Source organism: Mauremys mutica, chromosome 2 (genome assembly GCF_020497125.1).
Source record: "Mauremys mutica isolate MM-2020 ecotype Southern chromosome 2, ASM2049712v1, whole genome shotgun sequence".
Taxonomy (NCBI): Eukaryota; Metazoa; Chordata; order Testudines; family Geoemydidae; genus Mauremys; species Mauremys mutica.
The window spans coordinates 1,438,567-1,499,514 of record NC_059073.1 but is presented as its reverse complement, the minus strand read 5'-3'; the positions used below and the strand labels follow the sequence as shown (position 1 = coordinate 1,499,514).

At 45.7% G+C, this 60,948-nt stretch overlaps 2 protein-coding genes across 8 annotated transcripts; one reads left to right on the top strand and one right to left on the bottom strand.

The window, feature by feature from the left end:
- Window positions 1–3,578: 3,578 nt before the first annotated feature.
- LOC123362509 (tigger transposable element-derived protein 5-like) lies at window positions 3,579–8,105 on the bottom strand. The gene has a single exon (XM_045002859.1). It carries the CDS (start codon window positions 8,064–8,066, stop codon window positions 5,844–5,846), a length of 2,223 nt encoding a protein of 740 aa, XP_044858794.1. The 5' UTR covers window positions 8,067–8,105; the 3' UTR covers window positions 3,579–5,843.
- Window positions 8,106–8,508: 403 nt separating this feature from the next.
- On the top strand, window positions 8,509–42,520 carry LOC123364745 (elongation factor 1-delta-like). Of its 7 annotated transcripts, none has more exons than XM_045007109.1 (9): window positions 8,509–8,663; window positions 23,859–23,982; window positions 26,060–26,131; window positions 35,520–35,591; window positions 37,879–37,978; window positions 38,271–38,374; window positions 39,511–39,780; window positions 41,171–41,365; window positions 42,423–42,520. In XM_045007109.1, exons 2-9 carry the CDS (start codon window positions 23,863–23,865, stop codon window positions 42,459–42,461), a joined length of 972 nt encoding a protein of 323 aa, XP_044863044.1. In that variant the 5' UTR covers window positions 8,509–8,663; window positions 23,859–23,862; the 3' UTR covers window positions 42,462–42,520. The 7 variants fall into 7 exon arrangements, with proteins under 7 accessions (XP_044863044.1, XP_044863046.1, XP_044863043.1 ...); XM_045007108.1 differs by lacking the exon at window positions 8,509–8,663 and adding an exon at window positions 10,676–10,720; XM_045007104.1 differs by lacking the exon at window positions 8,509–8,663 and adding an exon at window positions 18,823–20,096.
- Window positions 42,521–60,948: the final 18,428 nt, after the last annotated feature.

The window sequence follows — 60,948 nt, the reverse complement described above, 5'->3', positions numbered from 1 at the left end:
TGTTTTCCTACTGGGAAGCAGAGAGATTGGCTGTCTGCCATTGCCTTGCTCTATTCATTAGATCGGACACCACTGCCTCCTAAAGCCACGAACGCAGTTCAGACCCCTGCCCCCCACTAGCCTACACTCCCTACCAGAGTTTGGTGCAGAACCCAAGAGTCCAGTATCCCCTGGACTCTACCATATTCTCCCTCCCCCGCTCCCCCCACAGCCACAGTGATAGGATTAGAAACCCGGTGTCCTGACTCCCAGTCCCAGACAGGACCACTCCCCATTCCACCAGATCACTACATTTGGATTCTGACAATCCAGTCACTTCCTAGGCAGAATATTCCTAGCTGTGTAATTCTGAACTTTGGTGCTTCACAGGGTGAAATACGGGACATAAAAGAGAGGCCTTCCCATTCCATGTCTGGGGAAGGGAGCGGTTATTCTTGGGGACGGAGTTAAACTGTGTTTCAAAAGACCTTCATGATAGACCCATACCAAGAGCTCCAGGGTTCTCATAACTGGAATTACAACACACCACCCTTGCATTTCAGCCTCTGAGAATTATTCTGTACCATCAAGTAGCTGGCTGAGGCAGCAGCCCCTAGTCACACCGGATGAACCTCCCAGTAGGTAACAAACATATTAGAACTAAATCTGTTTGCCGCTAAGTTACTCCTCCAAAGACTGCCAATACCCAAAGCACTCAGTGGCAAAATTTTGAGATGTCAGCGTTACACCACAGCCCTTACTACTGCAACAATAACTTTGACTGGGACCCAACACAGCACTGAAAAAGTAGCTCTGAGATCGCAACAATGCACCGCTATGGATGTTTTTCTAAAAGCTCTGCTCTAGGAATTATTCTGGGGGAGTTCCCTGGCCTGTGACGTACAGGAGGTCAGGAGATGATCACCATGGTCCCTTCTGGCTTTGGAATCTATGACTCATCGTGCCAATGTTGAGATGGCAACCACATTTAAGAGTGGAGAAGCACAAGTTAAAAAAAATTGATGCATGCAGCTGCAAGATTATGTGGCACATCAACAGGATATTAAAAAACCAGGTGTGAACATTCACTTGTCCCCTCCAGTGACTGAATCTGTATAATAAACTATTTTGCTGCTGATCATCCTAACAGAAACAACCAAGTACTCTGGAATTATGGAAGTAACGTGGGGAGAATACCATCCCTTTTTCCTCTCTTCTCACCCTCTCCCCCCATGCACAACACAAGGATTTTTTTTCATGCTGGGAGACAAAAGCGCGCCTGGGAGATACAGACCCTAACCCCTCTTTCAGGGGCAGCAGCTCCTTGGAAGCATCAACACAGAAGAGCTGACATTTAGGCCTGAAGACACCCAAGCAGCAATTCCCAAAAGGTGACACACTGAAATATGCCAGGATATTTGTGTATGTGAGTGGGTGAGAGAGAGGACAAGGAGGGTCATCATGGATTTATGAAGTGTTGTTTCTGTGCAGCTCACCAGCTCTCCCTCAGTATAACAAATTTTTTGAAAAAACACCTTTCACTTGACTGATGGCTTTATTAATTCCTGAAGTCCAGGATTGGAAGCAGTAACTGACAGACTCTGTTAGGAATGGCAGAAAAGATACACGCCAGAATGAGATTGCTACAGTCGGCCATACTGGGTGTTTTTTTCAGGGGGTTGGGTGGGAGCGGGGCTGCAGGGAAGAGTCTTTTACAGCAGCTAGTACTGCAAAGCACAGCTGGCCACTCAAAGAGAAGCCTCACCACCAAGCATTTCAAAACAAGTAGGTTCCCAGATGAAACATACAGGGCCTGAAGTTTACCAGTATTTATTTATGTTTCTTAAAAACAGTAGAAAGTTTCCTGATTGTTGCCTATCTAGAAATTACATGACTTCACCAACATGCTAAAATGAGCTCCAAATAATTTTTCTGTACTCCCTAATTGTGAACATACACACATGGCTTATCAGTGTGGTGGTACAGCTTGTACCTCTCTTACTTCATCACCTCTTTGTCACCTTCATTCATGTCAGCAAATATTAGATTGTCGGATCTCTGGGGCAGGGACAGCATCTTCTCAGGTCTCCTCTGAGCCACATGGCAGCTAAAAAAACCACTACACCCATTGTCTCCACTCTTGTTCAGGTGGTATTAATCATCTCTGGGGTAAGTCACACGACACTGCAGATTTCCTCCACTACAAATTTACTCTCTTCAATTCTACCAGCATTTTCATTTCTCCTCCATCACACCTGTAGCCCCAGCTCATTTTGCTACTTCTGACTCTCTCCTGCCCCTCTCACATGGGGTCGTCCAGATTTCTTTAATAAGATCTGACATCACCTTCCAATTTGACCCTTGACTTTCCATCTGGCTCCCACCCTCTACACACTAGTGAGACAGAGCTCTCTTCCAGACCAAAATCACAACACTTACTCCATCCTCATCATCCCAAGCCTCTGAAAGCCATGGCACTGTTGATTACTCCTAACTTCTTGAATCTTCTCCTCCAGTGGATTTCGCTGCTCCTCTGGTGGTTGTTTCACCTTTCAGCTTGCTGCTTTAGCCACCCCTAGTTTCCATACAGATATGTCCCAGTGCTATCCAACCTTTGCCCAACTGGGACTAATGCTGGCAGCATGCTGGAAGGCTGAGGGATGAACCTAAGTTACATAAAAAACATTTTACAGCCACTGTCATTTTTAAGAGGCTCAACCCAGAGACTACATGTCCCAGCATGTAATATTCCATCTTGCCAAGCTCTGAGCTGCACTTTGCTCCCACCAACAAAAAATTTTAGGGTGGGGCCTTTCCATTTGCCGTAGTGGAAACAAAGGAAATCGGTTTCGTTCCTTCAAACAGTCCATTTGAGTCCCAAGCATTCATTGTATTTTCCTAATAATCTTTTCCTGGTTCTCTTTATGACACTCATCAGATTGAGGGGGAGTACTTTTAAAACAAGCTTTTAGCAAAATGTTTATAAAAACTGAAGTTAAATCCTTACTGATTTAAGGAAATCTGTTCCAATTACATTATTTTTTTGAACCAGGTACTACTTACTTTTTTGCCGTGTTTAATCCTGATTTTTGTAGTTAATGGCTCATCCTTTAACAGATCACTTTTCCGATAAACATTCCTACACCTCTTAGCCATATACATATAAAGCAGCTCATGATAGCTGGCGTCTATTCTGTCACATGCATCATCAACAGAGTGACATTTTAAATCTTCGTAGAGATTCACAGACATTTTAGGCCAAAAAGGGACTATTAGATCACCTAGTCTGACCTCCAGTACAAGAGAGGCCATATAATTTCACATGACCTCTGTATTGAGCCAGACTAGTGTTTGACTAAAGGATATCTTTCAGCAATATACAAATTGCTGACCTATTTTCAAGTGATATAGGTAGCTTAAGGTGAAAATTTAAGTTTTGTTAAAAAAAAATTACAAAACGTAGTAGAAATGATTTTTAAATAATTAAAGTAAGTAAATCAGTGTAATTGTGTAACTTAAAACTGTCCCATGGTGTACACAACTCAAACACTGCCATATGCTTGTATGTGACAGTGAGAAAACTGAAATTGTTTAAACTATTTTCATATGCTGGCTCTGAAGACAGTGCAAATTGAACAGCAAAAATAAATATATTTTTTAAAAGTGCACATGGCTCCAGTAATCTAAGTGTTTAACTTTACTGTAGTGGAATTTACCTTTATATTTTTGAAAAGACAGTTTCCTTGTAATATGAACCCTGCTGTCAGTTTTGTGCTAGTTTTTGTCTCTCTATTGTTTCCTAAATTAACTGTCTTTCATTTGCTAGCAGGCAGTCTTCACCTGTCCCTAATAAAGCTACTCCAAAGCAGAAGCTGGAATTCCAGTTTTAAAGGACACTGTTCAGAGCTGATTATCCAAATGGAGAAAACCAGGATTATAAGGCAACGGTATCAATTTATTCACTCTTCTTGGTCTCAAGCTATGAGATTTTATTTTGTAAACAAGTCTCAGTATTAGTTCATGGGCTCAGAAGCAAGAGTTGAACTACAATTCAAGAGATTATTTTTCAGAGCAGCCAGTGGTTTTTTTTGTTTTTTTTTTAAACAGGTAACCGGATGACTTTGCCTATTGAAACAAATTTAGGAGAATCATGTACAGTTAATGCAATTTCAAGGGTTAAATCAAAAGCTTAATTGCCACATCATTTGAAGACAAGTCACATTAAAATCTATTTTGCTTCACTATACATCCTGCTAAGGGGACGATTTACCAACCCCCACTCTCCCAGTGGAACAGAAATTGATTAGATCTTCATAGTTATGTTATGAGATGGAAAAGATGGCTAAGTATCCATCCCCACCTGCCACAATGCAGGACTGTTCAACTAACTATTTTTTATTTTTGCTAACTAGCCAGACTAAAAGTATTTTTTTTAAAACCAGGCCAAAAAATAAAAAAAAGATTCCAATTAGAATCTCATGCCTCTATTTTTTAATATAAATGTTGTGGGCCCCTCCAATTCCTGCCTCGCTCCAGCTGCAGGACATGTAACAAGCTGCCTCACTATAACAGCCTCTATAGAGGCAAAACCAAGAATCTGCTGCCTGCAGAATGTCCCACCGCTGAAGGGAATTTCGTTCTCTTCCTAGCCACCAGGCTTAACTATTTTGCTATGATTGCAAAAAACGGTATTTTAATTTTTAAAGAGACTGAAGTATCCATGGTTTAAGAGCTATAGCATCCCTTGTGCACAGAAAGTAACCGCGGAGTTTACATTAGCTCACCAGCTCTCGGGGTGGCCTGTAGCTTATTAAGAGTACCCCCAGCCCAGAGCGTACCAGTTCTAATCCAGTGCATGTAAAACCCACCCCAGTTTTAAACCCACCCTAGCTTAACAAGCAACCAGTTAGCAAATGGGAAGGGTATGAATGACCAGCCCTCGCCAGGGTGTAACGTTAGTTCTTACAAAAAGATACCCAAGCACGTGGCTGCCAGTTTACATCCTGGTAGCAGCTACAGTCCATTGATGATTTGGGTCTGGACAGTGAGGCTGCTGGTGCCACCTGGATTCACCTCCACAGAACTTTGTGTGGGAGACTGCAGGCAAGCTATCCGTTTAGCTTCGTTCCTTGCCCAGCATTTGTTTTCCTCTTTACAACTTGAGAAGGAAGAGCCTCTCTTGGCGTGTGTAGCCATGCAGGCCCCCTTCCCCTCACAGCAGGATTCTTACTGCCGCCATCTTCATTAGTCCCACTCCTGTGAGGGAGAATCCCCTCCTCTCAGTCAAGCTAGGGGGCAGCGTGCCTTCTCTGACCCACTGATGGCCAGTCCCCCGCCTCAGCCCTTCTCAGGGACGTTGGTTAGTCTCCCCTCAATCCCAGGAAAATGGCGGTAAGCCCCTTCCTTGCAGCGACACTGGATACGGAGATTGGTCCCCCTGCCTCTGCCCCATGGGTTGGAGGATCTGCTGATGTCAGGGGTAAGGATTAGCCCTCCAGTGATGTTGCTCGGAATTATCCCCCTACGTTCCATGAGTAGGGAATAGCACCTCCCAATGATGTTTAGAGTGAGGAATAGCCCTCAGTGATGGCATTTTACAGTGGGTTATCCCCCCTTATTAGCCCCAGGAAGTAGGCGTACCCCTCAGTGACAGGGGGGTAGCCCCAGGGGGAGGGACATCTGAACCCCACGAGGTATTAGACCCCACTCCCTAGCAATGATGGGTGGGGGGGGTTGGGTTCCCCATTGTCAGTCCCATTGCAGAGTGGGGTTAGTCCCCATCCATCCCATGGGAGTCTGGTGGGGCTACACCCCCAAAGATGCAGCAGTAGGCGGCTGACCAGCTCCAGTCCCCTTCGCACCCCCTATGAGTCTGAGCTACCCCCTTGGTGCAGCCGCTGGGCCATACTAATGAGGGAGCGGAGCTGCACCAACTTGAGTGGTCCCACCTGCCGGGGGTCCTGGCTCTCCAGCCAGCGTAGTGCTGTCTCCAAGCCCCTGATGGCTTCCCGGGCCGTGGGCACTGGGGGCTCCCCTCCCTCTTCCACTCCACTGCCTCCCCCACTGCCTGCATCCATCCCTGCTGCCTCCTCATCCTCATCCCCGCCACAGCCTCCAGGTCCTTCATCTCCACCATCCCCTTCCCCATCCTCCCCCTCCATGCCTGGTGCCGCATCGTCCAGGTGCAGCCAGTCGGCCACCTCCTCGGGTGCTAGGCGTTTATAGGCCAGGGCAGCCAGATGGGTGAGATCGCTGAAGACCTTGCTGTCCCCACCGCCTCCATCCCCACCCAGTGGTTCCCCCTGTTCCTCTTCCCCAGGCTGGGGCTCAAAAGCAGCACGCAGCCCGAGCAGCCAGCACTTTTCGATGGAGCCAGCAGGGATGAGGTCCCAGGAGAGGCCAGCGAGGTACAGCATGTCCTTGAGCAGGAAAGAGCGCACAAAGTCCAGGGGGCCACTCCCACCGCCGGCTGGGCTGGGCCCCCCAGCGGGGCCGCCTCCCCCACTGGCCACGCAGGACACGGCCAATCGCAGCAGCTCCCGCTTGTAGAGCTGCTTGAAGGCAGACACCACGCCTTGCTCCAGCGGGGCGGGGATACGGCCTCCCCCTCCAGCTGAGCTGCCCCCTGCCGCAGCCTTGGAGAGGAAGAGGGCTCGGATGGAGCCATCTGGGGTCTGCAGTTGGGGTGGCTCCTCTGGGCCAGCACCGGAGGGCGGCGGGGGGCTGCTGAGAAGCAGCACCGCCTTCTGCTGGAGGCAGCTGCGGCGCAGATAACGCTTGACTCCTGGCACAAAGTCTTCAAAGAACCAGGCCCGGAGAAGGGCAGGTCCGAGCCGGGCCTCGGGGCTGTAGCGGTAGCAGGCCGGGAACTTGTCCTGGTTGTGGTGCCGGAGACTGGGTGGGTCTGGGAGCCCCCCAACCACCAGCGGTTTCAGCTTGTGCGAGCCAGTCAGGTTGGCAGCCAGCAGCACGGTGACGCGCTCCTTCACCACCAGCCTCCGACGGGGGGGAGCCTGCAGGCGGGGGGAATGGGCCCGCAGCTCTCCAGCCTGGCCTGGCAGCAGCTTCCAGTAGAGTCCAGTTACATTGGCATTGTAGATCTGCTCGTCCCCGTAGCCTCCCCCGTCCGAAGGAGCCGCAGCGGCTGGAGGAGGAGGCGGCGGGGGCAGGAGCAGCGAAGGGTCCGGAAAGGTGGAAGAGGGGGCCCCGGGCTCCAGCTCAGCCTTGAGCGGCGGGGTCCCTGGAGCGGCGGGGTCCCCCCCTCCACCGCCTTCGCCATAGATGCGCTGGCTGGAGATGCCGTGCCGTTTCTGCCAGCGCCAGAACCAGCCATGGCTGGCTTTGAAGGTGCACTCGGGCCCGTAGATCTGGCGGGCGAAGGCCTCGGCCTGGGCTTGGATGATGGGCCCGGAGAGCGGCACGCCGTGCTGCCGCAGGGTGAGGAACCAGGTGTAGACGGCCCGGTCGATCTCCTCCTCGTTGGCCAGGCGCATCTTCTTGCGCTGGGTGCCCACCTCGCCGCCCAGCTGGTCCAGGAACCAGCGCAGCTTGTGCTCGTCCTTGAGCCAGCCGCGCAGCGTGCCGCCGGGCACCCCGAAGTCCCGGCACACCGAGGCCTGCCGCTCGCCCTTCTTCACCCGCTCGATGGCCTGCAGCTTGTCCTTGATGGAGTAGGCGCGGCGGAAAGCCATCTTCACCGACAGCCCCGCGGGGCCCCGCCCGGGGGGCCCCCCGCCCCGCCGGCACCGCGCCGCCGCCCCGGGCTCGCCCAGCTCCAGGCACACCGGGGACGGCTCCCTGCTGCCCGGCTCCTCCAGCTCCAGCGGGCTCCGTCCGCCCGGCTCCACCGGAGGCTCCCGGCGGCTCGGCTCCTCCAGCCCCGGCGAGGCCCTGCTGCTGCTGCTGCTGCCCGGTCGCCCCCGGGGCCGCCTGGCGCCCGTCCCGTCCGGGGAGCGTCTCCGCCTCGGCGGCTCCCGCAGGCCCAGCGCCGGGGGGTCCCCGGTGGCCGGGGGCAGCAGCGCGCCCTGCCCGCAGGCCATGCGGGGGGCTGCCTGCGGCCGCTCAGCGCGCGCCCCGGCGGGATCCATGGCGGGGCCCGGCGCCGGGGCCGCGGCCGCTGGCAGCCATAAACCCGCCCGGCCCCGCGCAGTCCCGGGGAGACGGAGGGGCCCGGCCCGGGGGGGGGCGCGTTATAACCGGGGGTGGGGGCGGGGAGCCAAGGTCTTTTGTCTCCTCTCTCGCCCCTGAGAGCCGATAGGGCGGGCCGGCGGCGCATGCGCCGTCGCTGCTCCGCCCCCCCCCCGAAGTGGAACGTCCTGTCCTCCCCTCTCCCATTGGACTCCTCCCCCTGTGGCAGGCTGTAATTCCTATAGCCGGCACCCTCGCCGGAATGTTCCATTGTCCCAACAGGGGGTGTCCAATCCCTCGGCCCTTTCCGTTCCCCGCCGCGGCCGGGGATGTACTTCCACAGAACCGGCCATTCCCCTCACAGCAAAGACCCACTCCCCACCCGGACTGTTCCACTCCCGCGCCCGCTCTGCGTAGCCCCCACAGCGCCGCCGCCGCCAGCCGGCGCCCCCTCCCTCTAGCCACGGTTGGTCGGCGCCGCGACCCACAATCCCCCGCGCGGCCAGCGCGGCTTCCTTTTTGCTGACTGAGGCCGAGTAGAGCCGCGCGCCCGCCGCGTGAGTACGGAGCCCTCGCGGGGGCCGGGCGGGCGTGGAGGGGCCTGGAGTCACGGCCGGGCCCGGGGGAGGCACCGCGCGGGAGGGGGATGGGCCATCGGGCTGAGGCGGGTTCCCCGCCAGCCTCCCCGCCGTGAGCAGCCCCGTGCTCCCCTCATGGGCAGGGGCCTCCCCCGTGGGTGCTGGTGGCAGGGGCCTCCCCCGTGGGTGCTGGTGGCCGGGGGGGGCGGGGCAGGGACCTCCCCCGTGGGTGCTCGTGGTTTGGGGATCAGGGACCTCCCCCGTGGGTGCTGGTGGGCGGGGCAGGGGCCTCCCCCGTGGGTGCTGGTGGCCGGGGGGGGGCGGGGCAGGGACCTCTCCCATGGGTGCTCGTGGTTTGGGGATCAGGGACCTCCCCCGTGGGTGCTGGTGGCTTGGAGGTGTGGCCTATGGCGGGAGGGGGCTTCATCTGCATCCCTCTGTGCCCCCCCAAGGATCCTTTCCACCCCATGAGCAGCCGCCGCTTCTCTCACAGGCGAGGAGCCCTGCTGTGGCCAGGTGCTTCTGGTGGTGGGGGCAGGGATTCTGTGTCTCGCTGCTTCCCCCGATGCCTGCCCGTGTCCACCATCCTGCTTTTCATATGCTGCCCTCATAGCCAGGGAGCCCTGCTGTGGGGGAGGGGGATGATAGCGAGTGGCAGCAGGGACTCTGTTGCTCGAAGAATCCTTCCCCCACCCCCTAGGACTGCTGTGAGCAGAGTCCTTGGGGGGGATCGTAGGTGAGCCTCCCAAAATTCCTTCCCCCTCGCTACGAGCTTGTGCTTCCCTTACCTCTTCCCTTACGGCTGAGGAGCTCAGTTGTGGATGCAGGTGGTCCCAGGAAGGATTATAGGAGAGTCCTCCAAAGAATCCTCCCTTCCCCCTGCACCCTCTCTGTGAGCATCAGCCTGTTTGCCTGGTGCTCCCCTCACAACCAGGGAGCTCTGTCTTGTGTGCCAGCAGCCCAGAGATGAGGGGGGTGTGAACTCTGTGGTGCTGACTCACTTTTCAGCAGCTCTCAGTCTGGTAACTTCTGCTGGCGCTTCAGGCTCTTTCCACTGAAAATCCAAAATCAGGCAAAATCTGATGGGTCTTCTTATTTAGGTACTTTAGCTCCCTGATGCTATGCCCATCTGTCATGGAGTATCCTTGAGCACTCCCTAAGAAAGGGCCTGATCCAGCAAGCTGCTGATCATCCCCAACCTCCTTTTAGCTCTGTAACAGCTCAGGCTGTCCTGAACATCACAGGATTATGCTGCTGTTCTTGCACTTTGCTACACAGCAACAGAATCTGACTCCATAATCTCTGTTTAATCCTGATTTATTCTGGTCATAACCATAGTTATTACCTAGAGTCTCGCATGGTTTGTTGTATCTGTAATCTGAGTGCATTGCACGCATAAGGGGCTCCTTACATTTTCCATTCCTTGCATAAACTTGTGTTTCATCCTCCAATTCCTCCTCTTTCAGGGATTCCTGGCATTCAGCCCCCCTCACCCCCCAATAATGGCTGCTATCAACCGGCTTGTACATCTATAGACAATTACAGATGTGGTTAAAACTGCAGGTTCTGCTAACTAAATGCAGGGGGTTGTGTGTCCCCTCTACTCCCTTCTGGCTTTCTGATTTGCACCAAAATCAATAGGGTTCTGCCCATTGATGCCTAGAACATTCCCTGAAATTTTGGAATTGATTGGATTAAAAAGTCTATCCTGTTACAGATGGGAGAAATACCATTGAGTTGCTTGGCTTGGCCAGATGTTCCTTATTACCTTCTCTGGTTATGCACCCTATGTGCCTCCTTGCTCACTTCTACTTTTCTTTTCAGGTACATATTCTTTTCCTCTGTCTGGCTTTGCTCCTTTCCTTTACAGGTATATACTTTTCTCCTCTCCCCCACTTGCTATTCTGTTAATTTTCCAATACTAGTTGATATATTTTTTTCTTACTAACTTATTTCTTATCCTTTTCCAACTGATTTTCTGCAGTACTACACACTTGTCTGGAGGAGCAAATGGAGCCTGCCTTTCCCAGTGACAGGTATCTCCAGACTTGCTTTTCTGCACCTATTAGCTGAGTGACTTTAGGTGCTGATTATTGGTTGCTAATCACCTGGGGGCGGATGTCAAGGTTTCAAGGAATCATAGTTGGGAGGTCCCAACTGTCATTTTGTTGGCTGACTGGCAATCCTTTTGCTCATTTATGTCCTGAAACACTCTGCAATCTCCCCACAAAAAGTACTGCAGGTAGCTGGATTGGTAATTTCATTAGTGAGATCAAATGCTTAACTAAACTGATTCTTGCTTATGTGCACATAATTGAACTAACTACCAAATTTCTCTTTCCACTCTGGGTTTTCACTTGTAGTTGACATTTTTCCTTGCTGTTGCTGGGATTAGCTTTCAGTAGATTCTGTTGGGGGATGGATGTGACATGTGAGATAGTGTGAGAATACTCTATACATACCCCTAGACAAAGCCAACAGGGATTATGTCTACACTACGAAATTAGGTCGAATTTATAGAAGTCATTTTTTTAGAAATCATTTTTATACAGTCGATTGTGTGTCTCCCCACACAAAATGCTCTAAGTGCATTAAGTCGGCGGACTGCGTCCACAGGCTAGCGTCGACTTCCGGAGTGTTGCACTGTGAGTAGCTATCCCACATTTCTCGCAGTCTCCACTACCCATTGGGATTCTGGGTTGAGATTCCAATGCCTGATGGGGCAAAAACAGTGTCTCAGGTGATTCTGGGTACATGTCATCAGGCCCCCCTCTCCCTGTCTCCTATTTCATTGTCGATGGGCTCTACTGTAGGGAGATACAGTCAACTCATTGGTAATCTTGCACTGTTTAAGATTGTGGATTTTGAAAAGCAGCTGACATTTCCCTTCAGAAACAGCTGCTGTGGAAAAAGTGTTCCCTTCATTTAAAAAAGAAAAAGAAAAACACAATCTTAAAATAATACAGGTAAAAAGCTTAAGCTCAAATCTTATTTTGGGTTTTATGAAATATTGATATAAATGTTTTCATCACTTTTTTAACTACGCATTCCCCTGTTTCATTGGAAATCCAGTGTGATGGCCTTATTTTAGTTTGTGACAGCCAAGAAGTGATGATAAGCAGAAACTGAAAAGGAAGCTGAGCAACTATGCATTTTCAATTAGAAATTGTTGAAACTTAGAGGGCTTTTAGATGGTGGTTAATGTTGCTTATATATTGGTTATGGGAAGTTTTCACTGCATTGTCCTGTGTAACTTTACATTGGGTGAGGGAGGTTGAAAGCTATGTATTAATCAACACAAAAACCATTGCCTTTTTGATGTTTTGAGTCTTACAAATAGCTGGTACGCTTTGTGCCACCACTTAAGTTGCTGCCTGTTACGTTTCAGTGGCATGGATAATACAAAGGCCAGTATCCAACCTGCGCAGCAAGAGCACACATTGTTGCGTTTTTCTTGTCTAGTCTGCACACATATTTTTATAATCATAGAAACATTTTGTACATAATACTAGTGGCTCCTAGAATAGTTACGATGAATTAAATGCATAAGAACCTAATAACTATATTCAATTTAGAGAGCACGATAAAGGCTTATAAGGTGATTGTACAGGAACTCCTCACTTAATGTTGTAGTTATATTCCTGAAAAATGCAACTTTAAGTGAAACAATGTTAAATGAATCCAATTTTCCCATAAGATTTAATGTAAATGCAGGGGGTTAGGTTCCAAGGAAATTTTTTGGGGGCAGAGAAAAGGCATTATATACTGTACAGTACTGCTTTGTACTATGGTTGGGAAGTGCCCCTGGCTTATCCCACACAGGCACAGCCCACTGCAGGCAAGAACACTAGGAAGCACCTTTGCAGCAGCAGCGGCAGCTTCCCCGGAGAAGAACAGGCTTGGACTTTGCCAGGAATGCTCCAGGCCCGCCTCTTCCTGTCCCCACTCCACCCCAGGCCTGCTCCTGCCCCTCCCTCCCAGTGATTCCCTGCTGCCAAACAGCTGGCAGATGCGGTGTGTCCCTGCTCTTCCCCCTCCCTCCCTCCCAGAAAGTCCTAAGTGCCGCCAAACAGCTGTTTAGCAGTGGGGGAAGCGCTGGGAGGGAGGAGGTGGAGAAGTGGAACTTGGGCAATGCTCTCTTGTAAAGTTGCTGCTCTTCCACAGAATCTTACAAGCAGGCAGCCAAACAGCGTTATAAGGGAGCATTGCACAGCTTTAAACGAGCATGTTCCCTAATTGAGCAGGGATGTAACATTGAAACAACATTAAGCGGGACAACGTTAAATGAGGAGTTACTGTACTTTGCATTTAAGTATAGAATAGGGTTCTTTGCTTCTCTGATTTCTACTGTTGATGTACTCGGAAATAGAAATTGTTGCAGAGATTATTCATAAAGCACAGTAAGATTAATTTTTAGTTGTAAAGCTTAGTGCTCATGAAAGTGAAATGAATCTCTCTGGGTGTTACAAAGCACCCACCAGTGCTGTTCTGAGTTGCCTTGGCTACTCAGGGTTACCTCCAGAAGCTGACACATATTAAAGCAATAATGGTTTTGTCTACACTAGGGTTTTAACTTGTTAAAATACTTTCCCTAATGTAGATGTGGTATTTTTGTTAAATCAGGTATTTACTTATGAAACTGTCCTATGTGTATAATTGTGCAAATTACATTGGCAATTGTACACTTATATTATTTAAAAATCTGATTTTTTTTAAAATGTCATAGGCTATGTCTATTCTACAGCATAATTGGCATAATTTGTCACCTAGGTGTGTGAATAAACCACGTAAATTACACCGACATAAGCGCCGGTGTGGACAGCACTGTGCTGATGGGAGAATTCTCTCCCGTGGGCTTAGAGCAGTTAGATAGCTTACAGTGGTGGTAAACTCTCTAGTGTAGCTGTAACCATAATTGGTTTTAAGAATGAACACTCCATTGAGGTAAAAGGGAACTGGCCATGTCTCAGAGCAGTTTCAGGATGTTTGTAGGCTCTTAATTGGTTGCATGCAGTTCCCATTTGGAAGATTTTCTTCGCACTAGCATTTTATATGTAAAAAATAAATAAAAGTTTGATTTCTGCTAAGTTGATCATGCTGATAAATATCTTAAGCAGGTTGCATGTGGCCCACAGGCTGGGTGTTTGACGGAATTAACTTTTAAAACATCATGTTTAACAGATATAGAAATATGTATATTTTCTGTCTTTTGACTAAAAAGGAGACCTGTTAAATTCTTAGGGGGACTGGACTTCTTCCAGAAATTGTTCTTGTATAATCTTTTAACAAACTTCTGCTACAGGCTTGTCCTTTTTTTTTTTTTTTTTTTTAATTGAGTTAACTGCCAGTTAGCTCTAGCTAGTTAACAGCTCTATAGGTTATTCTGGATACTCAAAACATTTATAGTTTACCCAAGGCTGATCCCTATCAAGTACACTGAAGTAACAATTCCAGTGTGTATGTAATCTAATTGTATTTTTAGTGCTGGATACAGTAGTTTAAAACAAATACAGTTGGGTTTTAGACGTATATGTACATAGTTCTGTTTAGTTAGTACTAGACTCACTAGTATTAAGCAGCCACAACTTCGCAGTAAACTGTATTGTTTCTAATTTCTTTTGAAAGTTAAAACATTTTATACAAGTAATATCCCACCTGCTATACAACTCGTTTACTGTGCTCTCACTGGTTCTGCGTCTCTAGAAATAAAACTTTCTCACTTTTCCTAACTTTATTTCTTAATGCTGTCATAGGAACTAAAAAAGTAAGTACTTACAGGTCAATATCTTGTCACTTCTGCTTTCTTTTTTTCAAGAAAATCATTGGATTGGATGTATTGGTGCTAAGATTTTGTTCACCTTGGTTATAAACAAGTCACTGTCAATTTAAGTTTTCTGTCTTCTAATAGAAATGACCGTATACTTATAGGAATTTACCGTTCATTCTGGTTTCAGCTCTTTGGAGAGGAAGATCTCTCATGGTTTTACACGAGAACACATAAATCCTGCAATAGTAATGATGTCCTAAGTACCCTTATTAAATACATAATGCACATGTACCCCCATATATGCACATCACCATGACTGCTATTCATTGATTAATCAAAGAGGTCATTTGAGGAGTTGCAAGAAACTGTCACTAATTATGTTAAACTGGATTAAGTAACCTCCCGTTTTATCTGCTATGCAGTTGCCTTCTTATGTCCGACTTGAATTATACACCTCTATCTCGATATAACGTGACCCGATATAAGGTGGGTTCACATACAAGGCGGTGAAGCTCTGACACGCTGCTCTGAGCAGCGTGTTAAGGGTGCCAGGCCAGGACTGAGGGGTTCGATAAGGGGCAGAGGGTCTCGGCAGCAGTCAGGGGCTCTTCCTCCCCTCCTGCCCCCAGGATCTGGGGTCAGGAGCTGTGGGAGGGCACTTTTGGTGGCCCCGCAGTCCCAGAGTGGCCCGGGGGATTAGCGGGGGGCTGGGAGCAGCCCGCTCTGCTTCTCTTGCCCCAGCTGTGTCGCTTGGGGGAGGGATCTTGAGGGAAGGGATCTCCCCCCCCCACTTCCCCGCACTCACCAGCAGTGGCAGAAGCGGAGCAGCCCGGCCCCAGCCTGCTCCACTCCACCAGCTCCCAGCCGCAGCGCTCCGCTTCCCGCCGCAGATGAGTATGGGGGACACCTCTCCGCACTCACCTCTGGCGGGAAGCGGAGTGACGCGGCCCCAGCCATGTCGCTGCGGGGCGGCTGGGGAAAGGTCCTGCACTCACGTGCCTGGCAGGAAGTGGAACGTCACAGCTGGGAGCTGGCGGAGTGGAGCTGGCTGGGGCTGGGCTGCTCCGCTTCCTGCTGCAGGTGAGTGCAGGGGGGCATCCTTTCCCCAACCTCCCTGCACTCGGAGGTGGCAGAGTGGAGTGGGCTGGGGCTGGCTGCTCCGCTTCCTGCCGCTGGTGAGTGCCTGTCGGGGGCGGGGAGGGGTGGATAGGGATCGGAGCAGTCAGGGGACAGAGGGGTTGAGTAGGGGGTGCAGTGCGGTCCTGGGGGTGATTAGGGACGGGGTCTCTGGAGGGCGCAGTCAGGGAACAAGGAACAGGGCGGGCCCAAAGCAAGTTTGATATAACGTTTCACCTATAATGCGGTGAGATTTTTTGTCTCCCGAGGACCGTGTTATATCGGGGTAGAGGTGTAGTAATGCAGACTAAATGGTAAACATGTAATAGCAGAATATTAAGAGCCAAGACTATATTCCCCTCTTCTCTGAAGTAGTTGAGAATCGTAACCAGAAGGTGACCTTTAGATGCAGAGCAAGCACTTGCCTGCCACAGATTCACCTGATACAATCATATGTGTCTTTTTAAATGGAAGGCTTTATCTGTTCACTTCCAGCCTATATTTTATTCTTGGTGTGATTTAAGAGAACCCAAATCCAATGAGCACCCCCCTCCCATTAATCTAAAACACCTCATGCATTCACAATACCCGAAGCTCCCACTTCAGTGTCCTTATTGAGCTGTTGCAGTCAGTACCTTAAAAGTTCAGGTTCATAGACATAACTGGTCTATCCATCTTAGTCAAATGCTGATCTAAGCATGCACTTTCCCTGCACTTTCACATTTTGTACACTTCAGATGGTCAAAACTAGGTAAACAGTATAATAAAATTATACAATCCTTGCAAGATTGTAGTTTAATTTTGAACAACACCTGTTTTAAGCAATCACTGGCTGTGAAAAGTCCTAATCCTATTTTTTCTTCAGTCCTAATCTTTTTCAGTATCATCATCCCTTTTCCTTTTCCACCTACTGCTCAATAACCACAATTCAGATTATTTCTTCCTCTGTGGAGGATGCTACTACTTTTCTGCAGATACATTGGAAGCTCCTGTGCAAAACAGTTCCTTGGTGTAAATAGTCAAACACCCCATTCCCTTTAAAAGATTTCTTGTAGTAGGTATTGCTATTCAATATTTGTCTTGTGGGTTAGAGACTGCTCCTTTTTTCTGAGTACAAAGGTTAGCATGTAAAATATTTCTAAGTAAAAAATCTGACACTAAAATAAGTGTGGGGCTACCATGCTTTTACAATGAAAGCATGTAACATGCTCATCTTTACATTCTAGAGTACTATGTGCACTTGATTAGCATTTTAGTCATTTTTATGCAGCTAGCATATGTTCTGACTTTGACCTATAATCTGATGTCATCATTGCCTGCTTGGTCACAATGCCAAGGAAGCTGTGACAGCATAGCTTATCCTGAGGGCCAGATCATAGAGTTGCTGCTTTATCCCCACATTGCCACCCACTTAATGGGACGCTTTGACTTTGAAAGTAATAAGTAGGATTAATTCTCTATCTTTGAAACTGGTGGCTTACTGTAGTAAGAAGTGTTTTATTAATGTCCATATGGTAGAGCATCCAGTTAAACTATTTTTTTATGAAATCAGCCTGACTTTCAGGGTTTCCAGTTTTGATATTTTAATCAAGAGAAATATATTGTTCGTTTCAATTGGCAAGAGTTGTTCATTGTCTTCTCTACCGGATGAAAAGTATCAATTTTTATTTTTAAGCAAAAAAAAGGGTTCCCCTTAGAAATTGTGATTTTAATACTGTATTTAGGTGTTAGTTTTTTTAATATAAATGTAAAAATCCCCAAAATAATAAGTGTAAGTTTAAAATGGCAAAGGCACTTAAATTTGAAAATGGTTTCCCCTTTACTTGTCTGCCGAGTCCTGAAATAGGAATTCTGGTTTATTTTTTCCAACTGTTGGTATTGCCATCTGCACCTAATGGAATGTTGGAAAATGTTCAGTTTTAAATATTTCTGATTTGATCACCTATTGCAGAGTGAAATAGAATCTTGAAACTGAGACTGGCAGGTAAGCAAAGAGGGAAGTGTCTTTTCAGCTACTTAATTTTAAATTGGATTTGTGCATAATTCAACACACTCTTTTTTTACTAATTTACTATCTTGAAATTTAGTAGCTAACCTTTACCTGGATTTCTGAGCACTGCTGTAAATCCTGCAGTTAGGAAAATCTCTCCAATATCATGTTTGATAATTTTGATATCCTGGAAGCTAAATTTGACTTCATAGTGGATTATAAACAATAGTTAAAGCACAAGACTTTCATGCCAAACAAATGCAACATTTATGCCACTTCCTTTGTATGGGATATTTCAGTTGATTTAAATGTGAAACAATAGCATTTAACAAAATCTAGCTTAAAGTTATAGGCAGATCTTTCTAAAATTGCTGTGTTTAAAATAAGCTTGTCACATATAATGAAGGTTAATATATATGAACCCTGAGACACGCTCTTAAAAACTCTTGTCCTTTTCATTTGGCAGTAATTGATTTTTAACTGAAATCCAGTGAGTTTCAAAGTTTGTTGGCTCAAAATATATTTGAGAGATTCATGGTTTCCAAGAAAGCCGGGAGCCCATTACTAACACATAACCTTACTCTATCTCAGTTAACTTCGTGCAGCTCTGGGAATAGTTTCCTTTGCTCCTCTGCTGGTTTTATAGCAGTCAAGTACAATACAGCATGTCCTATATTGGCAGTGTCTACAAAAAGATCTTCATGAGTAGGGAATCTTTTTTTTTTTAAAAAAAAGCAAGTTTTCCAAAAATACCGGTTTAAGGGTATCTAGTTAGCACATTGGTGGTGCTTATTAGGTGGTGATTTGGAAAAATCCCTCCACTATATCATAAAACTTTGAAAAGGATTCAAGTTTGGCCTACACGACTGACAAGTGTGCCTTACAGTGTAAAATGTGAACTACATGTAGAGCCCTGTGGCTTTAGTTTCTGAGGACTTAATACAGATCTAACCAGACCAAATGTGGACGTAGATAAATTAATTAAAAAGGTGCTTTACAGAGAAATAGATCAAATTTGAACTTGGATTAAACATGTGGACAACTTAATTCCTTCTCACTGAAATGTGTAAACAATGAAATGGAAATTGAATTAAATGCCCAAAGCACCATTTCTTAATATATTAATCATGACTGAGTGGTGGGTTTTTATATAAACTTTGCAGTGCTTAAGAAATGGCTCAAATCTAATGTATGCCATTGGCTTGTTTAGTTATGTTGCAACTACATTATTGTGCTTATCTTTTAATGCTGCCACTCTTTGGAAGATGAGGACTAGGAAGCTCCCGTACCCACTAGAAAAGGTCTGGTTGGACAAGCACCAGTATGATGAAGCGGAGAGGCTCCACTACGAAAGAGAAGCCACTTTGGCAGCCTCAGCCACTGAAAAGTGCCAAGAGGTGGAGGCAATGAACAGTGTTTGTCACGATGATCCCGTCGAGGGCGAATTGAAAGACATGAAAAGAGTGAGAAATGGGAAGAAGCAAAAGAAAAGGAAACGCTCTCCAAAAACCAAGAGTTTGGTCTCCAAGGTAGATTTCGTCCTGACTGGTTTATTAGCTGATGGCGTGTGGTTTGACAAACCTTTCTTCGATCATGCTGAAAACATGTTCAGAAAGAAACTTGCAGATGACCTGACCCAGAAAGCCGCTGAGACTGAACTGGCTGCTGAGCAGCCAGCATTAGTGTCCTGGTCAGAAGAAGCTGTCCCAGGTGTTCATAAGCCAAGGAAGAACGCAGCAGCCTTGCACTGCACCCATGCCAGTCTGATTGCTTGTCACCATGTCATTCAGGATGTCTGGGTCAACAAGTTCAACTTTGATGAGGCAGAGAAGGTGTTTGTTGAAAGGTCTCAATCTTTTGTTCACCCACACTTTCTAGATCTTCCATCGGTACGATGGAACAGTGACTATGGTGATGTCGATCAAAGAACTCCAGATGAAGGGTATATAACAGCTCTATCTACTCCTGCAACCCCTGCTACACCATGCCTGTCAACAGATGTGGTGGTTCATTCTGGTGCTTCTTTTGTTACCAGTTTGCCCAGTCCTGCATGCCAGACAATAAATGGCAAGCCTCAGATATTGACCTTGCAGGCATTGATTTCAGGGGTGTGGCTGGAGAAACCTATTTATGATGATGCTGAGAAATGCTTCTACGAGAACATGACTGATGGGCATCCTCCAGGGAAGGTGAGGCCACAAGAGCGCAGCCGTCCAGAAGCCTTGAAGAGCAGCCGAAAGGACAAGAAGGGCCGCAGTCCCGGGAAACGAATGAATTCTCGACATGTGGAGTTCACCACTAACCCTTCCCATCCTAAAGATGCTGAGCACCCTCCGCCTACCTGGTATTTCCTACACAAGGACAGTGAGCATTTGTGGCTTAGTAAACCCACATACGACAGCGCTGAATCACGATACTATGCATCTGAGGCCCTGAAAATGTCAATCAGACAAGATAATTCAAGGGTTCCAGAACTCTCACTAGCAAAACCATCTCGACCTGCTTCTCGTGCCACAAGCGTGCCCTCATCAGAAACTAAGTAGGAAAAGCTTATTCTGGGGTAACACTCAAACTCGGAAAATTGATGGTTCAGGATTGAGCTGAAATAATTGGCATATGTAGAAGGCAAGCGCCCTGTGGGTCTGTAGTGCCAAACACAACACTGGCGCTATAGATATAACCTCCAGTTATTGAGCCAAAGGTCCTGTTTAACCTTAATCAGGCTTCACTTTACCAGCAGGGTTTTTGAAGAGGGCCCTCCTTTTTTAAGGTAGCTCACTGTTACACTGATGAGTTGTAATTAATCCTCAAACACCCCTAGGAGATCGGTAGTTAAGTTATTGTCATTTTATTGCTGGAGCCGGACAAGTTCGATAATTTGCTCGAGATCACAGAGAACTGAAGTCAAAGGAGGGGTTAGAACTCTTGATTTGGGAGTTCTGATTCCCAGTCCTGTGCTCAGGCCACACATTTCTTGCACAGAGCCTTTAATCCCAAAGTGCTTTACCGGCAGAAAGGTGGAGGAGATGACCGTATTGTCTAAGCATTGCTCTGGGATGGTACTGACCACTTAGCCCCTCATCATTCTGAGGTTCATAAACTGAGTTTTAGGCAGGTTTAACAGTAGCTTTTTTTTGGACTAGACCTTTAGAATGGGTATTGTGTTTGCAGTGCATGAGTATTAAAGATCCCATTGCATTCTTCACAAGAGAAGGAATTTGTTCCGGTGGCTTTGACCAAAAATTCCCTAGAGGTTGCTGTATGTAGGTTTTCCACTGGCTTCCCCTGAGAAATGGATGCTTTTTTGTCACTGTATATGTTCAGTTTGTAGAGGAGCTTTGGGATCCTTCAGGATGAAAGATGCCATTTGTCTGTAAAATAGGCCCAAAGTTTTAATCTGGAGACCGCAGGTGCTTCCTCTGAACGATTGAGGGAAGGTAATCTGATAAGCCATTGTGTCTAAAAGTGGGTGTTTAATCTGGGCGTGTAAGGTGAACTAGATTATAACAAATCCAATGAACAAACATTGGAGCTGGGAAGGGGGATGCATTTTTAAAATGTAGAAAAGATCCATTGGCCCTGCGATTAGTCTAATTAAAACAGTCTAATTTTGTTTAAAGGCTGGAAATGTTTGAAAGCAGCCTGTCTTGGGTGAGTACAGAACAGCATTTTTTGTTCCACTGTACATGAAACAATGCAGTTTATATTTTGATTTTACATAATTGCATTCTACTTGCTGAACCCAAAACTTTTCTACCGTTCAGAGGCCACATTACCTTCTGAGCTGTAGCTCTTCAGTGGATTTGTCTAAAGGCCAGTACTTAAGTGCTGTTTTGTAGCCCAGCAATAAATAAATTGCACAGAGAATAAATAGGTCTTCCTTTCTCCTCCCTTTGAGGAGACACTTGTGATCCCTTGAGTTTGAATAGGATTCTCTGTTGCCAGAAGGAGTAAGAAGAATCTCCCCATGAAATGACGATTGTGTCAGTACAAAATGTACAGTGTGTGATTGATATGGCCTGTGCATAATTAGGATTGTGTGTGGTAAACTGGCTGCATGTAGCCTTGTGTATATGGACAGCATTTCTGGCAGTCTCTTGAAGGAATGATGTGTACATTGGGAAGGGGTTACAGAATTTGGAGTTGGTTTTTTTTTTAGCAGTCTCTCTTGATCCTTCTCTGCCTTTCTGAATGGGTTGGTGTTGATACTGAGATGTTTTTACAACCGTACAGTAGAAAGCATTACTTAGTTAACCAGTGTTGAGATCTGGAGGTGTTTTTTTGGAGGATTTGTAGGGCTTACAAAGGTCTAGGCTGATTCTTTAAGTTATGGTCCTTGCCTTAGAGCATTTGAGTGGTGTAAACTTTTCCTAAAAGATCTTTAAATGCCCTTTACATAAGCTGATATTCTATGTCCTCCGTGTTAGGTTCTTGGAATAGCCCCATCCTAAATATACCATGAAGTTAAATAGCCTTTGGAAGCTGTTTAACTGCATGCCCATGTTAAGTTAGCCTCTTTGCCTCTGAATTCATTGTTACCACTTACAAAGTAGTAGGTTGGTCTACTTTCATAGCCATTTTGGAACCCCTGTGCATTTTAGAAAATCCTCCTTATCCTCCCACATGGGTTGGAATCTTGTGATTTCTGACTAACACAAAGCACAATGGGAAGGATCTCTCCCCAACAGTGTAACAGTTTAATTTCTAAATGACTACAGGGTCTTCTGAAAATACACCCGTGCAGGTCCATCTTCCACCCCTCCGTATGCCATCTTCTGAAATACTTTTTGTGGTTCTTGATTTGAAAGGAGGCGCTCTTCTAGTACCTCCGTTTTGGTTTGTTTGTTTGTCTGTCATGCCACATACTATTATGGAGTTATCCAGGAGGACTGGGTAATCTTGTTCTGCAGCACACTCAGTGATTCCTTGCCCCTCTAGAGGGTCCGAACTGCGTTAGCATTAACCATGTAAGATCATCTACTCCTGGGGGCATTCTGTGCCAAAAAATTCTGCACAATATTTTAAAATTCTACGAATGTTATTTGTCAAAATAACACTGTACATAATCAGGCCAATTTCAATTATTTTGGTAATTTATATCAAAATACCCGTCAGCAAGCATATTTATAACAATATGGACACTCACAAAAATTCCCTCAGGAGTAGAGAGTTAAAGAAATCCCTATGACAGCCCAGTTCCTGTTTCTCTGCCTCCTTCCCCCACCACACACACTCAGAACCCAGCTTGGGGTGGGGTGGGGGAGGCAGACACCCATAACCCCAGCTGCGGGCCCCTTGCCCAGATACCCATCTCCCTACCCTGCCAAAACCCAGGGATCCAAAGGGAGAAACAGCCTGATGCTTGATCTCAGGCTTGCATGGAGTTTCCTGCGTGCCACCCTCTCCTTCCCTCAGAGCATGCTGGGAACTGCAGCTGCCAGAACTCTCTAGCTCCCTCCCCCAGTAGTGTCTTCTATGTGCAAGCTGGGCTCTGCTGAGTCCAGTGGTCCTAGTGGTGACTAGCAGCACTGCAGCTCATTTCTGTGGTCGAATAGCAATTCTGTGTGCACATTGTTAATTTCTGCAAAATTCTGCATTGCGCAGTGGTGCAGAATTCCCCCAAAGGTAGAGATAGCTTGGTTGGAGCAGCACAGTTCTGATTCAGGTGTGGGCAGGGCTGAAATCTTTTGATAGTATGCAATAGAACTGTGTGCTCAACTTGCTCCCCATTACAGTTTGAACACTGCTTCCTAACATAGTTGTAATGTGACTAAAACACCGTGTCCTCCACTCTGTGTTGTGCTAAAAGCTACGTTAAGGAGTTTAGTCTATTGGTTACTAAGGTTGACTAGGCATATTTAAAAAAAAAAAAAAAAGTCTTTGTACATGAGCCAAAACAGCTGCGATTCTGTCCATTTTTTTTAAACCATTGTATTAATTGACTTGTGTGAATTTTTTAGTGTCTGACATTTTGATCTATATATCTTGGTGGAGCTGGCATTTACACAGGGGAAGGTGCAGACTGTCCAACATGTACAGCCCCTGCTTTATGCTGTGTTGCTAAATGCAGGTCAGATCAGGCAGACAGGTGGATGGATGATTAGAATGTCCTGCTTTCTTAATAGGATCCCATTTACTTAAAGCTTTTCACCAGCGGGGAAGGAAGATAAAGGGCAGAAAGCTACAATGCAGTTCTATGGGGGAGGGAGGAAGGAAATAAGTGCTATTGCTGATGAACCTGATACAAGCAGCTAACCTTTAAATATTCCTCGCTGCTCATATTGTCTCTCCCTATTTGCAGAAAAATGGCAGCTGATTTCCTTGTGCATGAGAAGATCTGGTTTGATAAATTCAAGTATGATGATGCTGAGAAGAGATACTATGAACAGATGAATGGGCCAGTTGCCAGTCCTTCATGCCAACAGGTAATGCATATCCTCAAGTAGTAAGGAAGTAGTTTTTGCAGAGTGCTAGAGTCTAAGGAGCTCCCAGTACTGATAGCAGGTGAAAGAATGACCCTTCCCACCTGTATGTATTTGTTAAGGTCTGTTAGTAATTCTCCTGTTCTGGAGACCAATTTGTAAAAGATCTTTTCTTGGAGACCCAGGTCCTGTCACCAAATTCCCTGTTTGGTTTTCAAAATGTTTTGTTCTGTGGACCACAAATAATTGCTTCAAACCCCTCCAGTGTTCCACAGGCTGTAGTTCAAAATATAGAGTGTATCTGAAGCTGATTTGCCTGTGTACAAGAAGAGGTTTAACTGTGTGAATGGGGTGAAATAGAAGTGGGGGAAAACCTGGGTTATAGTTTACAACAATTGGTCTTTTCTTAATCCTTCAGGTTACTTGTGCCCTACCTGTGGCAGGGCCACAAATAGGGTCTGTGACCTATCAGCGAGCAATTTTATATCCCATTCACATGATCTGAGAACAAATGTTGAGGTAATATGGGAGGGTGGGAAGTTATGCTAAGGACTGACCTGTGTGAGCCTTTACGATATCTAGCAATTTCCTGTTTTTCCAGGGAGCCAGTGTTCAGGAGTGTCCAAGCTGCTTTTTTTTTTTTTGGCCAGGCACATCCTGGAGACCGAGTCCACGACGGGAGCATAGTGGTGCTAACACTCCAGAGAGATTGTGACCCACACTCCCTTTCTGGCTTCCCCAGGAGGCCGCTGGGAATGCTGTAGATATTATTTGTCTGCACCAGAGCAGTGGTGGCTATGGTGGGGGAAGAGCAGGGAAAACAAACTTCAGGTCCAGCATAAAGTTCTCAGGGTGGCTCACACTTGCATTCCTGAGGTATCTGCACCCCCACAACTGGAGTAAGATTGTAGGGAGCAGTGATGCTCCCATCCTAAAATGTAAAGGACGGTTAACTGCATATGCATTTAATTCCATAGAAAGCGGCTTGAAATCGTAAATGGCTGTTTTGCAAGTGGCAGGGCCGAGCTTTTAAACAAAGGTCAATGCTTTAGTAGCTTGTAGGCATGTTCTGCTGAATTTCTGCTGGCTATGCTACCATAGCGGTAGCACAAAGCTCTGTACAACATTTATTTGAAGGGCAGATGTTCCTACAGTAGGTCTACAAAAATTGGAAGTTGTAAGTAAAACATTAAAGCAGATTCTAAAGCACAGCTGTGTTCTGTGTAGTAGAAAGGGGAATAATTAGAATATCACATGACACACACACAGAACTTTCAGTGAAGGAGGTAATTTTACCTGCCAGAAGTGGCCTGAAATCCAACTGACTGAAATTCTTAGAGTTGTTGTTTATTACAACACTCCCTTCCTATTAAGGTTTAGGAGTCTTCAGTAAACTTTTTTTAATTTGCATCAAATTTGGAAGTGCCATGCTATGTGGGATTATGTGGGGCTGATTGGTGCCCAGTGTGAAATGAGTTTTGGTGCTCAGTCCAGTTTCCAGTGGACAGGAGTCTGTGTCACAGAAACCACAGCTATAATGGGTGCTCTTGTTGGTAGTCTCAGAGAGCCAAGGAGTACCTGGACCCTGGAAACTGAACTCTTGTCCCAGGAGGTGGACCCTCCCGTTTGGGGATGTGGCACATCAATGTGGAAAAGCTAGCGCTGCCACAGCCTGGACCACACCCACTCTTTGAATAGAAGATTTTAGTCCGCAGGACTCTGCCACTTCTCACCAGCGTGAAATTCACACACCATCTTTTAAGGAAATTAGCTGCCTAGCTAGAGCTCCACTAAAGTGATCCTGATAACCTGCCTGAGTGATGGCTATGCCAGCCTGTCAGGAGACCAGAGTGGGGAGAAACTGCAACTGGACACTGTTCTGGAGGCATAGCATGATGTGACCAATACTAAGCTGCAGTCATTGCACTCCATGCCTCCAGCTGATGCTTCTTGAAAAGCTCCCTCCAATACTCACTTAATCATTGCTAAAAGAATCCAATCTTCCCCCTCTTAGCTGCCCACAGCAATTTCTCATGTCTCATTTTACAAAACATCTTGGTTCTTTCTGCGCTGTTTGCAGGAGAACGGAGCCAGCACGATCCTACGCGACATTGCCAGAGCCAGGGAGAATATCCAGAAATCGCTGGCCGGAGTGAGTACCCAAGCTCTCTCACCAGCTGGCTACCTGCAGTCCATTTTTAGCTATGGCGCATCTCACAGATCTCCTCCACTATGACTGATTCCATAGATTGTGTGGCTTCTTATTTTAAGTTAGAGGAGATTGACAAGGTGTGCAGTGCTGTGTACCACCAGACTAGCTCTGTTTCATCAAGAACACCCTCTATTGCCAGAAATGCATGCTGTGTAACTGCTTACCTTGGCACAATGGCTTTAAAATTACAGGCAAATTGCACTGGGGCTAAAATTCAGTGGTGCCTACAAAGAAGGCTATGCATTTCTTACTTTTCTCCCAGTGGAATGTTTGAGTTGGTTCCAATGATCTTTTAACTAACATGTAACCAATTTAACCATAGTTAAAATACCCCTGCTGAGCGGCATAGGGACAGCATGCATCTGTCAGCAGGGGCATGTTTGTATACTGGAGTACACTGAACTACCACCTTCTCTTTCCTGTTGGCTTTCAGTTAGGGTATGTGCAAAGAAATGGCATCTTCCATCTACTGTTTCTAGGGTACTCAGCTTGGCTACTAGTTTTAACTCTGAACACTACTATAATAGATTGCTACTATCCCCTGCTGGAGCATTTTTTGCTGCTGCTACATAATCAGTTTGTCACAAAGCTGGCTGTTTTAATCACGGTTATTGTTCAGAACGGAATTTAGATCCTGTATTAAGAGATGTTGTGCTGACTTATCGCAGGGAGGAGGGATAGTGACTAGGTTCTAATCCAAGATATGCCTCCTGTTTTCTCATCTGTAAAATGGAGGTGATAGTGTCAGCTACTCACAGGAAGGTTGTGAGGACAAATCAATATTTGTAAAACATTGGGATCCGCAGATGGAAGATGCTTAACAAAATTAGAACTATTAGGTGTCTGGCCTTGTGTCCTGATGACCCAGTAATTCCTCCTGAGGAAGGAACCCTAGCTATTGACTTGGAATGCAAAATATGCCTGTTACAAGATGATTAGTGACCCAAATATCTTGGGTAGGTAAACAGGAATGAATGGAACTGCTTTTCCCTTGGTCCTCTCATTGGGCCTGCTGTTTTTGTTGTGTCAAGTTCAGCTGTATAGTTCTGTGTTAGAATAACTGAGATCACGTGCAGGAGTAAAGCTGCTCAGCACAGAATTCGTCACTTGGAATTTGATGCAAGGACAGCAGGCAAACCGGGAGAAAAAACAAGAGAAAAGGATTAGATTTGCTTTCTAAATTGGTCCTGAAAGCAGGTTCTAAATTTTGGAAGTGAAAAGGGGAAACAACTGACGTTTTAAAAACCTACTCAGGAGGGTAGTGCTGGGAGTAAATTGTTTGACCATTGATTGAAGGGCTGCTGCTGACTGCTTTTCTTGTGATGCTGCAATTGCTAACAGCATGGGCAAGCTGGGAAATCGGCATTGAAATAATCTGCAAATTTATGATCTTCCATAATCTGCTTGGGTTTTCAATATAAATCTTTAAATCTAAGATGGAAGACTTGAATGCGGTCTAAACATCCTGGACTATGGAGAGTTCAGCCAGCAATCAAAGGCAAGCTCTGAAAGCTTTTCAGATAGGAATAGAAAGTGGAGTGGACTTTGAAGCTGCTTCCTACTGGAGATCAGGCTCAACGTTGATTGTAAATCCTTTTTTCTTTCCCTCCATGCCCCCAGCGTGTAATAAGAACGAGGCCCTGGTGAGAGTGGGCAGGGAGAGGAGGGGGGGATCTTGAATCCAAATTTGCCTGACAAATGGAGCTTGCAACTCTGTTCTGAAGGCAGGTTCTCTGTTTGGTGAATGTCCCCTGGTTTCTCTCAGCCTGATGAACCTTACTTGTGCTGGAATGGGAGTCCTGTTACAGAAGGCTATTGTATCTAATTGAGGCTTGGATGGGAGGGTGTAGAGGCATCTAGGGTTGGGGCAGCCGAGCCCTGTCGCCTCAGAGGTGGGAGAGTCAGGGCAAGAGGGCTAGTGAAGCCAAGGCAGCATCAGAACACAAAAGTCTTCTATGAAGATAGTGTTGTGTGGTCTCTGTGGCAAAGAAGCCAAATACCTTGTTTGTATATTGACTTTCTCATGCTGGGGCTTTCTGTAGTCTCAGGTCCTGTGTTGAAATTTCAACATGGTTGTGGTTTTTGAGAGTGAGAGATTCTAGGGACCTTACGCTCCAGGCATCTTAAGAAGCGGGTTTTCTACCCACGAAAACCCACGCCCAAATAAATCTGCCAGCCTTCAAGGTACCACCGGACTCCCTGTTGTTTCAACAAAAGTGAGTAGGCAGAAAGTGCTATCAAATGAAGTTAATCTCTGGAAGGATTCCCAAAGGGATGGATTTTAAATCTCAGACTTGTGCAGTGGAGACTCTAAAGAGTGTGAAATGCATGTAGGGCACCAGACTGATTTCAATTAATTATCATGCTTGAATTTGCAGTTAAAACTGCTTGAAGTGGGAAAACTCATTGCAGGCTTAACTAGGTAGCTGTTAAGGTGGCTTCATAATAACATAGCAAACCCACAACCATTGTGTCACCCTCGAGATATGTGCACTGCTTACCCAAGCACATGCATAGTATTAATGACCTCTCAGTCCCTCCTCGTTCATGATCTCTTGTTCATCTTGTCTTATATTAGCTTTGTTAGCTCTTTGTGGCAGACACTGCAATCTTAATTTTTCTTGTAAAGCACCATGTGCATCTGTAGTGCAACATCATAAATAATTGCGAACATCATCTGTGCTGGTGCACAGCTAGGCAGTAAGAGCGGTTGGCCTCTGGTCTTAGACATGCGGGAAGAGAGACAGGTCTGAAATGTCAAATTCCCTAGCTTTCCGTTTCTAAAGGATCATTATAAATTATGGACAGTAACAATACAAGCACCAAAAGTATCTGTATGGAATAGCATAAGTGTGTTACATTGCTTTATAGCCTGATAACGTGGATTTTGTTCTCATACCTCACAAAACAAACTGGTTTACGCTAAATTTGTAGAATGACTTTGGAGGCCTGTTGGTTTTTGTCCTCAGTATCCAGGATTTTGGTGGTGGGAAAGAGAGTCCAAGTATGGGAACTTCAGCTTGATAACCTGAAGATCCAGAGAACTGTTCTCTGGCTCTGGGAAGAGATGGGAAGATGGAAGAATTACATTTTTCTAGCTCTTTCCTGGTTGCATTTCATGGATCTATTGCAAATAGCAATACTGCAGTTTGACAGTCAGTATCTAGAAATATCGAAATACTGTGCAGTGGAAGGAATCTGAGGTAGTGGTTTGCATCTCCCAAAAAGTTTAAAAAAAAAAAGAAAGATGCCAGAAACATTTATTTGCACATACCTTTCATTCTGCTTTGCATGGACACGTCTGCTTTTATAATCACTCATTTCAGCCCATCTGTTTGATACTAACACTTTCTTATGTACCTTTAATGCAGGGGTAGGCAACCTATGGCACTGGTGCCGAAGGCGGCACGCGAGCTAATTTTCAGTGGCGCACTCACTGCCTGGGTCCTGGCCACTGGTCTGGGGGACTCTGCATTTTGATTTAATTTTAAAGGAAGCTTCTTAAACATTTAAAAAGCCTTATTGACTTTACATACAACATAATTTAGTTATATATTATAGACTTATAGAAAGAGACCTTCTAAAAACATTAAAATGTATGACTGGCACGCAAAACCTTAAATTAGAGTGAATGAATGAAGACTCGGCACAGCACTTCTGAAAGGTTGCCGACCCCTACTTTAATGTGTACACAAAGAACAGCCTTACAGCTGGACTGCACTGAATCATCAATATTGTGTGTGAAATCAAAGAATTTTTGATTTATTTTGTGATGTGACTATAAAGTATATTGGAAGCCCAGAGACTAATGGAGGCTTTGGTGCACTTGCTGTGCCAATGTGGAAGACTGTATACAGAGACCGCTAGTGTCTTCAAATACACTCTGCTGTTTTGCAAACCCTGTTTCCCAAAGAGACCATGGAAGGGGCTTCATTATTTGTATTACAATGGTGTCTAAAGGGCCGAATGAAATCAGGACTACTATGGGCTGAAGAGTCTACAGACGTACAGTATGATGCAATTCCAGCCCTGAACAACTTTGTTTAAATAGTCAAGACAAAGGGGTTGGAGTTCTCAGTTTTACAGATGGGAAACTGAGGCATGGAGGTGAAGCGTCTTGCCCGAGGACACACAGGAAGCCTGACAGAGCAGGGAATTGAACACAGAGTCTCTGTCCATACTGTAACCACAAAATCATTGTTTGTGGTTAAGGCATTGGACTGGGACCTAAAAGTTCTGGGTTCTGTTCCCTGCTCTCCCTCAGACTTAGGCAAGTCACTTAACCTCTCTGTGCGTGCATTCCCCATCTGTAAAATGGGATTACTTAACACCCTCTTTTGAGGTAGGATGAGGATGCATTTTAGAAATGTTTGAGGTATCCAGGTAATAGTGTTGAGTGTTATAGGCAACCCCATACAGCTGGAAAAGGCTGCTTTTATGTGTGTGTAAGTCTGACTCTGTTCTTGCAGGCCAAGAACATGACCAAACCTTCCAGAGCATGTCCTCTGACATAGTAGTAAATTAGGAAGACCACCTGGCTGTTAAGGTGCATGAGAGTTTACCCCTAAATGGGTTGGGTCTGCCTTCTTGGAAACTGTAGGAAAAAGCGTGCACATTGAGTTCAATGACATCCGTTTATAAACGTGCTTATAAGACCTAACGTGCTGTTGATTAATTAGATAGGATATCCACTTCCCCAGTGGATCACTTTCTCCACTCCCACCCCCCCCCAAAAAAAGTGGATGTGTTCTGTTTACAGTTGAGGGGGAGGGGTGGGGGGGTTGGGTCAGCTCCCTACACTAGTGTGATCACTTTCTTCACTCTGGGTTGGGCTAGTCTCATATAAAGTGAATCTAAAGTTCTGGATTTTAAACTATCCCAATTTCCTTTCTTCTCCACTAGTTGGTGCTCCTTTATCTGATTTGAAGTGTGTTTACAGAAACAGAATTTTTGACACTTTCCAATCCATTCCCATAATTCATCCCCCCCCTCAATTTTTAATGAATTATTAGGTATCTCAGAATAATATCTGGCAGCAAAATGCATATAGTGTAACTGCTGTCTAGGCCTTCTCCATCTAATTCCCCTTTATCATAACTTTTCACTCGTACCGTATTCAAGTTAGTGTAGTGATAACTATTTGTAAGCGGGCAGTTTTGTGTTACATTGAAGACAGGCAGGGTAGATTCCTGTATTATGTATGTACTTCTCAGAGTAATACTGAGTGGGTCATTTGTTGTGAGATCCACAGTGCTGTTTGGAAAAGGGAAAATCTAAGTTTCTGTGTATTCTGCCATGTATGCATTTTCATTCTGTTGCCATTGCATTTCGATTCTGCAGCTGCTTGAGGCTAGAAAGAAAGTTCTGCAGTGTCCCTGCATTTTGTAACAGAGGGATGTCTCATTCAGCTTGGTGCTAGGGTTATCTTTTTAAACTCTTCATTACAAAAGTTTATTCTACTTCAAATATCTGTAAACTGGAAAGGGTAAGATGGTTGAGACCTATGGTAAAGCTACAGGACTGGTTTCTACATTCCTCACTTCATAACTAGGGAAAACTCCTGTGAATTTTTTACATGCCTACTTGAGGCTTCTCCAGGCAGGCTGAGATTTCTTCCTTGTGAGATTTTATTAGGCAGACTGCTGTGCTGCTCTTAGCACTCTTAATTCAATGTCCTGTTAAAGCTAAACATTTAACCCCATTGAAATCAGGAACTGAAAACTAAGGTTCCCAAACAGAAGATATCCACATTTGTAAATATTACAGATAACATGGTCAAGTGACCAAGTCAGTGATGCTGTGGGAACCTTAATCTTTGAATGTCTACCTTTTTTGCATTTGAATTCTCATCCTTAATAGAATCCATTACAGTTTGTTTTTGCCAAGAGGAAATCCAATGCAATCTTTTAATCAAAAGTAAGAGGGAAAAACACTCAATTGCACATAGGAATAAACGTACTTGACTATGCATCCCTGAAAACCTGGAATGTCCTTGCCTGTCCATCAGTCTTTCTGTTCCTGATCTTTGTAACTCTTCAGAATGCCCACCTGACAGAACCTGTGCACTCCTGTGCCCATTTTCCCAGGTACATACATTGAGGGGGCACATTTCCCCTCTTAAAAATATATCATTTTAACATTAAACACAAAACTGTTAATCCAACAATTTTGCAAATGTGAAACAGGAAGTGAACATTAACTTGTTCAATTGCACAGCACTGTTGAATCGCCTACTAGGTACCCAGGTTGCAGATGTAACTTTTGTTAACCCACAACTCTCTTTTTCTGGCTTTAGTATTTATATTTTCAACCTTAATGTTGCCTCCATGCAAGTTTTAATTTCCTTGTTTAACAGGAAAAAAGGCTGTTGGAGCAAACTTACTCCAGCTTGGTAGAGCTGTACAGTTCCATAACTGTTAAGTATAGCCATGTATACATACAGAAAATACAACCTATGGCACAGTATAGTACAAAATGTTTGTAACAGGCTTTTATGTCATTTAAATAATTGCTTAACTGCAATAGCAAAACTTCTTGCAATCACTTCATAATCTTAGAATATTTTTCCAAACTCTGACTGTTCCTCAGTGAGGACTCTGTAAAGTTTGAAGTCCGATTATCGATCAGTACAAACACATTGTGAAACATGAAATAAGTAAGTACTCCTCTTCCTCCAACCTCTCATACAACTGAATGACTTTCCCCAAAAATGAGTGGTGTCTTGGGACTGACATGAGCATAACAATTTTAGCAGAAATGTCCAGCTATCAGTAGGGAAATAGTAGGGCTGTCAAGCGATTAAAAAAAACTAATCATGATTAATCACACTGTTGTTAATAGAATACCATTTATTTAAATATTTTTGGATGTTTTCTACATTTTCAAATATATTGATTTTAATTACAACACAGATTACAAAGTGTATAGTGCTCACTTCTTATTTTTTGATTAAATATTTGCACTGTAAAAAAACAAAAGAAATACACCTCTACCCCGATATAACGCGGCCTGATATAACACAGTAAAGCAGTGCTCCGGAGGGGTGGGGCTGGGCTGCGCACTCCGGCGGATCAAAGCAAGTTCGATATAACGCGGTTTCACCTATAGTGCGGTAAGATTTTTTTGGCTCCCGAGGACAGCATTATATCGAGGTAGAGGTGTAGTATTTTTCAATTCACCTCATACAAGTACTGTAGTGCAATCTCTTTATCATGAAAGTGTAACTTACAAATGTAGAATTTATATATTATATATAAAAAACTGCACTCAAATAAAATAAAAAAAAACTCAAGTTTTACATTGTTTTGTTTGAGTGCAGTTATGTAACAAAAAAACCTACATTTGTAAGTTACACTTTCAGGAAAAAGATTGTATTACAGTGGTTGTATGAGGTGGATTGAAAAATGCTATTTCTTTTATAATTTTTACAGTGCCAATATTTGTAATAAAAAATATAAAACTGAGCACTGTACACTTTGTATTCTGTAAAAAGAACAGGAGTATTTATGGCACCTTAGAGACTAGTCTTTTTGCAGATACAAACTAAGACGGCTGCTACTCTGAAACTTTTGTACTCTGTGTTGTAATTGAAATCAATATATTTGAAAATGTAGAAAAATATCCAAAAATATTTAATACATTTAAATTGGTATTCGGTTTAACGGTGTGATAAAAACTGTGCTTAATTGCAATTAGGGTTTTTTTAGTTAATCGTGTGAGTTAACGGTGATTAATTGACAGCCCTAACAGTTAGCAATGCTGATATTTAAACTGCCATCTTTAGGTTTCAATTTTTAACCCCTTGGGGCAAATGGAGCAATTGATACTTCTCTGAGCTGTTGTTTCAGATTGTATGTCTACTCAGGAAGACAACACTGTATTTGTTCGTATCTGGCTCCTGTCTTTAAGGTTCTCTTCATAACCGTTAGGGGTAGAAAAATCTTTATTTTATTTTTATTTTTAAATAAAACGAACGCATATCTGGAGCCAGTGACATGGGTAGAGGGGAAGAAAATGGGTTTAAATAATGTATGGAAGAGACTACTGTCCTTGTTCACTCATTTAATTAAACTAGCTATATTTTGTTCTCAGACCTGTTGGTGTAAATAGAGCAGAAAGAGTTCTAACTGCTGAGGGTTTCAATGAGTTTTAGCCTTGAAAACCTTGTGGTTTACTGAGCTGGGCTAGCAGTGGCCTTGTCAAGTGAGTCTGTACTAGGAAATGACCTCGTGCTCACCCTGGTTGTCCTGTGTTTGCTAGCAGTTAGTTTTCAACACCAATTTGGGAAGGTGGGGGGAAGCCTTTGCTGACTTTTGTCATGTGAGCTTTTTGCTTAGTGTAGATGTTGCTGCTTTATTCTCTGTAGGAGAGAAATGAGTGTGGTCTCCTGGATTTTGCTTCTGGCTAGGAGCTGAGAACTCCTGAGTTAATCCTGACTGCTGCTGATTCAGTCTGACTTTAAGGAAGTTAGTTAAATTATCTGGGTATGTCTATATGGCATTCAGGAGATGTGATTGCAGTACATATAAGCATATCTGAGCTAGCTTGCTAAAAATGACAGTGTAGCTGCAGTGCTACAGGCTAGCTGTCAGAGTATAATCCCACCTGGGACCCAGGGTACGTACTTGGGCGGCTAGCCCATACTGTCATGGCTTCACTGCTGTTCTTCATGAGCAAGCATGTGTATGCCTGCATATGCTTCAGTCATGCCTTCTGATTGCTGTGTTGACATATCCTCTGTGTCTTGGTTTCTCGTCTGTAAAATGGGGATACTTATCTGTCGTACCAGAGCGCTAAGAGTTAGTTGATTTTTACAATGCTTTGACAATAAAAAGTCACATAATATAATGATATTAAGCACTTATATAGTGCGCTTTTATTGTTTTGTAGATAGGGAAATTGTCCCAAATCACACTACAAGTCAAGGTCAGGGCTGGTGATAGAATCCAGACTTCTTGATTCTTAGTCCTGTCACCAAGCGACTGTACCTTCCTGGGAAGTACTAGGATGTGTAACTAGAAGCTGGCAATATGAATACCTGGCATATAACCTGCATTTTACCCCAGCAGTTCAAGCCAAGGCTGACTAGGAAGATTTAATGTAGTGCTGTTTTCCTCCGCGTCCACTTGAATCTTTCTGTTTAGCGGGTCAGAGTTTTTAGATGTGGATTCTGTGAAGATATGGCTCACTGTCCTGATGAATCTGAATGGTTTTCCTGCATGCATGTGTGATGCCTGTATTTGAATGCCCACCCTAGCATGAGTGAAATGCTTACTTTCTTTTTCATATTATACTTGTCCTGAATCCCCAAACCTTTCACCCTTACCAGCGCAAGACCATTCTGGATAGCCCCCAAGAAGCCCCACTTGCCCAATCCAAGAGAAGGTCAGGTCGCCTGACTGTAAGTCCTGTTGGGGATGGGGGACAGCTAACCAGTGGTTGTCTGTTTTTTGTGAATAAACTGGAGGAAGAAACAGCCCCCGTTTGGACAAAAATTTCATGCTGAAGTGTATGGGCCCCAGGCGATTTGATGAATTCTTGCAGTGCATTTGCCACCAATGCTATGCTGGACACTCAGGAGCCTGGCCATGGGCAGACTGTCAGTGTTCATAGTTAAAGTAGATAGGTCTTAAGGGCTCAGTAGGTAGCCCTCCCACCTCTGAGCTAAAGGCCCTGGATTGCAGATCTGCACCTATATGTCAGAGCCTGTGCCTATTGCGAGTGGTTTGCCCTTTGGATGAGACTTGAGTTTTAGGCATCTTGTGCAACCTGGAAGCCACACTCCAGGGGGGCGGGGGGGGGGGGAGGTTCTTCTAAGATCTGCCCATTAACCCAAAGCCTTGTGTCAGAACAGTAATCTTTAGCTGAGGGCTGACTCTGGTGTTCTCCAAAGTGTGCTCCTCTTATAGCCGGAAGGGATTGTATGAAAGATAGACGCTGCTCCTCTCTTCTTCCTGCTCCCTTCACAGCAGTCCGAGCCTTTGCTGACCCCCCCACCAAGCTTGGGAGCCAACCTATGGCAGGGCAGCCACAAGACTGGTTTGTGCAACTTGGGGGGGGGGGGGGGGGAGATCTGCAGGAGTATCCCTGGTGTCCTGGACGCAAGACCATGGGGGGCTAATGCAGAGAAGAACACATGGTTCTCATGTCTCCTGAGCCCCCCTGGGCCACTATCTAATTCACTGCAGAGAATATAAGAATGGCCATACTGGGTCAGACCAATGGTCCATCTAGGCCAATATCCTGTCTTCCTCCGGTGGCCAGTGCCAGATGCTTCAAAGGGAGTGAACAGAGCAGGGCACTCATCAGGTGACCCATCATTCGTTATGAATGTTGAACAGCACCAATCCCGGTACAGATCCTTGGTGGACACCACTATTTACTTCTCTCTATTCTGAAAACTGACCATGTATTCTTACCCTTTGTTTCCTATCTTTTAACCAGTTAGTGATTCATGAGAGAATTGTCTCTTTATGCTATGATTGCTTAGTTTGCTTAAGAGCCTTTGGTGAGGGACCTTGTCAAAGGCTTTCTGAAAGTCCAAGTACACTATATCCAGTGGATCATCCTTGTCCACATATTTGACCCCCTCAAAGAATTCTAGTAGATTGAGGCAGGATTTCCCTTTACAAAAACCATGTTGACTTCCCCAACAAATCCTGTTCATGTATGTGTCTGATGATTCTGTTCTTTACTATAGTTTCAATCAGCTTGCCTGGTACTGAAGTTAGACTTACTGGCCTGCAATTGTCAGGATTATCTCTGGAGCCTTTTTTAAAAATCGGCATCACGTTAGCTGTTCTCCAGTCATCTGGTACAGAAGCAGATTTAGGCGATAGGTTACATACCACAGTTAATAGTTCTGCAGTTTCATATTTGAATTCCTTCAGAACCCTTGGGTGAATCCCATCTGATCCTGGTGACCAGTTACTGTTTAATTTATCAGTTTGTGCCAAAACTTTCTCTGTTGACACCTGAATCTGGGAAAGTTTTCAGATTTATTTAAAAAGAATGTCTCAGGTAAGGGAATCTCCCTGACATCCTCTGCAACGAAGACGATGCAAATAATTAATTTAGCTTCTCCACAATGGCCTTGTCTTTCTTTAGTGCTCCTTTAGCCCCTCGGTCGTCCAGTGGCCCCACTGGTTGTTTGGCAGGCTTCCTGCTTCTGAAAAAAATGGTTTGCTGTTCATTTGAGTCTTCTGCTAGTTCTGTGTTCTTATGTTCTATTCCTACCCTTGCCACTGATTTACTGAATGACCTTAGCCAAGTCACTTCAGCCATCTGTACCTCAGTTTCCTTAGCTGTAATTGGAAGCTCTTTAGCTCCTTAGCAGGGGTGTTAGTGTAAGTAATGTTTGTAAATTTTCTGAGGTGCACTAGAGAAGTTTTGGAAGATGCTAGAGATGCAAATATTAAGGTAGTCCACAGTTTGGGACTGTAGAAATGTGGTGGTCTTCTGAACCTGCCAGCTCCACCAGAATTTTTTTCACGTTCTGATTTTGGTGTTTAACATTTGCTTTAAAACGCTTGCGATCAAAAGGACTCTTTTCTAGCTAGCCTGTAAAATCTCTTCTCCTTTTTCCCAGTGTTGTCTCTGCCTTCCTGCTTTAGAGAGGCAGCATGTCTGTCTTAGTCTGAGAACTGAGTGAACAGGCTAGTTTTTCATCTTGGTTTCCCTTGTTGCAGAGTGCAAGCACGACCTCTTCTGCTGGGCCTGGTGGTGACCAAAATGAGCTCGTCACCAGAATAGCTAACCTGGAGGTGGAGAACCAAAATCTCCACAGTGGTAAGTGAGAAATCTCTGGCGAGAAAACACATTGGACTTGGCAGCTAGTGGCAGGCACATCTTGCTGACCACTCAATGTAACGTTGTGAAGCCCTGTGAATTGTGTGTATTTTGTTGGTGGTTTTGTTAACATTGGAGTGAGGATTTCTCTTGAGTTGGGATAGATGCAGTTTGCTTGGTAGCCTGCCTAGAGTGAAAGCAAACTCATCCTGACCTTACCAAAGAATAATTGCTGCATCTTCTGCCATGCGTTGAACCAGTAAAATGAGAGAGTTCTTTCTCCCTTTTCTAGTTGTTGCAGATCTTCAGCTGGCCATCTGCAAGCTGGAAACTCGCCTGAACACACTAGAAAAATCCTCCACCTCTCACCATCCCTCAGCAACGCCGCCAACCCAGGTAATCAACTCCTCAAGGTGCCAGGTCAGTTTAGAATACTTCATGCCAACTACTAAGAGAAAAGAGATCTCTCCACAAGTGTTAGCCAAGGGCTCCCCAGCAGAGCCTTCTAGAGCTGCTCTTTCTTCCTCGTCTCAGCCCAAGTGCAGATGCAGAGCACGGATTCTCCTGCTTCAGGCCCAGTGAAGAGGATATGTGATGGGCCAGATCCTCAGCTGGGCCAGATCTGTAGAAGTCCACCAAAATCTGTGATGCTAAGCCAGTAATTTACACTTGTGTATAAATGAGAGCACACTAAGTAAACTAAGCTTCTTGGTACCTATTGGGTATATAGCAAGGAGAGACCTATACAGATGGACAGACTTGGGGACCTGTTGGTTCTCAGAAGCCTTGTGAGAATCTTTGCCTCGAGTAGGAAAAAGTAATATCTCTGGGAACTGAGTATCCTCTACCCGTTGCATCTTGCTCCAGTTTGGAGGATGCATTGGAGACCTTTAATGGAACTAACTTTTGCCCCTGTGTATTGTATTCTATAAATACTCTTATAGTACTTTCATCAGTATCTGAGGGTACGTCTACACAGCCAAGAAAAACCCTCGGCTGGACTGTGACAGATGACTCTGGTTCATGGAGCTGTTTCATTGCTGTGAAACAGCCCTGCAGCCTGAGCCCTGTGAGCCCGAGTTGGCTGCACAGGCCAGCCACAGGTTTTTCTTGGCTGCACAGACATACCCTTAAAGTGCCTTCCAGTAGGGCACCGAGCAGTGAGATTAACCTACGTAATGTGGTTCACTCTCTCTTCCCTCCCTTGCCCACAGAAGAATTGTTTGTACGCTGGAGCAATTTCTTTTGGGGGTTATTTTTAAGTGTACATGTTACTATGCCGCTTAGAGAAGGCAACCTGCAGACATGTGCCTGGCACTTAGGCTCTTTTTGCTATGCTGGGCCCAGGCCATTGAGTGCCTTGAATATAAGCACCAAGCTCCTGGCTGCATGACTTTGAGCTCATGCCTTTGGATGGTGGCATAGCCTTGTTTTGGCAAGTCAAGTCATAACTGTGATAGGGGGTGGAGTTTGCTGCTTTGTTTTACACTTGGATTTATTTTCTCCCTCTTTTGCCCATTGTTTCCATGAAGCATGTCACCCCAATGAAGAAGGTGGAATCACCTGCTGCTCCCCCAAAGAAAGTGGAACTCCCTTCTGCTCCACCTGCAAAGAAAGTAGGACCATCCGAGGCTGACGACGAAGATGAGGATGACGACATTGACCTATTTGGCAGTGGGGACGAAGAGGAAGACCAGGAGGCTGCCAAAGTTCGGGAAGAGCGACTACGCCAGTATGCGGAGAAGAAGTCTAAAAAGCCTGGCCTCATTGCCAAGTCTTCCATCCTTCTGGATGTCAAGCCTGTAAGCAGCTTAAGTTATTCCTTACACAACAACTGTTTTGGCTGTAAAGTGGGGTGTCTGTCCTGAGATTATGATTGTAACATTGCAGGAGTGTGTGGGTTACATCTAGGGTGACCAGACAGTAAGTGTGAAAAATCGGGACGGGGGTGGGGGGTAATATAAGCCTTTATAAGAAAAAGGCACAAAAATCGGGACTGTCCCTATAAAATCAGGACATCTTGTCACCCTATTTACATCTAACTTGCAGACTGCAGCTGCCCTGTGTAGATGATCTGGTGCACAAATTACAGAACCTGTCAGCATGCAGTTGTTTGGATCGGCATTGAGCATTGCATGATGGGATCTGTGAGCAGTTCTGCTCCATATTAAAGATGGCAGTTGCAGATGTTCTGTGGGCTGCAGTTTGATCACCCCTGGTCTGGAAGATCTTTCTTCTCTTGGGGCTTATTTACGTGGTCAGTTGGAGAGTAGGAAGATGGGGTGTAAATCTGTAGCTCTCTAGCCTGCTGTGCGCAATCTGGGCAGGTGGGCCCGGCTACCACGCACTAAAAGTTCCATAGAGCGCTTGGACATACTGCTGTTTCAGTCTTAGTGTGTGACAGGGTAGAGTGTTTGTATGTTCACACCCTGGCTTGCCATGCATGACGTGTCTGTGTGGAAAAGCCCTTGAAAAAACTTGCACCTGTTAGAGCGCACATATAGAGAATAAAAGCCTGAAATACGAGCACAGATTAGTGATCAGTAAAGCACAAACTCTCTCAAGATGACAATGAAACAAAAGTGTATAGGATTACCCAACACTTCCGGCTAACTAGATAAGTGCTAAGTAGTAGTTTTACCAACTATCAAGGGCTTAGAGTTAGTTCTTGAAACTGAGACCCTGAGATGGAAGAAGTTACGCATCATTCCAAGAACACTTCCCCCTAGGTAAGCAGAATCCAGACTATCTGCAGTAACTTGGTCTCGCTTCATGTAGAGTCAAACTTGAGAGATGATTCCTCTGGGAAAGGCTCCTTTCATCAAAGAAAGGACTCGTTAACAGAGACCGATGGTAGAACTGGGTGGAAAGAGCTGAATACTGGCTCATCACTGACTAGAGCACTGCCTAGCAAATTGGCAGGTACAAGTAGAATTCATGATTTTTTCAGTCTTGTTCTCTGTTGAGCATGGAAGAGTTCTATCTCGCGTCTCCTCGCTGCTTTCCTTATCGCAGCCCTACAGGGTAGTGTGTTAAACCCCTTGTTGCTGACGTATGTATGGAATTGGAATATGTACCACGTTGATCCAGTTCAGCTTCCATTGATGAGGATTGCAAAGTCCACAGCCCTGATGGACAGTCCCACAGCTAATGTAGGTAAACCTTCTAAGTTCCCTTTTTGTGCTTTGTTAGTGGGACGATGAAACTGACATGGCAAAGATGGAGGAGTGCGTCCGGTCCATTCAGATGGAGGGCCTGGTTTGGGGAGCCTCCAAGTTGGTTCCAGTGGGTTATGGTATTAAGAAGCTCCAGATCCAGTGCGTAGTGGAGGATGACAAGGTTGGAACAGACATACTGGAGGAGGAGATCACTAAGTTTGAAGACTACGTAAGTCCTCCTCTAGTGCCTTGCGGTGCTTTCAAACACCTGGGCCCTTAAACCCACACCCCAGATTTTGATCCACTTCATGTGTTTGCAGCCTACAATATATTCAGGTTCTGCATCATCTAAACTTTCAAGGGTGGGATGGGACTTGAGTTTTTAGTCCCCATGTTTGTGAAGATAACCCTGAAAACATGAAGAGTATAAGGATGCTGTTCCAGAGCCTGCAGACAGCCTGAAGCAATAGCTTAGAGGTGTGAACCTCCCTTGCCCTTGTACTCATTGGGGTGCCTAGTTCCTGGTGCTTAGTGTGTTGATGCTTCAGGGACAGCAATTCACTATTTTGTTACTGATTGTTTTAGCAGCTGGGATGGGACATGGATGTGAGGTGGAATGAAGTCTACAGCAGAGGTGGAATTGGGACTTATTGTGTGGGGAAGAGAGGAGACCCACAAGGATAAGGACAGGGAGAGAAACAAAGAGCAGAAATAGTGGCAATCCTGAAGGCTAGTTTTTTTTTTCCCACTGAGTGGTCCTGAAGATGACACGGCGCATTGACAAATATTAACATAGCCTTTATGTAGTAAATTAACTATCTCCTACCTTTTGATCTGTGCAAACTAACCTTTCACATTAGTGGGAGGTTGCTGTGGATTCAGGAGAGTATGCAGTCCTAAAACTATATCCTGGCCCACAGACCATAATTAAGAATGGAACTTATCCCCTTTCTATAGGGTGAGTCTGAAACCAGTTTTAATTTGTAAGCTCTCTGGGGTGGGAACTTTTTCTTGCCATTTGTCCAATCCCCAGCACAATGGGGTTCTGATCCTGAATGCCATTAATAGTTATATAGCTCCCAATCCTAAAATACAACCATTCACAAGACTAATTGTTGACTGATTAAAAAATGGTCTTTTAATAAAGGATTGTGCTTTATAAACTTGGGGGTGGTTAGAGCAAATTTCTTCTGTCAAGAAACCACCCCGGTAAATGTGCTTTCTGTACATCTTAAATCTCTGGAATGTGTTTTCTGATCTTTAACAGCATTTCTTTTCTATTTCAGGTGCAGAGTGTCGACATAGCGGCTTTCAACAAGATCTAAGAGCTAACGTTTATCCTTTCTGGAACTGTAACTAATAAAAGGTCAAGATTTTGAGTGCAGATGGTGTGGGTGACTTTCCTTGCAACGTGTGCCAGTTGCACAGGGGATGAGAAGGTGGTAGCCAACATCCCAGGAGTCTCTTGTGCATATTGCTTACAAAACTGCAAAATAGGGGAAAGGCAACTATCATCCCCAATGTCATTGACAAGCTGGTATGACAAGGGATCCTATAAAATAGCCCAGAGTGAATAGCCACAAATATATCGTACTTGGCTGTATTTTATGCTTCCACTTCACCCAAGCAGGGGTTAGGACCTCATTGTTTCCCTTAGTCTTAAACTGAGTGTACAAACATTGTAACCTAATGTAAGGCTCGTAATTTGTATCTTCCAGACTTATAACGTTAAATTTCATTGTGCTGAGCCTTGGCCATGAAATAGTAAAGAGATTTTAGGGTTTCATTTATTTAGACCTGCTAAAAACAGCTCTGAGTTCAGCAGTGTTGCTGGCTTGTTAAGTAACTTTAAAAAGTAGCTGCCTTTATTCACACTAGCTACTTTAATCATGTTTTTAAAAAAATCAAATAATCTTTAACATGAAACTGTCCTTTGAATTTGCCTGCCACCTGCAGGAGTCACACCTCCCCTTATCTCCTTCCTCTGAAGCATCAGAGATGGCCACAGCTGGAGATGGAACGTTGGGCAGGGAGGGCCAGGGCTGAGGTGGCAGTGAGCACTCTCTCCCCTGAGTGCACAGCTGACTGGTTCTTGCTCACATGCTCAGGGTCTAACTGATCACCACGTATGAAGTTGGGAAAGAATTACCCCTGGTCCAACTGGCAGTGACTTTGGTGTTTTTCACCTTCCCGTGCAGCATGTGGGTGCGGGTCACTTGCCAGCAATATCTGGGTATATCTCATTTAATCATTGCCCTGCCATTGCAAGGACCTTGGGCACTGGTGTACCTCGGTCCCTTTTAGTCTTTGCCTGTGGCACTAAGTCTAGTCTCCTGTGGGCTTTGGTCTAGTTTCGGTGGTTGTGGTTAGTGTGTAGATGCTGAGTGGTGTTGCTGGCCTATGAGGTACTGGAGATCAGACTAGATAACCTAGACCAATGATACCTTCTGGCATTACACTCCGAGTATGACTCTAATTGGACTGTGTGTGACAGGAGGAGCATAGACTCAGGTATCAGGGGGCTGACTCTTAGTGTCTGTATTCACACTCTGATATTGCTTTCAGTCACCAAACTGTACCATAGAATCTCTATGGATAGTAATTCCATGCTTGAATAACAAGAATATAGCAGTAGGGATATACTACCGACCACCTGACCAGGATGGCGATAGTGATTGAAATGCTTAGGGAGATTAGAGAAGCTATTAAAATAAAAAGTTCAATAATGGGGGATTTCAACTATCCCCATATTGACTGGGTACATGTCACCATTGGAAAACATAATCCCAACAGTACATATAAAATGATGGGGTCTAAATTAGCTGTTACCACTCAAGAAAGATCTTGGAGTCATTGTGGATAGTTCTCTGAAAACATCCACTCAATGTGCAGCGGCAGTCAAAAAAAAAACAAAAAAAAAACGAACAATGTTGGGAATCATTAAGAAAAGGATAGATAATAAGACAGAAAAGATTATATTGCCTCTGTATAAATCCAGGGTACACCCACATCTTGAATACGGTGTGCAGATGTGGTCACCCCATCTCAAAAAAGATATATTGGAATTGGAAAAGGTTCAGAAAAGGACAATAAAAATGGTTAGGGGTATAGAACGGCTTCTGTATGAGATTAATAAGACTGGGACTTTGCGGCTTGGAAAAGAGATGACTAAGGAGGGATATGATTAAAATCTATAAAATGACTGGTGTGGAAAAAGTAAATAAGGAAGTGTTATTTACTTCTCATAACACAAGAACTAGGGGTCACCGAATGAAATTAATAGGCAGCAGGTTTAAAACAAAAGGAAATATTTCTTCACACAACTCTCAGTCAACCTGTGGAACTCTTTGCCAGAGGATGTTGTGAAGGCCAAGACTATAACAGGGCTCAAAAAAAGAACTAGATACATTTATGGAGGATAGGTCCATCAATGGCTATTAGGCAGGATGGGCAGAGATGGGGTGTCTAGCCTCTCTTTGCCAGAAGCTGGGAATGGGTGACAGGGGATGGATCACTTGATGATTCCCTGTTCTGTTCATTCTCTCTGGGGCACCTGGCATTGGCCACTGTCGGAAGACAGGGCTAGATGGACCTTTGGTCTGACGCAGTATAGTCGTTCTTATTGAGAAGTAATGTTATCAATTGAAATAGTTAGCCTAACCTAGAAGCAGTGCTGCTATATTAAAAAACTCCTCTTAAAGACTTCTCTTGGGACCTCTTCATAATTCCCATGCAGTTAACTTACCCCTGCGTCCATATAGCCTAGTCTACTGACAGCAGAGCCAAACAGATTTTGTGGAAATGCAGGTCTGGAAGGGACCTCGATAGGTCATCTAGTCCAGTCCTCTGTACTGAGGCAGGATTAAGTATTATTTAGACCATTCCTGACAGGTGTTTAACTGGTTCTTAAAAAACCTCCAATGATGGAGATTCCACAACCTCCCTAGGTAACTTGTTCTGGTGCTTAACTTCCCTTACAGTTAGGAAGGTTTTTTTCCTAATGTCTAATCTAAGTCTCCCCTGCACTAGTTTAAGACCATTACTTCTTGTTTTGTCCTCAGTGATTAAGGAGAACAATTTATCGCCCATCTCTTTATAACAGCCTTTTATGAAAAGACTTATCACATCCCCCTTCAATTTTCTCTTTGCCAGACTAGACAAACCAAATATTTTCAGTCTTTCCTCATAGGTTTTTCTAGACCTTTAATCATTTTTGTTGCTTGTCTCTGGACTTTTTCCATTTTTTCACATCTTTCCCAAAGTGTGGTGCCCAGAACTAGACACAGTACTCAAGCTGAGGTCTTATCAGGGCCGAGTAGAGCGGAAGAATTACTTCTTATGTCTTGTTTACAACACTTCGGCTAATACATCCTAGAATGATGTCTCCTTTTTTTTTGCAACAGTGTTACATTGTTTCATATATAGCTGATAATCCACTATAGCCCTCAGATCTTTTTCTGCAGTATTCCTTCCTAGGCAGTCATTTCCCATTTTATATCTGCAATTGATTGTTCCTTCGTAAGTATAGTACTTTGAAATTCAGTATGGACAAATGCACCCTACCTACTTCAGACCATTTCTCCAGTTTATCAAGACCATTTTGAATTCTAATCCTGTCCTCCAAAGCATTTGCAACCCCTCCCAGCTTGGTATCGTCTGCAAACTTTATAAATGTAGTTTCTCTGTTACCTAAATGAGCACTTCATGTTGATCTTGCCATGGAGGTGTGTGGGGCTCCTGAGAAATTATATAGCTTCTGTATTTAATGAACAGCCCAATCCTGACAGGTGCCAAGCACCTGCGTCTATTGATTTTAATGTGGGAATGGGGGTGTTCAACACCTGAGCTTCATGTTTGCTTTTGCTGGAGAGCTTGTGTATTTGAGAGCAAAGTTAGCTGTGGAGCGAAGCTTCGGGAAGGGTGTGTTTGATGCTCTTGACTCTTTTACTTATGGATGCAATTACAAACTGAAATCCAGTTGTGGAAACCTATCTGATCAATGATTGATACATTTGTCTTACTCAGCAGGTATCGTCATGAATCCAATGAATGAAAGAGTCCTGTGGCACTTTATAGACTAACAGACGTATTGCAGCATAAGCTTTCATGAGTGAATACTCACTTTGTCACAAAAGCTTATGCTCCAATCCGTCTGTTAGTCTATAAGGTGCCACAGGACTCTTTGTCGCATTTTACAGATCCAGACTAACATGGCTACCCCTCTGATACTAGTCTCTAAGTACTAAATGCTCCTTATTGAGCTCTGGCACAGGAGTTGCAGGAAAGGCTCAGAAAAGAGACCTAGGTGCAGGGAGAGCTCTGGGAAGCAGCAGAGGTGGGGCTAACATGTAGGATGGGGTCAGAATGCAGTGAAGATAAAAGGCAGGTACACCTCAGACCATGGGTCTCATTTCCTGCAGGTCCTCGTGGTGACTAAACACTCCTTTGCAGGGAGTCCTTTGGTGCTTTTATATCCAAGTGATACTTCTCAAGTGTAAAGGTTAGATACACTCCATCTTCTGAAACAAAACTCTGTGGGCTTATAATATTTGCAGTGATGCCAAGCTGAGAAGTGCTGCAAGCACTTTGGAGGGTAAGATCAGAATTAAAAATTAGCTTGACAAATTGGAGAATTGATCGGAAATCAACCAGATGAAATTCAATAAAGAAAAGTGCTAAGCACTTCACTTAGGAAGGAAAATCCAATGTGCAACTACACAATGGGGAATAACTGGCTAGGCGGTAGCACTGCTGAAAAGGAGATGGGGGTTGTAATGGATCACAACCAGAATACACATCAACATCCTGGGGCATAGTAAGAGGAGTGTTGTATGTAAGACATGGGAGTTAATTGTTCCACTCTGCTCAGCACTGATGAGGCCTCAGCTGGAGCACTTTGTCTAATTCTGAGCAGCACACTTTAAGAAAGATGTGGACAAATTGGAGAGAGTCCAGAGGAGAGCGACAAAAATGATAAAAGGTTTAGAAAACTTGAACTATGAAGAAAGGGTTAAAAAAGGGGGGGGGGACTTCATCTGGAGGAAAGATGACTGAGGGGGGGGACCTGATAAGTCTTCAAATATGTTCAGGGCTGTTCTACAGAGGACAGGGATCAATTGTTCTCCATGTCCACTGGAGGTAGGACCACAAGTAATGGGCTTAATCTGCAGCAAGGAAGATATAGGTTAGATATTAGGGAAAAAATTCTAACAATGAGGGTAATTAATCTCCAATGGCTTCCGGTAGAGAAATGGGGATCCCTGTTGGATGTTTTAAGAACTGGTTGGACAAACACCTGTCAGGATTAGTCTAGGTTTATTTGGTACTGCCTCAGCACTGGGAGGCTGGACTTTGACTTCTCAATGTCCCTTCCAGCCCCACATTTCTAAGTTTCTATGAAGCTGAAACTAGACAAAGTCAGACTGGAAATAAGGTGTAAATGTTTAACAGATCAGGAGAGGGTAATTAACCTTTGGAAACACCGTGCCCAGGCTCAGGATGGACTCCCCCCGGGAACATTTTTAAATCACAATTGGATGTTTTTGTAAAAAATACTCCTGTTCAAACAGGGGTTAGCTCAGGGAAGTCTTAGGGCCTGTTATGCGGGAGGCTGGACTACTAGACGATCTCAATTAATGGACCTATCCTCTGTGAACTCATCTAATTCCTTTCTTGAAGTATATAAATGGGTTCAGAATAGATCTGGGCAAGTTCAGTGGGGATAGGTCCATCAAAATCTATTAGCCAAGATGGTCAGGAATGCAACCTCATGGTGTCAAACCAATTGGCAGAAGCTGGGACTGGATGATGGGGGGATGGATCACTAGAAATTACCCTGTTCTGTTCATTCCCTCTGAAGTATCTGGCAACAGCTGCAGTCAAGACAGGCTACTGGACAACTGGTCTGATCCAGTATGGCCGTTCTTATGTTCAGTGGTACCTTCTGTTCTGATTAAACATCTACTTTGTATGATTAGGAAACAAAGAAGGTAAAGATTTCTTGTGCTGTATTTAGTAGAGCTTTGGCTAGTTTTGTTCTTTGCTCTTGCTAGGGCCTTAGAAGAATTATATACCTGTACAGCTGCCATAAGCAGGTGCCATTCTACTAACTTTAATAGTTATGTAGCAGTGAATTCAGTCTCTCGTATCGCCTGTACTCCCTATATTGCATAAGGCAGTGCACTTGTTTCCTCACCTGTACAATGCAGATAATATTTACCTGGCTCTGGGGAGCAGAGGACTTGAATTTCAAAGCTCAGGAACAAACTACAGGTAGTAGCTGTTAGGTTGTTTAATGCGTGACTAGAAGGCACCCTGATGTTACAGTGATGAATGTGGTGTAAGAACGTCTAAGTCCCGTGCACGGTGCCTGGTAAAATGCTGTTTGAGCCTTATGTGAGGGAAGCATCTGGGCCCAGATTCCTAAAAGTATTTAGGCTTAGGGTTGCCAACTGTTATATCCTTGGGGGCAGCCGGTTTAGGAAGAAATCACTTGAGGCTAGAGAGCAGACAGCTAACAAAACTACCATTTCATTTACAGACACAGACTCACCCAACCGGCCGAAGCTGGCTGGGCTATCCCCTAATAATCTAACTCAGTTGCCATAGGAACAAAAACCATGACAACCAAATACACAAAATATTCCTCCCCCCCTAATAAGAACATCCCCTAAATAAAACACACACTAGACTAGAGAAGGAGGGTAGACTGCCTCCATTCCCGGCTAAACCCTGGGGATTATTTTGCCCCATAACCATGGGTTCGCCCTAGCTAAAGATCCAGCCAATGAGGAGGCCTTCTGTCTCTAGGTGGATTATGGCGAACTTCTGGTAGTGTTGCACCCGAAAGTACCATGGGCTCAGGGTCCGCAGCACGAACAGGTGAGGAGGTGGTATCAGCTCGTGCTGGGCAAAGAGGTATCTCAGCCGCCGGCAGTAATGGAGGAGAACAGTCAGGAACAGGTGATTTGGTGTCTCACCAGAAGAGGTGAAGTCAGACCACTCAACTGCAGATGTGTCCTGAGGACTGGCATGACCTGGCAACAGCTGATCTACATGTCACCGCCAGGTAAGATGCTCTGCAGTCCGGACTGTGTAGGAAACAGGTCCTGTTTGAGTGATGATTGTGGCAGGGACCCATTTAGCTCTGGAAGTATAATTCCGAGCCAAAACTGGCTGTCCCGGGCTAAAGGTTCGGTCTTTTGCTCTGGGTGCCCATCTGATGACTTGATATTGCTGCTGATGTTGCACAATTTGTCGGGGTTCAGAAGGTTTCAGCAGATCAAAGCAAGTGCGCAGCTGTCATCCCATCATTAGAAAGGCCGGGGATGCCTAGGTCGCAGCATGAGGTGTGTTTCTGTAGGAAAGTAAGAAGGTATCCAGACTCTTTTGAATGGAGTGTTGTCCCCTTGCTGATTTCAAAGCGTGTTTCATTGTCTGCACAAATCTTTCAGCTAATCCGTTGGTGGATGGATGATACGGTGCTGACGTGATGTGGTGTATCCCATTTGCCCTCATAAAATTTTGAAACTCCTGAGAGACGAACTGCGGTCTGTTGTCGCTCACAAGTTGTTCTGGCAGACCAAAACGACTAAAGAGTCCTCCTACTTTTTGGATAGTACTCTCTGCAGTAGTGGACTGCATTATAGAGACTTCTGGCCATTTAGAATGGGCATCTACTGCCACCAAGAACATGCTTCCTTCAAGGGGGCCAGCGAAGTCAATGTGAATACGTTGCCACGGGTTTTCAGGCCAGTCCCATGGGTGTAGGGGTGCTCACTGGGGTGCATTCCTCACACCCTGACATGACATACAAGCTTTTGCCTTCTCTTCAATAGCACTGTCCAATCCAGGCCACCAAAAATAGCTTCGTGCAATTTCCTTCATGCGCACTATTCCACAGTGACCGGAATGTAGCTGTTCTAACATCTGTGATCTCAGTGGTGGTGGAATAATGACATGTCTCCCCCACAACAAACAACCAGATTGGACCGATAACTCCATCCTCCTGGACATGTAGGTAACAAGGTCGGGTGAGACCGGAGAGGTTTGTCGAGATTTTCCATGCATCACCAGGTCCATAACTTGGGACAATACTGGGTCAACGCGAGTTGCCTTCTTTATCTGAGTAGCAGTGATGGGTGTATTCTCTACCTGTTCAAAGTAGATGATTTCCTTTTGGGCACTATCTTGATGTTTGACCGGCAAAGGCAACCTTGAGAGGCCATCTGCATTGCCGTGCAGAGTGGATTTCCGATATTTGATTTCATGTGTGTGCTGAAAGTAACAATGCCCAACGTTGCATACGACTAGCAGCTAATGGGGGAATGCCTGTGTAGGGTCCAAAAATTGACGTCAGAGGTCGATGGTCTGTGAGAAGAGTAAACTTTCGCCCAAACAGGTACTGATGAAACTTCCGAATTCCAAAAACAATTACTAATGCCTCACGTTTGATTTGGGCGTAGTTAGTTTCTGCTTTGCTTAGAGTGCGTGAAGCAAAAGCAATAGGTCTCTCTTCTCCCGAAGGCATAATGTGTGACACAACTGCTCCCACTCCATAAGGGGAGGCATCACAGGCCAATTGTAGGGGTAAGGATGGATCAAAGTGCGTTAGAACTTCAGAATTTAGCAATGCATCCTTAGCTTTGTTAAATGCAACATCACAGGCTTCAGTCCACTTCCAGGCCTTGTTCTGCCCAAGGAGCTCATGAAGTGGTTTTAGCAGTGTGGCTAACTGAGATGAACTTTCCATAATAGTTCAGTAGTCCTAGAAACGAGCGCAGCTGGCTTACATTTCGAGGTGGGGGAGCCTTCACAATAGCTTTAACTTTTGCAGGGGCCTTATGAAGACCTGCAGAATCAATGATGTCCCAAATATTCAATAGAGGGCTTGAAGAATTCACACTTGTCTTTGCGAACTCGTAGGCCATACTCTTCCAGTCTTTGTAGGATAGCCTCTAAATTCGTTGTGATCCTCTTCATTTCTTCCAGTGACCAGGATATCATCCATATAGCACTGAACTCCTGACAAGCCACACAAGATCTGGTCCATAGCCCTCTGGAACAGGGTGGGAGCAGACGTTATTCCGAAGGGTAGGCGACAGTATCGATAAAGCCCCTTATGAGTCACAATAGTCAACAGCTCTTGGGACTTTTCATCGACGTGCATCTGTAAATATGCTTGACTCAGATCAATCTTTCTGAACTTTTGTCCCCCAGCCAGGCCTGCGAAGAGGTCATCGATGCGGGTATTGCTCTGCACACAACACTGGGTTGACAGTGACTTTAAAATCACCGCAAATCTGGAGAGATCCATCTTTCTTCACTATTGGAACAATAGGAGTGGCCCATGAGCTATGGGTAACTGGTATTAGGACTCCATTGGTGACCAGGCGCTCCAGGTCTGCTTCAACTTTTGGCCTGATGGCATATGGCACAGTTCGGGCTTTCAGATATTTTGGTGGACTGTCAGGTTTAATGTTCAATGTCACAGTGATTCCCTTCATACTTCACAAATCATCTCCAAAAACAGCAGCATGTTTCCTTAGTATAGGGGTTAGACTGGTTTCTTCTTTAGTCATCCGGTGCACTTCTGCCCAGTTCAGTTGAATCTTCCCAAGCCAAGACCTACCCATTAAGGCTGGGTAGTTACCTCTCACCACAAACAGTGGCAATTTAACAGCCTGTCCATTGAGCTCCACCTTAACATCAATAGTGCCCAACATGGGCACAGCTTCTCCCATATACGTCTTCAGAACAGTTTTTGTTGCCTTAAGCGGAAGATGCTGTAGCTTTTCTTTATACACAGTCTCGGAGACCAGCGAGACGGCTGCACCGGTGTCCAGTTCCATGCGTATAGGTTTGCCATCCAACAACGGGGTTACCCAGTATTCATGTGAGCCCACTGCCAAAGACAAAACATGCAGTGGCACTTCCTCTTGCGATGAGGTGTCACCTTGATCATCCTGGGTCTGCTCTAGGGTATGCAAGGTTCCTCTCTTTGTCAGCCAGACCACAGGCCTCTTTTTTTTCTTTTGTTTACAGGCACACTCAATGTGTCCCTTTTTGCCACAGTGTCAACACACCAGGTCCTTACACCAGCATTCTGATGCCTGGTGACCCGGCTTACCACAGCAGTAACATTCTTGACTCTGCACAGTTTTGTGGGTCGGTTCTTGTGACACTTTTTGCACCCTTGGGGATGCACCGATGTATTGCGCCTCCCTTGTAGCCAGTTCCATGGAGACAGCAATATATCAACAGCCTTCTGTAACACTGGTCTACAATTTTTGAGAAGTCGTCTGCTTCAGAGATAAAATGTGCTATTGATTATATATTTTGATGTGCTGAATTAAAATATGACAATTAAAACTGATTCGCTACTGTTTCTAAGTTAAGTTTTTACATTTTATGTCTATGTATATTGTGTAGATAGAGTTTTAATCATAAATTCTAAACCTAGGTCTTTTTCATGTGTTTATGGTTGCTTTACATGATATTTCACCTCTCCTGTTTATGTAACACTTTAAAAATCAGCAAAAGGGTGTTATAAATAAAATTTATTATGAAACAAAAGGCAAACTATTATGTACATAGTTTAGTCCTATTCAGTGTCTACTCGGCGCGTCTTGGCTTGTCGCTTGTATTCATTAAATGCAGCATCTCTTGTCACTGTCCAGCAATAGTCTGCAAGCATTGATGGGCTCCATTTGCCCTGATAGCGTTTCTCCATTGTTGCAATGTCCTGGTGAAATCGCTCGCTGTGCTCGTCGCTCACTGCTCCGCAGTTTGGTGGAAAAAAATCTAGACGAGAGTGTAAAAAATTTATCTTTAGTGACATGTTGCAACCAAGGCTTTTGTATGCCTTGAGGAGGTTTTCCACCAACAACCTGTAGTTGTCTGCCTTGTTGTTTCCGAGAAAACGTATTGCCCCTAACTGGAAGGCTTTCCATGCCATCTTTTCCTTGCCACGCAGTGCATAGTCAAATGCATCATCTCGAAGAAGTTCACGAATCTGAGGACCAACAAAGACACCTTCCTTTATCTTAGCTTCACTTAACCTTGGAAATTTTCCACGGAGGTACTTGAAAGCTGCTTGTGTTTTGTCAATGGCCTTGACAAAGTTCTTCATCAGACCCAGCTTGATGTGTAACGGTGGTAACAAAATCTTCCTTGATTCAACAAGTGGTGGATGCTGAACACTTTTCCTCCCAGGCTCCAATGACTGTCGGAGTGGCCAATCTTTCTTGACGTAGTGGGAATCTCTTGCACGACTATCCCATTCGCAGAGAAAACAGCAGTACTTTGTGTATCCAGTCTGCAGACCAAGCAAGAGAGCAACAACCTTCACATCGCCACAAAGCTGCCACTGATGTTGGTCATAGTTTATGCACCTCAAAAGTTGTTTCATGTTGTCATAGGTTTCCTTCATATGGACTGCATGACCAACTGGAATTGATGGCAAAACATTGCCATTATGCAGTAAAATAGCTTTAAGACTCGCCTTCGATGAATTAATGAACTGTCTCCACTCATCTGGATCGTGAACGATGTTGAGGGCTGCCATCACACCATCAATGTTGTTGCAGGCTACAAGATCACCTTCCATGAAGAAGAATGGGACAAGATCCTTTTGACGGTCATGGAACATGGAAACCCTAACATCACCTGCCAGGAGATTCCACTGCTGTAGTCTGGAGCCCAACAGCTCTGCCTTACTCTTGGGTAGTTCCAAATCCCTGACAAGGTCATTCAGTTCACCTTGTGTTACGAGGTGTGGTTCAGAGGAGGAGGATGGGAGAAAATGTGGGTCCTGTGACATTGATAGTTCAGGACCAGAAGTTTCATTCTCTTCCTCTTCCTTGTCTGACTCAAATGAGAATGATTCTGGTGCATCAGGAACCGGCAGTCCTTCTCTGTGGGGTATTGGGCGTATAGCTGATGGAATGTTTGGATAATGCACAGTCCACTTTTTCTTCTTTGACACACCTTTCCCAACTGGAGGCACCATGCAGAAGTAACAATTGCTGGTATGATCTGTTGGCTCTCTCCAAATCATTGGCACTGCAAAAGGCATAGATTTCCTTTTCCTGTTCAAGCACTGGCGAAGATTTGTTGCACAAGTGTTGCAGCATATGTGTGGGGCCCACCTCTTGTCCTGATCTCCAGTTTTGCAGCCAAAATAAAGGTGATAGGCTTTCTTAACCATAGTGGTTATACTGCGCTTTTGTGATGCAAAAGTCACTTCACCACAAACATAGCAGAAGTTATCTGCACTGTTCACACAAGTACGAGGCATCTCTGCTCACTTTCGCTAAACAGAAATGTGTCCCTTTGCAAAATCAAACACTGACAAATAAGAGAGCACGACACTGTATGATTTCTAGAGCTGATATAGGGCAATTTGTTCAGCAAAGTGATGTAAGCTTTGTTATAGGTAATAATAATAATAATAATAATTGGAGATATACCAATCTCCTAGAACTGGAAGGGACCTTGAAAGGTCATCGAGTCCAGCCCCCTGCCTTCACTGGCAGGACCAATGTTTGCCCCAGATCCCTAAGTGGCTCCCTCAAGGATTGAACTCACAACCCTGGGTTTAGCAGGCCAATGTTCAAACCACTGAGAATGCTTTGTTTGGAGACGCTTCAGTGCCAGCATAGTAACAATATTATGAGCTGACTGGTTCAAGGACAACCTGGATCTCAGATTTGGCTGCCTGCCAAACTGTGACCTAAAATTGATCTATTTAAATAAAACCTAATTTCTAATGCCTACTAATGTTCTAGATGCTTAACCACACACCCAGCCCACCACGGCCCTAGAGAGCATAAATGCTGAACTCTGAACGTGATAGGCACATGAGGACACACCATGTTTTTCAGAAGGTCAGACTAGATCAGTGATCTCCAGCCTTTTTACGCACAAGATCACCTTTTGAATTTAAGATCAACCCGGATCTGCCCCGCCCCTTCCCCGAGGCCTTGCCCGCTTACTCCATTCCCCCCTCCCTCTGTCACTCGCTCTCCCCCATCCTCACTCACTTTAACTGGACTGGGGCCAAGGGGTTCGGAATGTGGGAGCGGGCTCTGGGCTGAGCCTGGGGGGAGGGGTGCAAACTCTAGGAGGGAGTTTGGGTGCAGGGTGTGGGCTCAGGGTTGGGGTGGGGGAGGGGTATGGGGTCTGGAAGGAGTTTGGGGTGTGGGAGGGGTCTCTGGGCAGGGGCAAGGGGTTGGGGTGCAGGACGGGGTGCGAAGTGCGGGCTTTGGCTGCGAGGAGCTTACCTCAGGTGGCTCCCAGTTGGAGGTGCAGTGGGGCTGAGGCTGGCCCCATGTCGCTCCCGGAGGCAGCTGGCACGTCTCTGCGGTCCCTGGGGTGGGGGTGGGGTCAGGCAGCTCCATGCGCTGCTGCTGTCCCTGCCCCCCAGTGAACTGTTATGATTGCATCATGTATGGCGCAACACCAGCTTCAGATTGCATCATTCATTGTTTTGCCTAAAAAGCAAGTACTGTCCAAACCCCGTCATAGATTTATTCATAGATCCAGTCAAAGATGTATTTTAGTCATTTCTGGTTTAAATTGAGATCCCTTCCCTTTATAACTCACTTATCCTCTGCTATTCCCAAGTCAAACGGTCGTATATACTGACCCAGTAGCAGATCTTGAAAACTAGAGCCAATCAACCTTCATGGTTTGATGCAAGTTCAAACCAAATACAATTTATTGAACAGCAACTGTAAGGAAAACTAGGAAAAATGGAAGAGGGTTAAGGGGAACAAGGGACCAGCCCTGTGGGCTCGGGGGCACCACACCCGGCGTCTCTGGGACGTGAGGGCAGGTCACAGCCTGTTCCTCACACTCCCGGCTCCCTCGCAGGCCTCAGGCTCTAGCCAGCCGGGCCCTTCTCCCCAGCATTGCCCACCCCCCGGTCAGGGTCACATTCCCTCTCCCCCAAGTCCGGCCTGCGTGTCTGGGGGCGTCTCCCTGCGCTGGGCCCCTGCCCAGGACCCCCTCGCTCTCCCCAGCCACTCCCCGTGCCCGGCTACAGTGTGACCGGCACCCGCAGTCCCGGCTCTGGCCCCGCAGCTCCCCGCTGCAGCTTGGCCCTGGCTCCCTGACGGCGCGGCTGGTCTGCGCTGCCCCAGCTGCTCCAGCTCCCCTGTCTCTGGCTGCTGCTCTCCCCTTAGCTCTGCCCCGCTTGCCTCAGGCAGCTTCCCTCACATGGAGGATGGGCTCCTGGCTCCCTCATTGGCTGGCCTGCCCTGTCAATCAGGCTCACCTGGAGCGTTGGCATTTACCCCTTGGCCCTGGGGACTGTCAGTCTCAGGATCCTGATTTCCCTTTCCTTTTGGTCCTGGGAGAGGCCAGCCAAAAACCCCACTAAGTGTCAGTGGGGGGCAGCAGCCCCAAACTGCTGGCCTAGATCCAATCTTCAGAGCAGGCCCCTTGGACTGAACTTGAAATTGGGATTCAAAACACACACACACACACACATCCAGCCCCTGACGCTTTGAGCTCCAAACAGTTCTTAGATCCGGCTGAGGTTCCACTCTCACAAGCTCTTCATCTACCCACCCTCCAGACCCTCTTCCGAGTGCACGGGCAGCCCGGGGCTGCACTGACAATATCTTCAGCAGTCAGCAGAGCTGCCAGGGACAGGGCTGAAACAGTTCCCGTCCCAGACAGCTTGATGTAAGTCTGCTTGCCCAGGGGGCCTCTGTCTGGGCTCGGTTGTGGGGATGTTGCTTCAATGTGGAAACCAATGCAGATTGCCCCAGCGCCTCCTGTCTGCAGCACAGGCCCGCCTGGGACATGGGGTTTACTACAGGCTAAGGGGGAGGGGGGTCCCCCTTGATCAAACAGTGGCAGAGACTCCCTGATTGGATGCCTCGGCACTACCTCAGTGGGCTCTAGATAGAGCTAGAGCTGGGCAAACAATGGATATTTCAGTGCAGTGGCACTTCTGAGAAATATGTTATTTTAAAGTTTTGTTTTGGGTCAATCTGAATGTGACATTTGTCAGACTTTTCGGTGACTCAAGGACAGTCCATGGTGGGTCTATTCCAGAGCAGAGATTTGAACTGTTGCCTTTTACAGCTAGGGGAAATGCAGCCTAACCACTGGACTAAAGGCAGAGAAGTTGCAACAGCGCCAGCAGCACCACCTTTCTCCTTCTCTCCTGGCCCTTTTGTGACTGGCCAAAACTGTATTGTGTCAAATGCGTTATTCATCTCAGTTCACTCGAAACTGAAATAATCCTCTTCATCCAAAGAACGTCACCCAGTTTGACACAGAACACCAAGAGCTAAATTACAATGCGACTGAGGTGCGGTGACAGTGAAGGTCACCAGGCCTAACTTTCGGATGATTCACAAAACCTGGGTTGGTGCCTGGGCTCCCTGTAGAACAACTGGGGCGAGACAGACACCCGAGAAAGGGATTCACAAAAGCTGGCAGTGGAGAAGACTCCAGGTTCAAGGCCCACCCTCTGGCTGAGGGGAGAAGAATTTGAGTGGGGATCTGCCACCTGCCAGGTGAACACACTGGGCTTTGGGACAGCTTGACAGGGGCTCCCTCAATCACTCCTGTTGAAGCTATTCCATAGTGGGGGAAATAATCAAAAAATCATTGGTGCAGGGAGCCTGGACACTGGGTCTTCCACCTCCCTATCCTTCCCTCACCCTCTGTAAGCTCACTTAGAGGAGCCTGATTGGGCCCCATAGTCAAGTTAGGTGGCCAGACTCCTCCTGCCCTGGTGTGGGCGCTGCAGAGAGCATGCTGAGAAACACAGATGCCTAGTGAACTTTTACTACAAAAAATGTCACTGTCGAGTGAGTTTAGGACCCTGCAGTGGTGAGCAGCAGCTGGGCGGGGGGTTGGGTATCCCAGTGGGGCCTGATTCTGGCCGTTAGGATCCTAAAACAGCAGTTAGGCACTTAAGCCCTGTGGTGAATCTGGCCCCAAGAGGTCAGCAGAGCTGGGAACGGATAGGAGCTCATAGGAAGAAGGAATCACAACTGGGAGGGGCTTAAGAGAAGTTTTGGGGTCTTAACTACGTGGGATCCCCTCTGAACCATTCCCATCTCTTGGAAAGCAAAGCAGTTCCTCGTAGACTTTAAGGCCAGGCGGGAACATTGTGATCATCTAGTCTGACCTCCTTCATCTTGCAGGCCAAAGAACCTGACCCATCCCCTCCTGTAATAGTCCCATAACTTTCCCGGGCCTTTATGGCTTGGGGCAAACCAACCAGTGCTTGGTTTTGTCAGAAGTTGATCTCATCAGGTTCCCTGGACTAGATACCTCAATAATTCACAGGCTTGAGAAGCTCCTTGTAGAGGTATCAGCTACAACACCTTCCCTGGGCCCTAGTGCCACCCCATCCAACCTCTCTTTCCACCCAGTGATGCTGGGGATGGCTAGCCAATGGGTTGCTTGTACTTGAGGCTGCTATTCCTTTAAGGCTGGAGGATCCTGCTGTAATAGTACCTGCCTCTCTAAGGGGGTTAGCAGAACCTTCTTTCCAGCCACTTGTCTGCTCCCAGACACTAGGCAGATGGCCAACATTCTGCTCTCCAAACTTGGCCTTGCTACGTTCCTGTGCTGCAGGTACTCGAGCCCAGGAAGCTCAGCTAATATGTGCAATGCAGGCGCAATGGACTGCGGTTTAAGTTGCAGGGCACCTCATCTATCCAAGCCTCAGTTCTTGAGACCTGTTTTCTACAGTTTGGCTGTGGCCATTCATTATACTAAAGCCCCCTTTAATTATTAGTATCTTCCTCCCCTGCTCCGACACCCCAGACCCAGGACATCTCAGCTCTTGGATGGTGTGCTGTAGAGAGGGGAAATTGGGGTTAGTCATACTCCATTTGGATGGCACTCCTCCTCCATGGGTTGTTGGCTTTTATTCACACATGTGGCCAAAACATCTGTAAGGATGAGACTTCGGCCATGCATCTGCCAAGGAAGGATTGATTCTTGAACCAGATGAGGTAAAATAACAAATCCAGTGAGATAGTCACACCATCAGTCTCATTGAAGCCCCAGGCCCCGCTTTCATCTTGGAATCTGGGGTTAAACGTCATACCCCAAGGAGAGTCTCTTATCAGTCTCTGTGTCCCAGGACAACAAGCACTTGTTCTCAGCCACTTTGGCCCATGCTTACAAGGCCCACTGGTTGCTAGGGAGATGGTGGAATTAGTGGGCCCCTTCTGTTAATGGGCATGCTGGCAGGGTGGGATTCAGTAGTATGGAAATCGGAAATAGTGTAAGGACCTACCATCAATCAAACCCTAACCCTTCTCCTTGGCCACTTAAACCCTGCCCCTTGACCCCTTAAGCCCCGACCACCTGTCACTGGAAGTCCCACCCACGGGGAATATTACTTCTGGGATCAAGGAGGACACATAACCGGAAGCCAAGGGTGTCATGTGACCCCTCTAAGAACTCCTCCCACTGCCCTCTACCAATCAGGAGGGGTTTTGCCCCCATAGGCCTACCTGGAGAGGGGATTTGACCAATCAGGGGTGTTCCGGGGCATGGTGACCCATCCGGAAGTGGTTCGTGTGACCCCTCTAAGAACTCCTCCACTGCCCTCTGCGAATCACGATGGGTTTCAGCCACACAGCACCACCCTGAGAGCAGATTTGACGAATCGGTGATGTTCCAGAGCGGGGTGACTTGCCCAGAAGAGGGTCGTGTGACCCCTCTAAGAACTCCTCCCAGCGCTCTCTGCCAACCAGAGCGCATCACCATCACCCCATAAGACCCAGCAATCGGAGCAGAAGAGGCCATCTTTTACCAAGGACGCGTGCTTTAGAAATCGTGGAAACATGGACTCCTTCACCACCCTGGTGAGAACTTCAGACTTTGTGTTAGCCCCGAGGGCCTTTGGACTTGTGTGGAGAAAGCGCTACATGAGCGACAGTTCCCACGAGGGCCCTTTGACTCAGCCGTTGATGGATCATGAGCTAATTCGTTTCAAAATTAATGAGAGGATAATCAATATTGCATCTGAGACTAGGATTTACGATTTCAAAAGGGCTAACTTTCCTAAATTAGGGCGACTGGTTAGGGAAGTGGACTGGACTAACATATTTAGGGATCTAAAGGCAGATGACGCCTGGGGTTACTTCAGGTTGAAATTGCAGGAGTTGTCAGAGGCATGTATCCCGAGAAAGGGAAAACGGCTCGTAGGTAGCAGTTTTAGACCGAGCTGGATGAGCAAGCGTCTTAGAGGGGTCATTAAGAAAAAACAGAAAGCGTACCGGGAGTGGAAAATGGGAGGGATCAGCAAAGAAACCTACCTTATTGAGGTCAGAGGGTGTAGGGATGCAGTGAGAAAGGCAAAGCGACGGGTGGAGATGGACCTAGTGAAGGGGATTAAAACTAATAGCAAAAGGTTTTTTAGCCATATAAATAGGAAGAAAACCAAGAAAGAAGAAGTGGGACCGCTTAAAACTTTAGACGGCGTGGAGATTAGGGATAATCTTGGAATGGCACAATATCTGAACGAATATTTTGCCTCGGTCTTTAATGAGGCTAATGAAGGGCTAAGGAATAGTGATAGAGGGACCGATGGGAATGATGATATGGGGATAGACATTACGGTATCTGAGGTGGAAGCCAAACTTGAACAGCTTAACGGAAGTAAATCGGGGGGCCCGGATAATCTTCATCCTAGAATATTACGGGAATTGGCGAGGGATATTGCTAGTCCGTTAGCGATGATTTTTAATAAATCTCTAAATTCGGGGATTGTACCGTTTGACTGGAGATTAGCTAATGTAGCTCCTATATTCAAGAAGGGGAAAAAAA

What these genes read in the sequence shown, in the direction of transcription:
- LOC123362509 (XM_045002859.1), bottom strand. Translation starts at nt 8,066, where the DNA reads ATGGATCCCGCCGGGGCGCGCGCTGAGCGGCCGCAGGCAGCCCCCCGC.
- LOC123364745 (XM_045007104.1), top strand. Translation starts at nt 18,823, where the DNA reads ATGAGGACTAGGAAGCTCCCGTACCCACTAGAAAAGGTCTGGTTGGAC. An exon ending in TCCAGAAATCGCTGGCCGGA is followed by an intron (nt 26,132 to 35,519) that starts GTGAGTACCCAA and finishes CACCCTTACCAG; the next exon opens with CGCAAGACCATTCTGGATAG. An exon ending in TCACTAAGTTTGAAGACTAC is followed by an intron (nt 41,366 to 42,422) that starts GTAAGTCCTCCT and finishes TTTCTATTTCAG; the next exon opens with GTGCAGAGTGTCGACATAGC.